Source organism: Zingiber officinale, chromosome 3B (assembly GCF_018446385.1).
Source record: "Zingiber officinale cultivar Zhangliang chromosome 3B, Zo_v1.1, whole genome shotgun sequence".
Taxonomy (NCBI): Eukaryota; Viridiplantae; Streptophyta; class Magnoliopsida; order Zingiberales; family Zingiberaceae; genus Zingiber; species Zingiber officinale.
The window spans coordinates 47,548,698-47,620,786 of NC_055991.1; the positions used below are offsets into that span (position 1 = coordinate 47,548,698).

General features: G+C 36.8%; 1 protein-coding gene and 1 pseudogene across 1 annotated transcript; both read right to left on the bottom strand.

Moving 5' to 3' along the window:
- Positions 1 to 20,712: 20,712 nt before the first annotated feature.
- On the bottom strand, positions 20,713 to 39,106 carry LOC122056470 (annotated as a pseudogene).
- Positions 39,107 to 48,499: 9,393 nt separating this feature from the next.
- Positions 48,500 to 52,424, bottom strand: LOC122054864 (WD repeat-containing protein 75-like). The gene is made up of 9 exons (XM_042616289.1): positions 52,344 to 52,424; positions 52,095 to 52,235; positions 51,945 to 51,989; positions 50,906 to 51,072; positions 49,999 to 50,077; positions 49,839 to 49,924; positions 49,275 to 49,404; positions 49,051 to 49,183; positions 48,500 to 48,633 (listed from the first exon to the last, which is right to left on the bottom strand). The coding sequence occupies exons 1-9, from the start codon at positions 52,383 to 52,385 to the stop codon at positions 48,500 to 48,502; spliced, it is 957 nt and encodes a 318-aa protein (XP_042472223.1). The 5' UTR covers positions 52,386 to 52,424.
- Between the last annotated feature and the right edge of the window lie 19,665 nt (positions 52,425 to 72,089).

Below are 72,089 nucleotides of genomic sequence, written 5' to 3' on the forward strand. Positions count from 1 at the left end.
GTAATATTTAACTTACAATCCGTTCTAACTGTGCCATGTGCTCTTTCCCTTGTCATTTGGTCAGCTTTTGCATGTTTATTCCATCGCATTAGATCTATATGACTCTCTTTAAAGCATACAATTTGTTTTCACGTCACTTCATTTGTTATCTTATTTTTCTTGTTTGTATTTATCCTTGAACTAAATCCGACTTCTCATACATATTGGTTATAGAATGAATATGCCTCCTCTAGTGATGAGAATTCCATTCTAATTTTTAGCTTTCGATCATCTGCAACTTAGGGAATGAATTCTTCATTATCAACTCTATTTTCTTCTATTTCTGAGGGCCCTCGCATTATATTTGACAATAGATAAGTAGATAAATAAATAAAAAATACAACTTATTTCTTATAAAGTCAAAATTGCAAGTAACTTAATAGAGATAAAACCCTTAATTGATAAGAAGAAATAAATAACCCTTATCTATGTTGCATTTAAACACTAAATAAGTCCCTAATGATCTCTTCTAAGTTAAACACGGCGCTTGAGGTTTTTCTTGCATTCTGTGCTAAAAAATTCTCATTTTTCAACTATGAGAAGTCAGATTAAGTGTATCACTTTGGGTTTAATCAATATCGAAGTAACAAATATTCAAGATATTGTACATTACAAAAGGCATAAATAACAAGATAAAGGGCACAAATTGTTGGAGGATCGGTGGCCGACTAGAAAGGGGGGGTTGAATAGACATTGACCCCAATTGATCGCTTCCTACATATTCGTTAGTGCGCAAGTGGAAATACAAATAATAATATAAATATGAAAGCTAAAAACAAAGAAAAATAACAAGCAAACCAATGCACGTCGATGTAACATAGTTTGGAGATTAGGGCTCCCACTCCACGGCTGTCCTTGAGGTGGACAATCCCGATCCTTCAATGGATTAGCTCCCGACAAACTCCGGCTATCTCAAGTCACTCATTGTGGGTGGAGAAACCTCACCACAAAACTCACCAAAACCTCTTGGATTACACAAGCACTTGAGAACTCTTGTTGTAACACCCCCGGCCTGAGCGGGCCCCACCCGGACCGAACCAAGAACGCCACCAAAATTGCCCATCGGGTTGACGACTAGCTCCATAGACCATCGGAGGTCCTTTCAGCGTGCTTTGTCCTCACTCGCACGCACCCTGAAAAACTTCTCAGGAGGTCATCCATCCTCAGATTTCTCCAAGCCAAGCATGGTTAACTTTAGAGTTCTTAAGTTTAGGCTTCCGAAAAGGAAGGTGCACCTTGGTGATATGGATAGTACCATCTAACCTTTAAGCCATACTTAACCAGAATCTCAGAATCGGGGTATTACAATCACCCTCACTTAAAGACACAACGTCCTCATTGTGTAACCACGAATCACACCACAGAAAAATCCCAGAATCTCCCCCACTAGGTGGTGCCCTGGGTGCTCCTTCCACAGGCGCACTCACGGTCGCAAGGTCACTCTGATACCACCTGTATTGCCCCGGTTCGGTCCGGGTGGGGCCCGCCCGGGCCGGGGCGTTACACTTGTGACTACTAATTAGACTTTAACCAAGTCTAATTTCCTCACCTTGGCCGGTCATCCTAAGCTCCTTCTTATAGAGCTTAGAAGAAAATAGCCCTGCTATTTTACCGTTACTAGTCGACTGGTCCTTACACCAGTCGACTTGTGCCAATCCAACGGCTCTCTCAATGGCTCTATACCAGTCGACTGATGCCATGTACCAGTCGACTGATTCCAGCCATTTCGGGCACAGAAGCTCTCTGTGCTCTTCCCCAGTCGACTGATCCCAGTACCAATCGACTAGTACAACCCTAAACCTAGGGTTCCCTTTCCCGAGTACATTTCTCTCGCACTTGGACCCTCACAACTCACTTGACTCTTCTTCTTCGCAGCTTTGACCTCTTACCTTTAAGCTTACTTCCAATGGCTTTCGTCCCTCGGATGCATCCAAACCCGCGACTCATTCCAATGCCATCCATACGTATGCCTCGAAGTGTGCTTCCCTCGGCTCTTGTCCTTGGCACCTTGTCCACGGTCTCTCGGATGTTACATCCTTCACTGGACCCGAAGCCATCAAATTGAGTCGTATGTATATCTTGCAAACCTGCACACTCACATACACATATCAAAAAACGAAGGTAATCCTAACTTAAACACTTTGCCCAAACACCAAAACACATGGTCGCACAGACGATTGGGATTACTCCAACAATCTATCCCTTTTTGATCTTTGGTAATACGTTTAAGTTAGGAAAAATATATAGTAAAATAAACATGCTAAAAAGAAACAATGGACTTACATTGTTAATGCTACACACTTGGACTTACACCGCCGAATGGACTTACGTTGCCAAGGCTACACACTTTGATTTACACCACCGAATGGACTTACGTTGCCAAGACTACACACTTGGACTTACACCGTCGAATGGACTTATGTTGCCAAGGCTACACACTTGGACTTATACTGCCGAATGGAAATGCAAACATACATTAGAACCTCCTATCACAAGGCCCCCCCTACACCTAAGCTCCCCAATGAGCTAGGATTTTTCCACAGGGATTTTTACGAATCTATCACAAGGCTCCCTCTACGCAAAGGCACTGAAGGTTTTCCCAACTAAATCTTACTTCTCCCCCTTTGCTTAACATTCAAAAAACTCTCCAACAATATCCCAATTATTGAAAACTTGTTATCCAAACTGACCCTAAACTCATGTATTTATCCCCCATGGATCTCATACATCTGAATGAGTTAACACAGTCAAAATCAGCACTGAAAAACACTTTCAGACTAGTACCAGTCGACTGCCCCCTTTGATTTCAACTCACATAGCCCTCTGTATTCGAAATTCACTATTACCAGTCGACTGGTATCTGCACCTGTCGACTGGTACCCATCAAAATGAGCTTACAGAGACATTCTATGCTCAAAAATACTATTACCAATTGACTGGTATCTGCACCAGTTGACAGATACCATATTTTTACAAAAATCAACCTTTTCTGACCAACTATAGAAATGCAACAAACATTCCACAGACCTCCAAAAATTTTCAAATTTTGTGGAGAGGTCTGTTTTACTCATGTCTACTTGGAAAAAATATATTACAAAATATATCTATCACTAATCCCAAGATTGGCATAAATCCAAAACTAGCTAAATGATTCAATTAAACCTTGACCTAAAGTCCTAGTTTTGACTTCCTCTTTATGTATTTGCCCATACTTACCCACAATGCATCCCTAGCATTGGGTTATATGGCATCTATGCATCCAAAATCAATTATCATGCTATATGACCCCAATGTCATATTTCTTGCATGAAACACAAACTAATTGTGCCAAATCCCTAGGTTTGAGACTCAAGTCCGTCTCCAAACCACTTGGCACATTCCATGGCTCCTCTAGACTCCCAAGTAAAATCCACTTGAAATCCATTTGCCATGGGTCTCAAATTAACTCTTTAAGCTCCCCCTAGAGCTCTTAATCTTAGTCACCTCCCTAGGTGACTCATCACAATTGCTAGGCTACATCAGTGTATCTCCGATGACACTTGGCCTACAAACCTAACTTTTTTAACCTTGGACATCTTGTCCTTGGTTAACTTCTTCTTACCTTTAAATGTCTTTCCCATGTCATTTATTGACTTATCCTTGCTATAGTCATATGCAACCCTAGTATAAGACTTTTCCTTAGCCTTGGAGACATTAGATCGGTATCCTAAATCCGACCTATCATTGTTGGGTCTTTGACTACCCAACACTATACTTAACCCTCTAGATCCAACATTGAATCTTGTTAGGGTTTTCTCCAATTGGTCAACCTTTGCCTTCAAAGCTTGATTCTCCCTTTCTAGGTTCCTAACCCTAGAGTTAATTTTTCTACATTGGACATTCCTAGACCTATCCTTCCTAGGCATGTGTCTCCCCTTCTTGGGATTAATGTTTTGGTTCTCCTTAGGTCTACCATTTCTAGAGTTATCACGAATGAGTCTCTTAAGTATTGGGAACGAAAATGGAGCTAGAGGGGGGTGAATAGGTCGGCGCGGTCTCGTGCTCGCCTTTGCTTGTTTCTTCAAAGATATGTAGTGGAAAATACAAAAAAACAAACACACAACGCTAACTCTAGGATTTACTTGGTATCCACCTCAAGAAAAGGTGACTAGTCCAAGGATCCACACACTCACTCACCCTCCACTATAAAAACACTCATTCTCGGTAACTACCGAAGGAGGAGAAGCCTTACAACCTCACAATACAACAATGAGAAAGAAAGAAGCAAAAAATACAAATGAATCTTACAAGATTACAATGAAAACCCTAGCTTCTTCTTCTTCTTGTTACAACTCGCCTCTTGACTTGGATGAACCTCCAAGAACTGGCGGTGAGGAAGAAAAGATCGCTGTGGAGGTTTGCTATGATCGCCTGTGGAGAAGAGATGAAGAAGTGCGCAGAAAAACGCTCGCCAACGGCTTTATCCACGCCAACGGTCGAATCCCAATCGATTGGATTGCTCCCAATCGATTGGGGAGGCTCTTGGAATCTCCCTGAATCGATTACCCGATCGATTCAAGGCTTCTCGAGTGATTTCCAGCGCTCCAATCGATCGGTCGATCAATTGGAGGTTTCAATCGATCAACTGATCGATTCAGAAGCTCATTGTTCACTCAAAAAATCTCCCAATCGATTGACCGATCGATTGGGGAAGTTTCAATCGATTACCCAATCGATTCGGCCCATTTCTACACGAATTCACGTCAACCAATCGATTGACCAATCGATTGAACCCCCCAATCGATTGGCCAATCAATTGGAAAGTAGAAAAATGGATAGAGCTTGAAATTAGCTTCGTTTTGCATCTGAGATCACCTCATTCCGATATCCGAGTTAAAATTTATGGCCTTCGGAAGTTTACTACGTCCGAATTTCCTAGTTCCATGCCAACTCCCTATTAAACTTACGACCGCTAAGAATTCGGTCAACTTTTGACCCATCTGGACTTTCTCTTTGCACAAAGTGTCCGGACAACCTTGACCCACTTGGACTTACCATCTCATGCCAAGTGTCCGGTCCTCCATGGCCCACTTGGACTTCTAAACATCAAGTGTCCGATCAACCTTAACCCACCTAGATTTCCACATGCCTGGCTTCACTCACCAGGTTTTTCCATCTGCCTAGCTTCACTCACTAGGACTTTCCATCTGCCTGGCTTCACTCACCAGGACTTTCACCTAGCTTCAACCACTTGGATTTTCACCTGGCTTCACTCACCAGGATTTTTCCACTGCCCGGCTTCACTCACCGGGACTTTCCACCTGCCTGGCTTCACTCACCATGACTTTCCCCTAGATTCACTCACTAGGATTTTCCAACTGCCTAACTTTGCTCACTAGGTCTTTCACCTAGCTTCACTCACCGGGACTTTCCACCTGCCTGGCTTCACTCACCATGACTTTCCCCTAGATTCACTCACTAGGATTTTCCAACTGCCTAACTTTGCTCACTAGGTCTTTCACCTAGCTTCACTCACCAAGATTTTTCTTTCTGCCTAGCATCACTCACTAGGACTTCCCAGTCAAGTATCCGGTCAATCTTGACCTACTTGACTCTTCTTCAAACTCAGACTGGTCAAACCCTAACTAGAGGGGAATTGTTCCAGCAATCTCCCCAATCGGATGATTACACCTGTAATCTCCACGTATTATCTGTATTGTCAAACATCGAAACCCAAACATAAAGACTCAAGCTTGAACCAACTCAAACTTAGTCAACCAGGTCATCCTTGACCTAGAGATATTGCTCCAACAATCTCTCCCTTTTTGATGTTTGACAATACCTTTAAGTTAGGCTAATCTCATAGCCTCAACTTCCTTCATGCCAATGTATGAATGACGGTTTCCTTCATTATCCCCCCTTCCTAGAGGGTAAACTCCCTCTATAGGTAATGAAGGCCTAACTTAAACCACACATTCTACCCCTATTGGCACACATCAAAAATTCTCCCCCTGAAGAGTCACTCACCGTTGTTCACAACTTCACTCGTTGTGTTCAACATGATAATGAAGGTACCATACCCTTCATTATCTCCAATGCTCACCCTTGAGCATGAACAACTAAACAATGAAGATATCCACTCCTTATCGTATTTGAAAAGCTCAACTTTGAGTATTTTCACGAAAGAAGGTTAACTACCTTCCAAGGTGTATGAAAAATAAATGTTCATGTCCTTAAAGAGTAACTCCCCCTAAAGACATGCACGTAACTTCTGTCATTACACCAACAATGACTTGGAATCCCTAAACATATAGGAAATCTAAATTTAGAAGTTTTGAGGTTCAAAAATTCAATATTGAAACCAAACCTCTACTTAGTCTTCCTTAACCAATCCATCCTTGTTTTCATCATGAAAACTCCCCCTAAATGTATACAAATATGTTTGAGGGGTTAGGAGTGGTTTTAAAGACTAAAAATGGTTTAGAATGCTGAAAACAAGCTTTCCCATCGAAAATCAGCATCCCTAATCGATTGGAGTTAGGTCCCAATCGATTGAACTTACCTGAATCGATCCACTGATCGATTTAGCTAGTGTGGATCGATCGGTGGATCAATCCAGCGAGCTTCTGCTCACGAGAAATGCCTTCTCAATCGATCACCCGATCGATTGAGGCACTCCAATCGATCGGGTGATCGATTGAAGCTCTGAAATTGTTGAAATTCCATTTCAGTCAACTTCAAAAATTCCCCAAAAATTCTACAAAATTCTAAAAATCATGAAAATTCATGTAGACACTACTTAGGGGATATACTATCAAGGAAAAATAGTTTTATATGAAAATACTTTCTATTTTCCAAGATTGACATAAATTTGAAACCTTGTAAAAACTTTAGTGTTTTCTTCTAGTTTGTGTTTAACATTTCAATGATAATTACTATCAAAAGATAGCATTCACCAAGGTTTTCCAAAAGTATTTTAAAATCATTTTCAAAACCAATATCCAACTATGTTCCTTGGGTTTAATGCACATGGCTTGTATATTAACTTTCCCAATGACTGGAAAACACATAACTATGTGTTTTGATGAACTTGAAATTCAAAAGAATGCACTAAACCAACATCTTGAGTTTTGTTCATCATCCTAACATCTCACTTGTATTTAATGTATACAAAACCACATACAAGTCACTTTATAGTTCTTTGGTGAGATGTAAAATCTTGATTTTGCCCTAAACTAGGGATCATGCATATCTACCTAGGCATTTTTTAAACTATGAACATTCACCCAAGATGTTACTTGTTAGTGAATGCCATTAATCCTTAATTGCAAGAAATAAACTGATGCATGAAAATGTTATGGCATACATCAAAGATAAATAATTTTCAAAAGGAAATTTCCTATAACTACATGATGTATGTATGACATGACATAGTATTTTTGTATTTTTCATAATAAAACATGAATGCAAAAACAAATAAATAAATATGATATCATGACATATGATGGGAAAACAAGATCTGACAAATTAGCACACATACAATACCTAGATTACCTATCTAAGTATCCTTAACCTTAGCTAACTTTAACAAATTTGAATCCTAGATTGCCCACTATTTCCCAAGAGAATGCCGAAGTCTAATTTTGACATTTCTTTTACTTTTCTTAATTTGTGCCAATTTAAATTAAGCATATTCCTCAAATTTTGGCACAATTTTCTCCTTCAAGGAGTAATCATCGAGATCAAGTTCTAAATTTTTGCCCTTACTCCTTATGAACATACCAAAATCCCAACTTGGTAGTGATAGATCGGATGAGTACGATAGAGGGGGGGTGAATATCGTACTCTTTTAAAAACTTTTCTTTTCGTATTTCAAAACAATTTGAGTAAGCAGCGGAAAATATAAAGGGACAAGTTCATTTACTTCGTTCGGAGCCTAGCTCGACTCCTACTCGAAGGCCCACGATTCTTGATCGCACCGATGGGAAAATCACTATAGCTCTTCTTTCCAAGATCCTCGGAAAGAAGCAGATCGTACAAATGAGCAAGATAGTAACAACCCTACTATCTTGCTTAAGTGAATTACAATGCAAGCTTATATAAAAATATACCGATAAGTAAATGTAGTTGAAGCTTTGGTCAGCACTTCCGGATAGTGTGGCTTGCTGGGCTGATGAAGGCTTGTAGCACGATTTGCTTGTAGAATAGAACTTGAGTCGATCAGAGAAGAGTTGCTGAGCCTCAAACCTCGAGCTCCTTTTATAAGTGCCATTGTTGTTCGGTCGACCAATCCCTCTGTTCGGTCGACCGAACCCGCTCCCTTCCTTCCTGGCTGGAGTCTGACGTTGGCTCGATCTTTTGCATTAACTGAACTTTAATGGTTCGGTCAACCGATAACCTTGTTCGGTCGACCGAACGGTGAATTTCCCTTCTCGCCGAGATTCGCACTTAATGCTCCATTAATGTTTTTATTGGTTCGGTCGACCGAACCTCATTTTCGGTCGACCGATCATGCTGTGATGCCATATTTGTGATCCTGATCTGCTTTGCCATTTTTGCCCGTTCGGTCGACCGAACCTTTTTTCGGTCGACTGATAAAAAGTCTTTTTCGGTTGACTGAACCTCCTGTTCAGTCAACTGAACCCTTGGTAAATTGAAGGTTTCTGAGTGCTGGTCGCGTGGCCGCTGACAGAGCCTAATTCTGAGTTCTGAGTCAAAAGTTATGACCATTTGAAGTCCAAGAGGTCATTTGATTCTACAACACAAAGTTAGTTCCATATAACAAGAATATTCTTGCAAAACAAAGTTAGCACAGTTATAATAGTAATATGCATGAGTATAACAGTTAGGACTGTCTTGATCTCAACTTGGAAACCTTTCTGGTTTTTTCAGTTGGATCAGCGACCTTAGGTTGTTCCCTTCAGGAACCCGACATCACTGTCGCTCCTCCAGTTATTTACCTCAACCTACCTGCCAAACGTTAGGTCCTCCAGACCTGTTTGGACTTTACTGTCTGGCCATGATTAGGGCTTTCCTGATTGAGTAAATAGCCTGCACACTTAGCCAAATCATCAGATCATAACAAGACTTAACTTGAACCTTTGACAACATCAAAACTCAGGTTTGATTCTGGTGCACCTTGCACCAACAGGTAGTTCTTTATGATTTTCCCAATTGTGCCGATTTAATTTAAAATTGAACTTTCAAATTATGACACATTTTACTCTTCCAAAGAGTAAATGAACTCCACTTCATTTTCAACGGTTGATAATAACCTTGAAAATGCTCTCCGAGTGTCAACTTCATCAAAGTTGGGTTAACTACCCTCCCAATTTGAGTTGACACTCTCTAACCCATCTAAGGGGTACCCAAAATCTATTGGCACTCCTTGGATGCTCTAGGTACTCACTAGGGATAACTTCTCTAGACACCTTCCTAGTGACCTTGTTTGGCTTCTTAGAAGCCTTGGTCACCTTTTTTAGGTCAACTCTAGGGATTTCTTCCCTTGTGACCTTCTTAGTGACTTTGTTAGACTTCTTAGAAGTCTTAGTCACTTTTTTTACAAAAATACTCTTAGGGATAACTTTCCTTGTATTTTTGACTTGACCACTAGGCCTAGGGTTAGTTCTGTTGGTTGCTACTCGGAAAGCCTAGAGGTTCCACTGTACAAAAATTTTGTACAAAGGTCTGAACCTTTTCCTAGCTACCATGTGTTCTTTTAAATTAAATTTTGGATCGCCTGCGGAACTTAACATGTTTGATCCAAAACTTAATCTATTCGTTCTTTTAGGTTTTGACTTGGGTCTCCTGCGGAACTTAACACGTTCAACCCAAATCACCTTAAGTTATTAATTCCATTAAATATTAATTTCCATAATTGGTTCCCAGTACTGACGTGGCGAGGCACATGGCCTTCTTGGATATGGGAGCAACCACCACCGACTAGACAAAACCTTTTATGGAAAGCTAATATTTAATTTCCTAAAATAACTTTAGGTTAACCGAAAAGAACAATCAAATCACAAGGAAAAGAAAACAAAAGAACACAACATCGAAAACATATTCGAAATACTAGAATCGCATGCCTCTTGTATTTGGTATTATTTCCAAAATAACTAGTATGATGCGGAAAGAAAATTACTAGTTATACCTTTTAGAAAGACCTCTTGATCTTCTACCGTATTCCTCTTCTAACCTCGGACGTTGTGTGGGCAACGATCTTCCGAGATGAGAAACCACCAAAGCACCTTCTTCTCCTTTCTTCAAGTTTCGCCAAGCACTATGCTTCCAAGAGATGAAGATCTTTTCCACCAATCAAGCTCCAAGGGATGTAAGCTTTCTCTCCTTCTTCTCCAAGCTAAAATCCGCCACCACTTGATCTTCAAGGAAGAGAGGTCCGGCCACAAGATGGAGAGAAGAGAAAGGAAGGAGGCCGGCCACACCAAGGAAGAAAAGAGGGAGAAAATAATAGAGGTTGTTCACCCATGAAGGTTCCTCTACCTCCTCTTTTATAATCCTTGGTCTTGGCAAATAAGGAAATTTTAATAAAAATTTCCTTAATTCTTTTGCCATGAAAAGGAAAAATTTATTTTAATTAAAATAATTTTTCTTCTCATTGAAACATGGTCGCCACTTTATTTCCCTAAATCAAGGAGAGTTTTAATTCAATCAAGAATTAAAACCTTCCTAATTTGTTTCCGGAAATTTTAAAATAAAATTTCTCTAATAATTTTTATCCCTTCATGATTGGTTTATAAAAAGGAAATTTTATAAATTAAAATCTTTCTTTTAAATTATCCACAAAGAAAGTTATCTCTAAAAATTAAAATCTCTTTTAATCTACAAATAAGGAAAGATATCAAATCTTTTCTTAATCTTTTGTAGAAACTTATAAAAGAGAATATTTAATTTTAAACTCTCTTTTAAATCATGAACATGGTTAAAAAGGAAAGTTTTCTTAAAATTTAAAATCCACCTTTTAATCAACAAATAAGGAAAGATTTCAAATTTTAAACTCTCTTTTAAACATGTAGATGATTTACAAATAAGAAAAGTTTTTACCAAAAATTAAAACCATCCTTTTAATCTACAAATAAGGAAAGAGATTAATCTCTTCTCTTAATCTTTTGTAGAAAGCTATAAAAGGAAATTTTTAATTTTTAAACTCTCTTTTAAAATCATGATATCCACATAAGAAATAATTTTAATAAAAATCCTTTTTAATATTCTAGTGGCCGGCCACCTAAGCTTGGGACCCAAGCTTTGGCCGGCCACCAACTTGGCTCATCCACTTGGTCTTGGCCGGCCCTAGCTTGGGTTCCAAGCTAGCTTGGCCGACCCCATTGGATGGGTAAGAAGGTGGGTATGTGGTGAGTATAAATCTCTATATACAAGAGGCTACGGTAGGGACCGAGAGGAGGAATTAGTTTTGGTCTCCCGATAAAATTAAGCATCCCGTGTTCGCCCCGAACACACAACTTAATTTTATCAATAATAATTCATTCCACTAGAGAACTATTATTGAACTACCGCACCAATCCCAAATTACATTTTGGGCTCCTTCTTATTATGAGTGTGTTAGTCTCCCTGTGTTTAAGATAACAAATGTCCACTAATTAAGTAAGTTACTGACAACTCACTTAATTAATATCTAGCTCCAAGAGTAGTACCACTCAACTTCATCGTCATGTCGGACTAAGTCCACCTGCAGGGTTTAACATGACAATCCTTATGAGCTCCTCGGGGACATTCTCAACCTAGATCACTAGGACACGCTTCCTTCTATAATCAACAACACACACTACAAGTGATACCATTTCCCAACTTATCGTGCTTATTGATTCATCGAACTAAATCTCACCCATTGATAAATTAAAGAAATAAATATCAAATATATGTGCTTGTTATTATATTAGGATTAAGAGCACACACTTCCATAATAACTGAGGTCTTTGTTTCTTTATAAAGTCAGTATAAAAGAAACGACCTCTAATGGTCCTACTCAATACACTCTAAGTGTACTAGTGTAATTATATAGTTAAGATAAACTAATACCTAATTACACTACGACCTTTCAATGGTTTGTTCCTTTCCATTATGGTCGTGAGCTACTGTTTATAATTTATAAGGTACTGATAACATGATCCTCTGTGTGTGACACCACACACCATGTTATCTACAATATAAATTAATTGAACAACTTCATTTATCATAAATGTAGACATTTGACCAATGTGATTCTTATTTCTAGATAAATATTTATACCAAAAGCTAGGCTTTTAGTATACACTCTAACAAGTTCCATAGCTATATGGAACCCTATGGTAAGAAGGCACATCCTTTTTGATTTTAGGTTTGTATCCCAAACCTCTATTACCCTTGGATGACCCTTATTGTCCTAAACCTATATTTTTCTCATTTTTCCCTTTTAGGATATTTTCCATCCTTTTTAGGGTCTTTTCTAATTTATCAAGTCTTGACCTCAAGACTTGATTTTCTCTCATTAAATCCTTAGTTTTTAGTTTTTCATTTAATCCTTGAGCATTTTTATTTTTAGGCTTGTAACTAAAATCTTTAGAATTCTTGTCTAAATTTTTATCTACCTTCCTAGATCTAGGTGTGGTAGTTTTAGCATGAAGAGCTACATGTTTTTCCTTAATGCTATCATGCTTCCTATTTTTATGGTAAATAGCATTAAAATGATAAAAATTGGAATTAGCATGCTTTTTATCATTATTTAAGGGGATAGACTCAATAAATGATAGCTTTCGTTTTACCTTGGAGGCTCCCCGTTTATCCATGCTTCCTCCTTTAGCTTTGACCGCTTTCTTCCCCTTAGGACATTGGCTCCGGTAATATCCTTTTTGATTGCAAGAGAAGCACACAATGTGCTCCTTGCTCTTTCGTGTTGTGGGGACGATCTCCTTGGGCTTCACCTTGCCCTTTAGTGCCACTTGGCCCTTCTTCTTGGCTAATTTGGGGCACTTTCTCTTGTAGTGCCCATGTTCCCTACACTCAAAATATATAATATGATTTTTATTCTTAATTGAAACATTTATACTTTCATGTGTAGGGTTGGCATCTTCTCCTTTTGATCCGGATGTAGAGGCTTCTTCTTGATCCGGCAATAATGATCCACACTCCCCCTCAATCCTAGAGGTGGAGGCTTCTTCCTCTTCATCCTTGGATGTTGAACATCTCTCAACTTCCGAATCGCCATGCACATGAAATAAGGAGTAAACTCCTTTGAGGATGGACTTTCTTCTTCTTCCTCCGGTGTTGAACACCTCTCAGCCTCGGAGTCCTCTTCTTCTTCTTTTTGGTCTTGATTCAATGAATCACCCTCATTTGATTTTTCTTGGATTGGTACAGTGGAGGATTCTTCATAGAGTTTTGCCAATTTGCTCCATAGCTCTTTGGCATCTTCAAATTCTCCAATTTTCTCCAAGATGTTGCTCGGCAATAGATTGACCAAAAGCTTGGTCACTTTGTCATTAGCCTCACACCTTTGGATTTGTTCTTGGCTCCACTTGCTCCTCTTGAGAATTGTGCCCTTTGAATTCTTTGGAGCTTCGAAGCCTTCCATTAGAGCAAACCATTGCTCTATCTCCATCATAAGAAAATTTTCAATTCTTGATTTCCAAGAATCGAAACTCGTGGATACATATGGTGGAGGCACCCTTGTGTTGAATTCGAGTCCATCTTGGAATTCCATCTTGAAGTTGAGCCTTTTTGATGAAGTCTTCGACTTGTAGAATTACTCCAACCTCTTCACCCTCTAGCTTTTTGCTCCTTTCGGCGATGATTCAGGTGAAGAGCGACCTTGCTCTGATACCACTTGTTGGGACCAAAAATGGAGCTAGAGGGGGGGTGAATAGCTCGGCGCGATCTCGTGCTCGTTGTTGCTTGTTTCTTCAAAGATATGCAGCGGAAAATACAAAGAAACAAACACACAACGCTAACTCTAGGATTTACTTGGTATTCACCTCAAGAAGAGGTGACTAGTCTAAGGATCCACACACTCACGCACCCTCCACTATAAAAGCACTCCTTCTCGGTAACTACCAAAGGCGGAGAAGCCTTACAACCTCATAATACGATAATGAGAAAGAAAGAAGCAAAAATATAAATGAATCTTACAAGATTACAATGAAAACCCTAGCTTCTTCTTCTTCTTGTTGCAACTCGCCTCTTGACTTGGATGAGCCTCCAAGAACCTTCAAGAACTGGCGGTGTGGAAGAAAAGATCGCTGTGGAGGTTTGTTGTGATCGCCTGTGGAGAAGAGATGAAGAAGTGCGCAGAAAAACGCTCGCCAACGGCTTTATCCATGCCAATGGTCAAATCTCAATCGATTGGGGAGGCTTTGGATCAATGGTTGATCGATCCAGAGCACCTCTGTGCTCTTGGAATCGCCCTGAATCGATTACCCGATCAATTCAAGGCTTCTCGAGCGATTTTCAGTGCTCCAATCGATCAGCCGATCGATTGGAGGTTTCAATCGATCAACTGATCGATTTAGAAGCTCACTGTTCACTTAAAAACTCTCCCAATCGATTGACCGATCGATTGGGGAAGTTTCAATCGATTACCCAATTGATTCAACCCATTTCTGCATGAATTCGCGTCAACCAATCGATTGACCAATCTATTGAACCCCACAATTGATTGACCAATCGATTGGAAAGTAGAAAACTGGATAGAGCTTGAAATTAGCTTCGTTTCACATCCGAGATCACCTCATTCCGATATCCGAGTCAAAAGTTATGGCCTTCGAAAGTTTACTACGTCCGAACTTCCTAGTTCCATGCCCACTCCCTATTGGACTTACGACCGCTAAGAATTCGGTCAACTTTTGACCCATCTGGACTTTCTCTTTGCGCCAAGTGTCCGGTCAACCTTGACCCACTTGGACTTACCATCTCATGCCAAGTGTCCGGTCCTCCATGGCCCACTTAGACTTCTAAACACTAGGTGTTCGGTCATCCTTAACCCACCCAGATTTTCACATGCCTGGCTTCACTCACCAGGTCTTTCCATCTGCCTAGCTTCACTCACTAGGACTTCCCATCTGCCTGGATTCACTCACCAGGACTTTCACCTAGCTTCAACCACTAGGATTTTCAGTTGGCTTCACTCACCAGGATTTTTCCACTGCCCGGCTTCACTCACCGGGACTTTCCACCTGCCTGGCTTCACTCACCATGACTTTCACCTAGCTTCACTCACTAGGATTTTCCATCTGCCTAACTTCACTCACTAGGTCTTTCACCTGGCTTCACTCACCAAGATTTTTTTTTCTGCCTAGCATCACTCACTAGGACTTCCCAGTCAAGTATCCGGTCAATCTTGACCTACTTGACTCTTCTTCAAACTCAGACTGGTCAAACCCTAACTAGAGGGGAATTGCTCCAGCAATCTCCCCAATCGGATGATTACACCTGTAATCTCCACGTATTATCTGTATTGTCAAACATCGAAACTCAAACATAAAGACTCAAGCTTGAGCCAACTCAAGCTTAGTCAACCAGGTCATCCTTGACCTAGGGATATTGCAGCAATATTATGGTTATGATCTACATTGACCCTATCTCTATCATGATACCTAAAGCTAAAATTTTGTATGGGTAAATATGAAAGTTCTTTCTAGCATGCATGAGAGCATAAGAATTTAAATTTGAATTACACTTCAAATTAGGGTATACCTCCCTTACCCTTGAAGCTCCCCCTTAACTTGAGCTTCTCTTCTTCTCCTATTTCTTTAAATGCGCTAGCTTCTTGATCTCTCTCTTCTTAAGGCATTTGGTGTGGTAGTGACCCTTCTCTCCACACATGAAACATATGATGCATGATCTCCTTCCTTGGGTTTCTTCATTCCTACAACCCATGTTAGTATTTAAAATAACTTGATTGGATTTAGGAGTTACCTTCTTCTTACCCATTGGACAGCTACTCTTGTAGTGCCCCTTTTCATTGCACCAGAAATAAATGATGTGGTCATTTGACTTTACTTCGGTGGAGATGCTCACTAAGTTGACCTCCAAGACCTCTTCTTCATCCATCTTGGATTCATCTTCAACCTTTGAGGATGTTGATGATGCCTCATCTTCCTTCTCCTCCTCGGATGCTGAGAATGGCTCAACTTCAGTTTGCTCCTCCTCCATTTGAGCCACTTCATTCCTTTCTTTGGATTTCTCCTCTTCGTGTGTAGACATGAGTTCTTCACCTAAAACCATCTTTACCTTACTCCACAACTCGTGGTCATTTTTGTATTCACCTACATGACTTATCACGTTAGAAGGTAAAATTTCAATCAACATTGATATTACCTTATCGTTTACCTTTGACCGTGATGTTTGCTCCTCCGTCTAATATCACAGTCAGAGTTTCTTCCCTTTCTTATCATTTGGGACTTCAAATGGTTCCTCGATGACCATCATTATGTCCCAATCTGTCTCGAAGAAGTTATTCATTTTCACCATCCAAAAAGTGATATCCCATAAGCTTCCTCCTTCATACTTCGGTGGATCAATCAAGCCAGTCATCTTCTTAGCTTCCTCGGCGGTTAGTCCGATGGAGAGCGGCCTTATTCTGATACCAATGTTGGACGATCAATGGCCAGCTTGAAAGGGGGTTGAATAGACGTTGGATTGCTTCCTATGTATTTGTTAGTGCGCAAGCGGAAATACAAATACTAATATGAATACAAAAACTAAAAACAAAGAAATAGGACAAGCAAATCAATGCACGTCGATATAACGTGGTTCGGAGATTAGGGCTCCTACTCCACGACTGTCCTTGAGGTGGGCGATCCCGATCCTTCGGTGGATTAGCTCCTGGCAAACTCCGGCTATCTCAAGTCGCTCCTTGTGGGTGGAGAAACCTCATCACAAAACTCATCAAGACCTCTTAGATTACACAAGCACTCGAGAACTCTTGTGATTACTAATTAGGCTTTAACCAAGTTTAATTTCGTCACATTGGTCGGTCATCCCAAGCTCCTTCTTATAGAGCTTGGAAGAAAATAGCCCTGCTGTTTTACTGTTACCAGTCAACTAGTCCTTACACCAGTCGATTGGTGCCAACCCAACGACTCTATACCAGTTGACTGGTGTCATGTACCAATCAACTGATTCCAGCCATTTCAGGCACAGAAGCTCTCTGTGCTCTCCCCCAGTCGAATGATCCCAGTACCAGTCGACTGGTACAACCCTAAACCTAGGGTTCTCTTTCCCGAGTACATTTCCCTCACACTCAGACCCTCACAACTCACTTGACTCTTCTTCTTTGCAACTTTGATCTCTTTCCTTCAAAGTTTACTTCCTTTGGCTCTCGTCCCTCGGATGCATCCAAGCCCGCGGTTCATCCCAATGTCATCTTTCGTGTATACCTCAATGTGAGCTTTCCTCGACTTTTGTCCTTGCCACCTTGTCCACGGTCCCTCGGATGCTCCATCCTTCACCAGACCCGAAGCCATCAAGATGAGTCGTATGTGTATCCTGTAAACTTGCACACTCACATACACATATCAAATAATGAGGGTAATTCTAACTTAAGCCCTTTGCCCAAACACCAAAGCGCATGGTCGCACGGACCATTGGGATTGCTCCAACACAAATCTTTGTAGGTCACAAACAAATGGAGAAAAGAAAACTAATCAATAGAGTGTACCATCGAGGATTACAAATGAAGGGGAGTGAGGTGCGAGAAAACCCTAGTTTCGGCTTGTCGAGGGAGGGCGCAACTGGGAAACCCTAGCTTTGGTGCGGTGACTGAGGGCACGCCGAGGAGTCTTCTGTGGGCAAGGGTGGTGAATGCGAGAAGAAGGGAGAGGGCCACTGTGGACCGCACTCATGGGAGGGAGGTGCGGGGAAACCCTATCTTCAGGCGCTACGCTGCGGGCAGGAAGCTTCAGGCATGACGAGAGAGCTCGCGGCTAGAAGAATCACGAGGGCACGATACTCAATGAGGGAGGTTACTTATGAGAGTCATCGTATGGTAAGAAGAATCGCACAGTGAGAGAGATTAGGGCTGCTGGAGAAGTTACCTTTTGAAAAATAGAAAACAAAAACCATGATATGGAAAAGGAAAAAATGACGTGGACTTGCCACGAGGGCAGGTCCGCAGCGGTCCACATGAACTATTCCACAGCGAAACAGTTATATATATATATATATATATATATATATATTAATCATATTCACTTTATTATCATTGGTTATCATTAATTAAAATCAATTCTCTAGTCTTATTATTTAATATAGGTCATCCATGGTATAATATCATGGATAAATGCCATAAATCACATGAGTATCAACATATATAGAAGTGAACAACTTAAGCCAATATCATTAGAGTATAATAATGTCATACATATAGGATAAAAGTCTTCTCAGAGTAATATTGTTGTATACATCATCTAACGTGCGAACTACAAGCCTTCACTAGTGGAAGACATAATAAACACTGACCGCGAGTAAACACGCTATCACATATCATGTAGGCGGTTAGGTACTCTGGACTGGACTATGGGTGAATGCGCTACTACATATCATGTAGGCAGTCTAGTAATCTCATATAAAGTTAGGCTCATAGTTTTCACTTTTTAGTATTTTTCATTTACCATCTTTGTTATTTTACTTTTAGAATTCCATTTTATCCATTTATCATATCTATTCTCTTTCATATCGAAAGATCAATTAAGTTAACATTTTAAAAAACTACAAGTATCAACAGTATAAAGTATTAAGGAGCATGGAAGGTCAAGCAACGTAAAGACATGTATCAATAGAAGAGTAAGTCAGAATATCCATTTAATTTTTAAAATAATCTTCCCCATATGAACTCACATATGAATAGAAAATAACATCAATTATTTACCCTCTAACAATTTAATTATTTTAAACCATTATTTCACTATTTTAAATATTATTTAAATGATATTTAAATCTTTTTTTTAAATAGTTGTATAATTATATATATATAATCAATTTCTCTATTTATTCATGCACAAGGAAATATTTAAAAAGTCAATGGATCGAAATTACCCACTTTATATACAATAAAATCTTTAAGTATCAGCAGATCACCATGCTCCACTCGAGCTCGTATCAACAAACATAATACCAAACACAACTCAAATAATCAAAATGTTACCCAATAAGAATAAGTATATAAGATTTGAACATTATCCATGACTCAAAGTCGAAAGATCATTTTCGATATCGCTTCTTCGTAATATTGCTCATTTCTAAACTAGACCTTCATTATGATCTAATTATTTATCCATCCTAACTACAAATCGATTAGCATAAGGTATACCTTCTAGGATTGTTATGGTTGCTAGAAAAGAAAGCAGCAATGTACTTCTTGTTGTTAGGAGAGGGCAACAACTAGGGTTGTCTTCTCTTCGTCACTGGAAATCTCAGCTAGCTTCAGCAAGCACCGATGAACTCCAACGGTACTGACATGAAAAGGACAGCAACAGCTAGGGTTGTTGTTGTAGAAAATGAGAGGTAACTATGTCAAATAGGGAAGGCTAAAAACAAAGAAGGTTGTTAGGATAGTGAAGGGGAAAGGAAAAAAAACCCTTTCCCTTTTCGCTGGTTGTTTCAACGAGGTCCAGTGAAGACCACAACTAGCTCTGATGGCTATTGTGCTTGACTAGAAAAGAGGACAACAACTAGGGATGTCTTCCCCCTCTTAGCTCGTGGTTCGACGAGCTTTAGCAAACTCTGAGGAGCTCTGGCGGTGTTGCCAAGAAGCAAGGACAACAAATTCCGAGAAGCTCCGATGGTGTTGACAAGAAGTAGGGTCAACAAGGAAGGGGAAGCAAGGGTTGGTGCCTAGAGAAAAAGACAACAAAACTACCTACTCTGCTCTTTGCTGGTAGAGGAGATGAGGTGCAGGAGGAAAAGAAGAAGAAAGAAGAAAAAAAGAGAGAACGGGAGAAAATATGGAGGGGAAAGAGAAAAGGAAAGGGACGGTATGGTGATGGCATGGGATTATTATTATTATAATTTTTCCAATACTCGACAAGATGGCTCAGACAAGTTAAGCAGAATCAAGGAGTTGAATCTTCTGATTGGGACCTGGATTTGTAATTGAATGGCAAAGTAGATTTTCTTAACATTTATCAGATCAAAGACATAACTTTAAGAATACAGATCTTGCTAGACACCAGAGAGAGATTCAGTTTCTCGGACGATAATTCAACTGCTGAATGCTCAGTGGAAAAACCGCATATGAACTGTCAAATACTGGTAATAGCGTGTAGTTTACTAAAATGTCTGGAAGCATTCAGTGCTAGTAAAATTGAAGTCACAATCTTAGCTCTCATTTGCACAAGAAAATCAACACAAAGTAAAACTTCTACAAAGATATATGGAACTTAATAATAATTCTCAAATATGGTGTAGATCGACAGAAGAAACAAGAGATCTAGGACCAAATGTCAGACATTTTATGGTGCAGGTTTACAGAAATTGCCATACTTCTAATTGGTCTCAGCTACTAGCTGTTGTTTTGTATTAATAATATATTCAAGTATGGTTAGAGACTAGTTCTCTCACCACTCTTCTCTTTTTTCAAAATAAAACTCTCCAGCGAATAACAAGCTATCTAGTTGTTCTCTAACGCATTGAACGTGGACCCAATCATACTTATTGATGCATATGGATAAAGCTTTCATCAAACACTTGATCTCACAATTACCAGATATTGTGATAAATCAACCCAAATGGACAACAATGCAAGGACTGAATTACAGATATGAAGAAGCAAAGCAAGCACAAGGAGAACTTAACTAAGATGAGAGATATCCGTATCCTCAGAAATCTTGAACGTCTCTGCTGCACCAAATTTCTTCCTCCCTCCTTCCCATTCATCATCAGAGTTCTCACTGACATCCTCGTCACCATGATGGCTCATGGGTGTTGAAGGATCACTGATGCTTTTGGAGATGCAGTCACGGGTAGCCAACATATTGACCTGCACAAGATGTGAAATTTCAACCACAACTGTGTCATCATCTGCTGGTAGAGGCTGCTTCCACGGTTCCCCATCAATTCTCATGAATGTGTGGTCTGCTGCACCCTTGTGCAACTCAAATCGGATTCTATGTGCCTGTAGAAAGAAACTATATTCAGCTTATCTTTCATCTGCTTGGTCAGGAATTACTAACCAGGAATCAGTTTATGTTTTAAAATAGACTCAGTATGATGTTAATAGATTCAAGGCTTGTGCTTTGTTAAGAAACTAGTCTCTCGGAACACTAAATTTTAAAGATCAGCCAGCATATTGTCATGGCTTCATAAGATGTATGTTCACCTGTGCAAGGCGGGTTCCATGTCCATTTGGAGCTAGTAAAACAAGCCCATGCCAGGCATCACGAAAACCCACCACCTCAAGAAGGCCATCGTCAACATATGGCCGAGTTAGATCCCTTTAGAAAAGAACCAAACAGGTGGAATGAATTTTTACAGGGGACATTATTTCATGCATACTATTACTGTTTGTCATATAGAGCAACTCACATCTCTGGTTTTCTTCTAATTAGGAGTTCACCATGGATTAAGTCCCCCAGAAAAACTAGGCAAATTGAGACAAATAATTGACCGAATGCTGTAGATACACAAGCAGTTTATGAGTTGATAGCCTATATATGGTAATTTTATCCCAAAATGTAAGACAAAAGTTGATGAATCTAGTTTTACAAACAAATAATGACAATTCAATCGAGAAAAATTATGAAGAAACTTATTATAATATCTCAAACTCCATTCATGTTGATCAACACTTCTAATGTCTCCAACAAGCTACAAATAAAAATCAATACACAAAAAAACCAAAACATAATTCAGGAAGTGAAACTAATTTGTTGCCTAGTATGTCATTCCGAATTATGTAAGATGACAATCATATAAAGCTTATGAAAAAATTTGGACTTTTGTCATTTTATGCTATTGCCTAAGAGATTGAAACAATACGATAAATAATAATAATAAAAACTACAAAAATATGAGAGTTTGGATCAATCAACTAAAAGAATCAGAATATTATCTTTATTGGTTTGCAGTGTATTGGGCTAACACAAGTAAAATGATAACCATATGAAAGTTATTAAAGGACCTGATTTTTAGTCCAAATGAAACTGACACAAACAAAAAATAGAAACAAAAGGACAAACAAAAGTTACACTCAATCAATCATGAAAACTCTTTCATTCCACTGCAATGTTAAGCATAAAAAAAAAGAATTACTAAAACTTAATTGTCATTTATTCCTTCCTAAGTATAGCAACTAATATCCAACAGTCTGGTATGGTAGAATGTGTCTGGCAATTGGGCATTTGATTGATAGTGAAATATTAAATCTGAGAACTAGACTCATGTGAAATGTTGAATTATTTGGGTACCTATGAGGAACATTTAGATCTTCCCAGTGACCAGGACTTTTCATGATCTTCACTTTTGCAAGTTGTGCATATAGTTGGCAAAGCTTTTCTTGAAAAAAATTGTTTCAAGCACCTAAACTGTCCCTGACAAAATAGTCATTCAAGTACCACATAGTATACAACCTTCGATTGAGATATAAATGCTATAAAGAAATGACATGTATGAGCAATCAGTTAAACCCTTCTTATCCATGTATATCCTCAGTCCATCAGAAGTATTGCTGTCTGACAATGGATAGATGACATTAGCATCCATTTCCTTCCAAAGAAAGCAGTGGGGCCACATTTATTCCTCGCTTTAAGAGGGAAGCTTTTGGGGAGAATTTATTTTGATGGAGAATCCTATAGAAAATTTTAGTTTATGAGAATTCTGATAGGCAAAGTTTTCTGTCCAGAAGTCACCATACATTGAAAGAGTAGAGAATATATTTAAACTATTCCAATGCCGTAAAGACAGGTTCATGTTCTCAGAGGAGCAGAATTAACATAACCTTGTTGTGCATAGTTTGTCACATCCACAAGTCCTCTGAAAGGTGAGAACAAGTCAACCACATTTTGATTTCTTTAAGATATTGACTCTTATTTGTTGATTCCTCTATTGTGATTAACAATAATCAGGTGATTTGATATTTAATCAGCATTAGTAATTGTAACTTGACAAGCATGACCATGAGTATTCAAATAAGATGATTTTTAGTTCTTATCATGTGAGGATGTACTATGGCTTGATATGGGTAATTTTGGTGAAACAGTTGATGGTTGTTGGTTGATTATCCTCACACAATGGTTTAGGCAATAGGGTTATCAATAGAGGTGCACTCCTCTTCTCTTAGTTTCAGTGTTTATCATAGTAGTTTTGGTAGTAGGGCCCCGTTCACCTATTTCCAATATTATATCACAAACTTTGGGCAGTCGGTTCCCTTTACTTGGTTACCTAGGAATTGAGATAGAGATGAGAGAGGGGTAGATCAACCAAAGAGGAATCAAGATAGAGATGAGAGAGCAAGAGGTGGTTGACCTCACCCTTAGGGAAATAGCTCTTTGAGAAAACCTATGGTATATCTTTTTCTCAAAGGATACTTGTATCTATTTATAGATTCAACATAAACATCATAATAAAAACAAATAATTCTATATAAAACATAGGCATTAGACTATGTTATATTTTATATTTTTATCTAATATAGTCAATTAACTTTTTATCAGATTAATGGATGTGAATGGTATTAAAATAATTTGTAAAACTTTAGTTGCTTGACTAATTTTCTGAACTTGTTCTTGCAAAATATACTATACATAACCTCTTTAAAGGAGTTTTCATTTAATAAACCAAGTAATTATTTTCTTCTCAATTTAGTAAATAGAATCATAATAGATGGCACATTGCTTATAATTCTTTCCCTTGTTTACATGACGAGTCCATAAAATTAACTTGCTAATGAACTCTACACTGCTGAGCTGCAACCTAGAATATCAAACTTTTCTGTTATTAAACTGAACTTAAAATTACATCTGGAGGAATCAAATATTCTTGAAATTACCTTGAAGAAGGATGAACTAGAGAAGCAAAGAACCACCCTTGTGTGCACCCAAGTTTAGCATACATAGTCTGTACAAAGACATTGAGCAGTTTAAGAACATAATATGATACAGAAAATCTTTTCTTTGGATAAATGTATTTGTCAAAACCAAGAAAATCTCTTTATTAGGAATAGTTTTCTTATTTTTATTCCCTAAATCTCATGCAAATTCTTCAGGTACTTGTTTTTTGGCCCAAGTGACTATCTGAATATGAAAGTAGATCTCAACAAGTTGGTGTTGAGTATAGAAGTTTTAAGAAAGTACATAATCTCGGGCTAAAAAATCTATACCATGATTGTACACATTATAGTGCTAGCAAAAATAAGTATAGGTAACATCAATGTCACAATTTTTATGATCAATAATGGGTGTCTACAAAGAGTTGAAGATAGTATTATGAGGTTATAACAGAAAATGGGAAAAGCAGTAGCTGATTAACTATCTGGTTCTTGAATTTTTCAGGGTGTAGCTTTCGCTCAGAATGAAATGCATATGATACTTGGGCATCCATTCCTGAGTACATGCTTGATACATCACATATATGGTCCATGTTACATTCATCTTTAATTAAGATGAAAAAACAACTATTTTTTCTCTTTGAAAGTAAATGGAGAAGATGGATATTTCAACAAAGCACAAATATATATAATATCATGAACATAATATTACAGTACATCAACAGTTCCGGAACCTGCAGTCATGCTTCTAGGATTGCCTAAAATGTAATCTACTCCTAGTAAAGGAAGATAAAGAAAAGAATGTACAATAAAAGAATAAATTATGAACATTAAAGAGGCTAATAATAAAAGTAAGTCTGTAGTAGACTCCCTAGTAATTTTTGTTTAAACTAGTAGAACATTGTTCAAACCTGAATTCTGAAGCTTAGATAGAAATAAAAACCGAATAACCAAATACAGAGACAATAAGCCATAAAGGTCATAAAAGAAGAAAGTGAATAATGGACACATCGTAATCAAAACAAAAAAAGAAGGTATAACATGGCATTCATGTCAAGCTCTCATATTGAGCCACAATCTAGATAAATTTTACCTTCATAGTACGGACATACTAACCAATTTGATGACTGCTTAGTCTTTATTAATTCAATTAATAATTAGTTGCATTTTTAAAAAATATAAATTTTCTTACCCATGCTGAAGTAATTCCAGAAACCACCACGAAAAGTGTGATAGCCTTCCTGAAGAATAAGGTATTGAGAGAATCATCATAAAACAGTTAAACATTTGAAGAATCAATAGTATTATAAACATAAATAATACTAACTTATCTGCTAAGACTATTTGAAAAAGTTCCATATTGCTTTGTGATGTTACTTTGGCAATGTAATAATTCTAATCCACATACAATCACTAGGATAAGAGACAATCCATTAATTTTTCTTACCACATTAAGTGAATCTGAGCTTGATACACGCTGAAATGCATGGAGGGAATGTGGTAATTCGAGCAGAGCAATTTGATCACATGTACCTTCCTTGGGAGCTTTCATCCTCATAACAATATGCCAGCTTAAATAAACCATAGAAGCAGTAATTCAAAAATGCTTGCTCTTAAAAGTCAAATATGTAAACATCTATAGACAAAATCAAACAAATAACATCATTGAATTATGTGGAAAATAGCTTTCTAAACCATGAGTTTGCTGTCCAAAATATACAATATGTTACACATACATATAAGAACATGAATTGCACCTTATATTTATTGTCAATGACTGCTCCTGATCACCACCACTTTCAATAAATTAACTAATATTCAGACTTAGCACTAAAAGCACCCTATGCCAATTTTAGAACTTACTAGTGTTTCTATGACACAATCATCATTATAATAAGAATCCATGGATGCATCACCCAAGAAGACTTTTTCAAATTCCATTAGCAAAGAGAAGGAACATGCTTTATTTTCTTATTCATTAGCTCATGCTCTTTTTACACTAAAGGGTGGATATAAAATAGAAAGGGATCAAGGATGGAAATAAATTAGCAATGGAAAGGTAAAGGATTAAGGAATGAAAAATAAGAAAAAAATGGATTCACTGATGGATTTGGAATCCATCCTTTAGAGGGTAAGTGTCTCAACTCTCGTGCAATTTATCCTTTTCTTCATCTGTCCTTAGGAGTTAATAGGGCATAAAAGTCGAGGCTAAGCAGACAGCCATGTAAACAATATTTAAACATAAATTGAGAAAGAGAACTACATGTTTAAGTTAGACAAGATTTGAGACTAAATGCATACAACATTAAAGGAAAAATAATTTGTCTAGTTATACCCTATAATATGATAAATAGGCGCATTAAATGAGAAAGAGAAAGAACAAAGAAAACTTGGTTAACAATGATAAAATAGAATAAAATTTATTTAATTATAGATAATGATATAGTAGAAGATAAAGCTCAATACCTTTAGAAGATTCATATATCTGACTCTCATAGTGGAATAAGACTTGATTGTTATTGTTGTTATTATACAGATGTAGTATTTGTGTTATAGTATTTTTTTAGGGACCAGTTGTAACTTACAAAAATAAATAGAATAATTTGCAAAAATGTCAATTAAAACCGTAATCTCTTCTTCTTATCCTTTTTTTTCATTTCTTTCCATCTTCTTCACCAACAAAGCCATTGTCCCATTTGAAAAGTCCTCTTTTTCTCTCGTGTGCAATCCCGACACTCCACATTGCCATTGTTGCCACTAGGGGTGCAAATGAATCGAATCGAGCCGAATTATATGAAAATATTGATATTTGAATTCAAGCTCGAAAAATATATGAGATATTCGAATGTGATTTGAAGCTATAAAATACAACTAATTTGGATCGAGCTCTATTCAAAATAAAATTCGAGCTTGAGTTTGGTTTGAATTGTTCGAACCTTGATTCAAGCAGAATCGAATTATAGTTCGAAATGACAAATTTGAGTTTGGTTCGAACCTTAATTTGAGCATATTTAAATTAAAATTGCATAAAAATAATCAGAGTTCGATTCAAGTTCGGCTAGCGGGTGGCTCGTGCACAATCGAACAAAATATTATGGGTTCGAATTTAGCTCGAAAAAATTATTGAACATGTTCAAGTTCAGCTTGAATTTGACAATTTCGAATACGAATCAAATATTTTTCGAGCCGGCTCGAAAAGATATATGTTCAATTTGTTTGCACCCTAGTTGCCACCTACATCAAGTCCTCTTCCTCTTGCACGATTTCACCCAATATCAACTCCTACACTCGCCAATCAAATGCGTAACTGTTGATTGCAATATGGTTGCTTATCACCAATTGTATCATGGACTGCATCATTCTCAAGATTCATGTCCTCTCCCCCTCTCTTAGTCTCAACTTCGAATGTATATGATGTTGTTATTGTTTCCTAAATCGGCAATCACTGCTACTAGAAGTAGCAATCATCGTTTTTGACTAAAGTCACAACAATAGTCACAACCCTAAATCAACTCCTTTCACTTTTAGGGTGAACAACAATAATCCCTTTGTGTAGTTGTAGAGCATTAACAACCCGTGTGACAAAAATCAAACTTGATTGCATGTTGGCCTTCATGGATAATGTGACATATAAGTTTCAAGAATTGGGAGCATTGTTTGGTTTACCTCTCTAGAGGCATAGTCATAAGATAAGGTAAGCTCCTTCATTGTATCTTGATTTGCTACTCTAAAGTCATAGTGGGAAAGGTGTAGTCAAAAGATTAACCTTTTCTTCATTTGATATTGTAAAGTCACAGTCAATGATATTTTGATTTATATCTCGTAGATTTTAGTGGTGATTCTGTATAAAGATGCATTGTGTTGTCATGCTAGCGTCACTTAAAAAGATTCTTCAATTGAGGTGGGTCATTATACTTACCTATCTTGTATGACATAAAATTAATGAAAGTAGATGATAATTATAAATGCTGAATAAAGATAAGTATTTCTATAATTGTCTCCACTCGTTTTTTTGCAAAATAAAAAAGGTAGAGACAATTATAGAAATAATTCTCTTTATTCAACATTTATAATTAACTCCGCCCATGACGACCTAATCATGGTCGATCCCAAGCCCGGATAAAGGAGGATTGCGTCAGGTTGCCAGCCAGCGCTAAAACTATGGCAAATATTCAATGAATAGATCCATTAAACTATTATGCTAATGCTAGGTTGTGCCCCGGAAGGAAAGCGTTGCAGGGTCTGACTGTAATGTCTCGGCAAGGACCGCTACATCTCTAGAACTCGAGTGTAGTACTAAATATGCAAAAGTTCACGTTGCAGGGTCTGACTGTAACGTATCGACAAGGATCACTACATCTCCATGAGAACTTGGGTATAGTGTTAAATAGGCAAGAGTTCTCATACCATAGGTTGGATAAAAACAAATATGATAGGAAAACTAATAATCTAAGATTTAGAATATGGAACATAGGAACCCTCACAGGTAAATCAATGGATGTAGTAAATACGATGAATAGGAGAAGAATTAGTATTTTGTGTGTACAAAAGACAAAATGAATAGGCGAAAAGGCAAAAATGATAGAGAACTCGGGTTTTAAGTTATGGTACACAAGAAAGAGTAAAGCAAGAAATGGAGTGGGTATTATTGTAAATAGTTCGTTAAAGGATGAGATTATAAGAGTAGTTAGAAAAGAGGATAGAATTATAACCCTTAAGATAATAGTGGCAAAAGAAACTATGAACATAATTAGCGTATATGCACCACAAGTAGGATTAGATGAAGCTACCAAATCAAGATTTTTGGACGACCTGGATGAAATATTACAAAACATTCCACCAAATGAAATGATTTTAATATAAGATGATCTAAATGTCGGTGTGAAAAATGAGAAATATGAGAGGGTACATGGGGTTATGGGTTTGGAACAAGAAATGAGGAAGGGAAAACTATATTAGATTTTGTGATAGCATATGACTTTATATTAGCTAATATGTTTTTTAAGAAAAGAGAAGAACACTTAGTTATGTTCAAAAATGGGAATAATACATCTCAAATTGATTTCCTTATGGTTAGGAAAAAGGATAAAAAGATTTGTAAAGATTGCAAGATCATCCTTGGAGAAAGGTTAACTACCTAATATAGGTTAGTAGTGTTGGATATACGTCTCAAGAATAATATAAATAGAAAGAAAATATATACGACTCTTAGAATTAAGTGGTGGAAGTTAAAGGATGGGAAACAAAATATATTCAAGGAGAAGATAGAAGTATAAGCATTAGGTGAAATATACAGTGATTCTAGTATAACTTGGGATAAAATGGTATCAAAGTTGAAAATAGTAGCTAAGAGTGTACTCAGTGAGTCAAAAGGGCATTCACCATTAAGTAAGGAATCATGGTGGTAGAATGAGAAAGTACAAGAGAAAGTGAAAGAAAAACAAATAGTTTATAAGAAATTATATATTTGTAAGAACGAGGAAAAGCTAAAAAAATATACAATAGCTAAGAAAGAAGCTAAGAGAGTAGTGTATGAAGCAAAGAATGAAACTTTTGAATGATTATATCAAAAATTGGATACAAAAGAACGGGAAAGATATTTATATAATAGCTAAAGTAAGAGAAAGTAAGACAAGAGATCTTATCCAAATAAAATGTATTAAAGATTAATGTAATAGGGTGGGAAACGAGGGGCAAATAAAAGAGCGATGGAATGCGTATTTTTATCAACTTTTTAATGAAAGCTTAGGTGATCAACTTAACTTAGGTAATTTAAGTAGGTCAAATGAACATGGAAAAGTTCAAACTTCATAAGTAGAACAAGTTTTAAATGGGATGCACAATGGAAAAGCCGTTGGACCAAATAATATTCCGATAGAGGTACGAAAGTGCTTGGGAAAATAAGGGCTTGAATGACTTACAAAATTATTTAACATGAGATAAGTACTCTAGTTCCCTATATAAAAACAAGGGAGATATACAAAATTATGCAAACTATGGGGGTATTAAACTAATGAGTCATACCATGAAATTTTGGAAAAAAGTAATAGAAGAAAGATTAAGGTAGGAGTGTCAAAAATGAACCCGACCCGATGACCCAATTTGAATCGACCCGAAAAAAATCAGGTTCGGGTTAGGCATTTTCGGGTTCGGGACAGGTTCAGGTTGGAGGATTTTCGGATTGAAAATTTTTGGGTTGGGTCAGGTCGGGTTCGGGTTAACCCGGATTGACCCAAATATAGGGTTTAGTGGGATTTTTTTTGGGGTTAAATCAAATTTTATTTTGAAAATTAAGATGTTGTTAGTATGATAATGATAAAATATTGAGATAAAAGTGAAGAATTATAGGAAAAATAGCCCCAAAAAGTCATTTTGAATCAGATTTTTGAGTTACCCGGGTCAGGTTCGAGTTGCTCGAGTTGATCGGGTTCTGGTTTAGGGGTTTCGGGTTGAATTCGGGTTCGGGTTGGGTTAAAAAAAAATTAACCTGACCCAACCCGACTAAGACACAGTACCGTGGTGCATGTTGTTTGCAGATGATATTATTTTGGTAAATGAAACACATGAAGGAATAAATGCTAAACTAGAAACTTAACGGGAAATACTAGAAAGGAAAGGTTTTAGGTTTAGTAGACTAAAGATAGAATATATAGAATTTTAGTTTAGCAATATTAAATATAATGAGACAATTGTTAAAATAGGAGACGACGAGTTACCTGGAACCGAGAGGTTTAGATATTTAATATCATTTTTGCAAAATGATAGAGGGATTGAGAGAGATGTCTTACATAGAATACAAACAAGATGGTTGAAATGGAGAGCGTCGGGTGTTTTATGTGACCATAAAGTACCTCTAAAACTTAAAGGAAAATTCTATAAAATCACAGTTAGACCTACTATGTTATATTGACCTGAATCTTAAACTATAACTCGAGCACATGAGTAGAAGATGAGAGTTACGGAGATGAGAATATTAAGGTGGATGTGTGGGCATACGAGAATGGACAGAATTAGAAATAAGAACATTAGAGAAAAAGTCGGAATTGCATCTATTGAGAAAAAACTTCGAGACACACGTTTAAAATGGTACGGGCATGTACTTAGATGACCAATAAATACTCCAGTTAGGCGATGTAAAACTATGACAAACACGCATATCAAACGAGGAAGAGGAAGACCAAAAGACTTGATTATCCATGATAAACCAAGATAAACTTTATTTAAATATAGATGATAGTATAATTGGAGATAGAGCTCAATGACGTAAAAGGATCCATATAGCCGACCCCATCTAGTAGGATAAGGCTTGGTTGTTGTTGTTATTGTTGTTGTTGTATTCAACATTTATAATGATATCATCTACTTTCATTAATTTAATCTTATTCAAGATAGGTAAGTGATTTAGTCTTTATTAGATAGATTGTGAGTCTTTCACCTTATATATACTTATGATACACTTTATATTCTTCACATTGGTTGGATTAGAGGATGTTCACCATATATATATAAGGCTCTATTTTCCTCTCTCTTGTCTTAAAGAATCCTCAGACCTTATCCGAGTACAGAGTCTATAGAAAGGTAACTATATAAGGAAGAGGATGGAACTTTCTCGTTGTTCTAAGCTTGTAAAACTTGTGCTGACTAAGTTAGGCAGCAAGAGCTACTGAAAGCTCGAAACTTGTGCTGACTAAGTTAGGCAGCAAAAGCTACTGAAAGCTCGTTGTAAGACCTGGTAAAGCTTAAACAACAATACCTATGATTCTTGTTGCTTCCTAATAGATGAGACTCACTTGTGAGAAGCAATTCAGAGGAAAATACCCTTCCAAATTGTCTAAATCCATCCTAAATCCTCAAAAACACCAAAACAATGACGATTTTTGTACCATCAGCAAATAGTAATTTCCTAAAAATATTGGTGTTAAAACTTCTAACACTCAACTTCAACTTCAAACACGAAGCATATACCCTTCCAAATTGTCTAAATTCATCCTAAATCCTTAAAAACACCAAAACAAAGACGATTTTTGTATCATCAGCAAATAATAATTTCCTAAAAATATTGATGTTAAAACTTCTAACACCCAACTTCAACTTCAAACATATATATATATATATATATTTCACATCATTCACCCTATATATATTTATATGTTTATGATACACTTAGTACTAGGTGGATTGTGAGTCCTTCACCCCTATGTACGATGCAATTTTTATTGGCCAAATTGTGGATCGTCTATCGAATATGATATATAATATGCATGTTGACTCCTTGAAAAATTAAATTAGGAATACTTGTAAGAATAAAAATGAGAAACACAAGAAATGATGAAATTGTCTGAGATAATTTTTTAAAAAGTATGACAAGAGATTAATAAGGTTAAAGTAACTAAAAATGATGATCTTAACCATTTATTGCTCATGTTCTAGAGTTTTAAACTCTAGGTTATTTACTATGGCTTATGCATAATATTGGTGGAGTTTCTTTAAAGGTATGCATTTAGTTAGTTTGGTTATTTTTTCTAATATTTTTGCTGTGGCATTACTGCAGTTCACATATAACAAGCGAAGTTAGTTTCACAGCAAGCTTAGCTTATGCAAGGTGTGATAATCTTATAGGGGAACCAATATATGAACACCATGGTGTACCAACATACTGACCAAATCTTCTTAAACTAGAATGTGTCATAAGTACTTACAAGGGAGTATAATAATGTTATAGGAAATTCCTAAACCACTTTTTTTTTGCAAGAAACGAATATCGTGGAGCTCTTATTTGAGAGTAATCCTATATAAGATGATCAAGATCTAAGCCCCTCTCCTCTAATAATTAAGCGAGGAATCATTCGACAATAAAATAAAGCCAAAGATTAGATATGCATAGAAAAATGATATTACAATCTAAAATTAGTAACCTGGGTACTAAAGACTAAATCTAATTGTTGTCATTCTATTCCCATTTCCTCTTAATAGATAACCACTCACCATGAGATATGAAAATTGTTTAATTTTGCAACAATCACACTATCACAAAACTAAGGACACTTTTTCCAATTATGTTTGTGACTACCTAATCTAGGTACATCCGTATTACTTTTTCAAATTGTGTTTGGGCACTTCGAAGTCATGAAAAAAAATCCTAAAACATCTGTGCACATTAGGATCAAATGCTTAAAGGAATTCAAGAGCTTGGACCAAAAGTTGAAATCTTTAATATCTTAAACTCTTGGTAATTTATCTCTCTTTCCTAGTCTTTCATTTTCATCTTCAGGAATGGATAATGATTCTTTGTTGAGAAAATTCTGATTAGGATCAAGCTTGGGGAGAGCTTGCAAAATTCCACTGTTTGGGTGAAGGTGTATACTTAGAGGTTGCAAACCTTGATTGGTTGAGCCTTACTTCATTGCCTCATTTCAAGGGATGATGATAGATAAATTGTAGGCCGTGAAGGAGAAGTGGAGCTTTGGATCACGTTAAATATTCTTAGCAGTGTGTTATTTTATTTTATATTTATTCTCATTGGGATTTGAGCACTTGAATCATCACACATATGCACTCACTACTAATATATTTGTTTGAGCTTATGTTTTATGTAAGGAATGTCAACAACTTGTGTAGCATCCGAAAACCCAATGATGAAGAGGGTCCACTTGATTTAATTAAGAATTTATCAATGTACATAGATTTAATTAATTAAGTTAACCTATAATTATGGAATTTGGATTAATCAATTAAGAAAATAATAGGATATATTATATATAATATAAAATATATAATTAAACAAGAATAAGAAAAAAAATATAAGATTAATATATTATGTAACGTGTAACATATATAGAAAGAAAATATAAATAATATATTATATATAATATAAAATATATAATTAAATAAGAATAAGAAAAAAAATATAAGATTAATATATATATATATATATGAAATTTGACTCAATATCAAATTGACGAATGCATATACAAATCTCTATAACTATTGATATAGATTCTTATTTTGTATAAAATTAATAAAACTTAGTGGATAAAATTTAGACAAAGTCTATGCTCCATCTCTTTAAAACCCTACCTCCAAAAGTCCTAGCCCCTTGATGTGCCGCCGGCCCTAAGGAGCTCCTCTCCTCCTCATTGTTCTCCACCGGTTCTACAGCTCCAAGGGAAGACAAGAAGAGGAGTTAGTAGTTGGAGATTGAAGGCATGTTCCCTACTTTATTAATGCTTTAATTGGTTTCTCTAACTTGTGAATTTCAGGTGATATAGGATGTGGTTGCTGCTTCCCTTCTATCTAGCATAATTATACTTCGTCTTTTAGTTTCATATTATTTGTTAGTTGGTTAAGGTACGAGGAATAGGTTCTGTCAGTTTCAACCGTTTTTGAGATAAGATGATGTGATAACAAGAGTAGTTTTTGGAAGATATATAATTCTATAGGAATTTTCATCCCATAGTTTGGGAATTTGATGAAAACTTTAGAAGGGGAATTGTAAGTCTCACCAAAAAGGGTTGATTTATGAACCACATAAATGGGAAATATTACTTGTAGTCCTTCTGCTTGTATTTATCCCTGATTGAAATATTACTTATCCTTAAAATATATGCAGTTCACAAATAGCTTGCTAGTATGTACATTTAGGCCCCTAATATTTGCCCTTCAGAACGTTTTCCTTCACTAAAAATACAAGTCACATGTTATGATGAATTCTTCCATTTACAATCTGCTTTAATATCGAAATGCATTCATTCGTTTTTGGAAAACAAAGTTCATTAAATATATATATCTTGTGAATCAAACTTAATTAGAAGATGAGTTGTTTGATGAGAAAAATGAATCTAATCAACAGTAGTGTAGCACCTCATCTACGACATGCCTCGATTATTTATCTGTTACTATTAATTTTTTTTCTGCTTTATATAACAGCCACATGTTGTGATGTTTATCTAACGAATTCAAGTGCATGAATCATAGCATTAGACCAAAGCATAGGTTGCGAAAATGATTGATCTCCTATAATCATACTGTCCAGGCTATCCTTGTTCTGCCTAACCCGCTAGCCAAGTAATGTGCATACTATGTGTAGTGTAGAACTTCCAAGTTTTAGATTTTTACGGGGCGGTTTCCACACTCGTTTTAAGGGGTTTAAAATCTCGTTTTCTTTCTTTACAATTATGATTATGCTATGTTGATGCACAGGTCAATGCCTTAGCTTATGTTATGAAATGACATGCCTAAGTTTAGATTTACAATTATGGCATGCTTATGTAGTAATCATGTTTATGTTTATGTTCATTCTTATGTCGTGATCGCATGTCTAGGTACATAATCATGGTTATCTTCGTGTTTATGTTTATGTTTATGTTTATGCTTATGCCCATGCTCATGTAATAAACGTGGTAGAGTGCGACCAATGACCTTAGCCCAGGAGCTCACCAAATCTTATGTGGTAGAGTGTGACCGGTGACCTTAACCCGAGAGCTCACCAAATCTATGTGGTAGAGTGCGACTGGTGACCTTAGCCCGTGAATTCACCAAATCTTATGTGGTAGAGTGTGATCGGTGTCCTTAGCCCGAGAGCTCACCAAATCTACGTGGTCAAGTATGACCAGTATCCTTAACTCGGGAGCTCACCAAATCTACGTAGTCGAGTGTGACCAGTGTCCATAGCCCCAGGAGCTCACCCAACCCTAGATGTGTTGAGTGTGACCGGTGATCTTAGCCTAAAAGCTCACCAACCCTACGTGGATATGTTTATGACTGTATATGTACATGTTCATGATTAAGTCTATTCTTACGTGTATGTTTATGACATGCTAGTATGCTTATGATTATGCTTATGTATATGCGCATGATTAAGTCTATTCTTATGTATATGTTTATGTCATGCAAATATGCTTGTGCCTGCTTACGTACATGCTCATGATTATGTTTATTTTATACTTTTATGCTTATGTCGATGTCTATGCTTATGTTCATGATATGCCAGTAGTCAGGTTCTAAGTTACCTAGCATGTATTTCCCTCAATACACTAGGTTATAGATGCTAACTATTGCATAACAGGGTTTGGAATATGCTGAGTCTCTCGACTCACAGATTTTAACTATTTCAGGTAGTGAGACGCATGGGGCAAAAGACAATGACCAGTGAGCCAGCTCTGGACAATGGCAGTGCAACCCGAAGATCTTCTAGTTTAGTTTTCGCATTAGCTACATGTTCCTTTCGCAGAATAAGTTCTGGGACTTTATGACTAGTACCAAAAGTCGCTAGTAGTTATTTGCTTATGAACTAAGTACTTTATTCAATTTGAGAATATGAAATGGTTGTAAGTGCAAATATGAGTCGTGGCGCCCGCATGTTTTAAAAAAAAAAAAATAGGGGACATCACAACTTGGGTCTACCAATTCACCCTATCTGTCTATGAGTGATCTTGTCATCTTGCATAAAATAACCCACTCAAAGCACTAAAATCATCATCATGAGCGTCAACATCATCACCAACTCATGCGTGTCCCAACTATTTTTGCATGATTATATGAATTTTATACCGCTTTATGCAAGACTATACTACAAGAATATTTGAATTAATATACTATATTTACTTCATTAACTAATGTTTTCTTTACCTCCCTCTCTCTCTTGCACCTTCAATTATAATAGATTCAACTCTTCTAACTATATAATTTATTGGTTGCCTTTAAACATATCTGTATGACCATATCAACCTAGCTTAGAACTCGAAAATACTCTACTTAAATAGTTATGAAGGATTAGGTAAGATTTATAATGGATTAGTTAGAAAGATCAATTGTACCTAAATAACGACAAGAGATTTACTTTTTAGAGATATGAATGGAAAAGTATATGAATGGACATCAACAACCTTGTAGGTTTCATTAGTAACTAAATAATCGTTAGCAATCTAATTATGTATGAAGGAAATTACTTAATGACAATAGTATAACAAACTACAATTATCAACAGTGTAAGGAACACATTTTTCCAAATACCCTATTCATGGTGTATTAGTAATATATCCTTGCAGTGATCTCAATGAAGATAAAATGTCTCTCTTTTTGAGGTAAAGTATATTAAATGACTTGTAGGCTTGATCCTAAGGAACTAAGTAAAGTAAGAATGTCAACAGCCCTAAAACTTATGGTAGCAGGTATACCTGTCAATTTTCATCTCCTTTGCTTCCTTGACTTGGTTAAGGAAAAATTTCACATAATGATCATCTGTACCAGGGTTCTTCTTTCCCTGCTATGTGGTAAAGTGATTGCAATCACAATATTTTTTTTAAGAAAAAATGTAATCTTCCCTGAAATATTCAAAAGTAAGAACTTTCATGGAATTGGGCATGGTATTGAATATTTTTTCTCCCAAAAATAAATAAGGATGCAAAACAATGTGATAGATTTTAGATGCAAGGTCAAGGAACTCCAGTTGATGGGCAATAAATGGGAAAATAGATAATTAACCTACCCAACCAAATGAAAAGGGAAGATTGTTTCCAGTTCCCAAAGGCACAGTAGCAATTGGAGGTGGCTGAACAAGTTTAAGATCACAAACTACACCAAGAAGCCAACCAGCTGTACCATCACCACCTGCAACCTAATATACAAGTTGCTACTCAACAAAATGAGTAAGAAAATATGAAGGAATGCAACAAAAAGAAGAATATGCTAGAGCAACAAATATTGTTTGAGATAATTTGATCTAAGATTTACTCAATGTTTCACTCACTATTAATCTCAATTTCTTCTCGATATGCTCAGCAAGCCTATCCCCTTCAGACTTAAGCTTTTCAAAGTTGGCATAGAGTCTATACAGAACTTTATCAGGAGCCTCCTCACCCAGATCAAAAACCTGAAATAGAATGTTGCATAGTTGGTATGAAAATCTTCTACATATTGTTTTTATTCAAACTGAAGCTTTCTTTCTTCCAACAACTAGCTTAAGAACTAAAGTACCTGAACTTTATTGAGAAGCTCGCGGTATGTTTTAATCAAATCACCTCCTAGCTGACCACCACTTCTAGAATTGACAAAAACAATTACAGGGCATGTTGGTTCTTCTTTAATATCCTCCCTTTCTGTTTCTGGTACTATTATGTAACTAGGGATATAGAAATCTCTCAATGGAAGGCACAACTGAGGACTACTTTCTTCCATACCTGAGAATAAACAACAATCCATTTAATTAATAACAAGATATTTAATCTTCTTCTGATCAATCAACAAATGGTTGACACTTTGTTCAGTGATAAATAGAAGGGAAAACAATAGAGCAAGAATCAATTAGTCTTTGAAGAATGGAATTTATTGAAGAGATAAATGGAGATCTAGAAGCAAGGGTGACAGAATCACCATGATAATTAGATCAAGGGTGAATTTATTGCTTTTCATTTGGTATGACACAGATTAGATAAAGTGATGACTGGATATAAAAACAAAACAAAAATAAAAAGATAATTATTCGTCTGGTAATATTTCAAACACAGAACATTTCATAAATGAACTCAGTCAATCATTCTATTTGACGATGATTTAAGCAACATGAGATGTGAAATAACTTTTGAAAACTAACACCAAATACACAACACTAATGCAATCATTCATACCATACACCAGCGTAGCGTAAAGGTGATAACTTGTGATTTAATCAAGCTGATTTGAGTTAAATAAAGTGCAATGATTTTTTTCCAGATTCTGTCTCCTTATCAACATTTTGCCATACAGAAATTTGAACAACGAGATCCAAGGTACGAGCCACAAGACAGAGAGATAGTTAAGAAAGAACAAATCCACAGGATGTATGTATGCCATCAACAAACATACAGCGTTGACTTCATTTTGACGGCTTCTGTTCTCTAGAAATGCATTCGACCGTATTAATCTATGCCCGCTTGGACCACGAGGACTCTGGATGAAGATCAAGAGCCGCCCAATAACCATATTGAAGCCTTAAATAAGCTCACCGGAAGAAAAAACGATCTAGCGCTGTATCACAGAGATCTGGGAGAAAACCGACTGCTCAAAACGATTCGATGACTGCATCCATTAAAAAACAAATTACTCAGAATTTTAATGACTCGATCCGGCATTTATGGCAGGAGCCAGCCAATCGGATGGTATGTGCGGTGGGTACGTCACACTCTGGGTTGGATAGCGGTGGTCCGATACCGTGAATATCAGCCGTCGGTGTCCAAATCAAAAGGTTAGACCGAGAACGGCCCTAATGTCCTCAATGTGCGGAAAGAAGTCTTCGCTTTCCATTTACCTCTTTCTTTTTTGAATTTTGTGTTCCGTGTCTAATTGAGGATAAATCTTCTAGACTGCTTTTTATAATTTAAAAGGTAATCTCTAAATATTCATTGATGAAATATATGATCTTATTTATAAAATAAATGAAGATCATTTATCTTCATCAATACATATTTAAGGACCATATCTTTTGAACCGTAAACATATTTAAGGACCATATCTTTTGAACCGTAAAAAACGATCCAAAAAATCTGAGCTCGTCCAATTGATTGGGGCGTGTTTGTTAACCTTTTGGTATAAAGCATTCTAATGTTTACCTTTTAACAAAATCGCCCTGTTTTCTTTATGAAGCTCGGGAAATACCCCCATCAATGTTTAACTTAGGCAAAGCGGGAAGGAGTTTGACTGAGATTTTTATATGTCATGGCACCATTTATCAATGGTATGATGACAAATGTAGCAGAAGGCGTTGTGGGTGTAATTTCTAAGGTCAGTTTTGAGTAGATATGGATTCTTGTGGAATGTCTCGTGGAGTTTCCCGGAGCTGCAGTGTTCCAGCTTCAGTTGTATGGAGAGGAAAGTCTCATCCTAAGTATGACAGATGGTCTCCAAACTAAGAGGCATTTTACAATCGGCCTAGTTTTAGTAGGCAGCCGTAGAGGAAAGGAACACCTAATGTTCATTGGCAGCCAAAGATGGTATATCAGGAAGGAGTTATCTTTATAGGGATCTTTTTATGAAAACTAACCCATAACATAACAGAAAAAAAAGATTTTTTCAGATATCCTTTTGAATATTGTATATTATATTTTTTCTATTTTATTAGATAAAATAGTTATCTTTATTTTGTAAACCGATACTCTTAACAGTAACTTTGATTCGGATATAGATCTGAGCGTGATCAATACGTCTGCACCTCTACAGTATCCACACGAATACGTTCTCCGTCTATTTCACGAATTTATGACATGGAGAATAAACAACCTTTGTTGTGTTAGTAGCTATACAAGGTTATTTTTGGCCAAGAGAAGAAAAGGAAAAAGAGCAAAAACAAAGAAGATCACCATCACCTAAAAGATTATTTCACCTATATAAGATTACTTCACAAAAGGATTATTTTACCAAAAGAGTTACTTCACTAAAAGATTACTTTATCAAAAAGGTTACTTCACCTAATGTTACTTTTTATAAATAACTTTTGTACTCATCCAATTAATATGAAAATTTTATCTCTTGATCTTCCTTTTGATTAATGATATATTAATCTCTATTAATATTTATTAATCTTAATGGATTAGATTTAGTATAATAGATTAATCATTAACCCAATAAGCTATTAACCTAATAAACCAATGAGTTAAACTCATTACTTAATGAGTCTAATCCGAATTCATTCGAACCTAACTCAATATGTCTAATTCAGATTAGACTTAACACTATAATGCATCTCCAAGTCAACATGTGTTGGGGTTGCAAGGTTGTAAACATAGTCCCACATTGAAAACACATGGGAAAGATCATAGGTTTATAAGAGAAAAGATATCTCCATTGGTATGAGGCCTTTTGAGTAAAGCCCAAGAGAAAAATCATAAGGGCTTAGGTCAAAAGTGGGCAATATCATACCATTGTGGAGATATCTAAATTCTTTTCAATCCTACAACATGTTCTTTATGTGTTACCCAATAGGCTCTCGTAACATTGCAATATATCTAAAATAATTTTAGATACATAAACAATAAGTGACATCTAGTAATGCATCATTGCTACCCAAGTGACGAGAATATCGAGATTCGGCCTAATTTTTCTGTGTCGATTATCTTGTACGACTCAATCCTTCTATCTTTGATATATAAATTGATCAATGAGACATAGACTGTATCATCCCCTTATCAATATTTATGTTTCTTGATTCCTAAATAGACATACTCAATCAAATAAGCTCAATATCTCATATTGACTAATTTGAGCATGGTCATGCATTCTTGTGTCCTACTTAATCAAGGGGTCCACAGATATCTCTTCTGTCATATGGAAGGGATAGATCTCATCTACATCACTCACATCCCTCTGCATAACTTATTACATACCTAATTATCGACTTTATAGTTCACCTTGTTGCAGGTGACGTTTAACGAAACCAAAGTACACAACTCTTTATATAAGGAATTGTAGTGACGTCAGGTCTAAGGAATTTTCATATCAATAGTCACTATAAGAATGTTTATAACACTTATATAATAATTCATGAAATATCTCATGGCGGGTCAATTCAATACATATTCTCTAATATATACCTATGTGTCAATATGATATCTCATATCCATAACTTATGAGATTAAGTAATCAATTGACCTACATGCCAGTCACAATGTATTAATATTGTTCTTATATATTAATACTTGACTAGAGATAGTTAAGAGTAGTGTCTATATATATCTACAAGCTTTTACTATCAATTCAATTAATTGATATATTGTAAACTAAAACCTACTACCCTAGAACATTATTATACTTATTTATCTAGTACAGATCTGAAGTAAATATAATAATTATTACCTTTTATTAATGAAATATGATACAATACGTTCTAAGTCAATCAACTTTTGATTGACTCTTAAGGCTTACACTGATAATCTCCCACTAGCACTGAGTCAATCACTGAGATATCTAATATCTATGGACCTAGTGCGACTATCATGCTTCCTCTGTGTCAAATCCTTGGTCAAAGGATTCACAATGTTAACATCAGTCGGTACTCTACATATTCTCACATCTCTTCTATCGATGATCTCTTAAATGAGATAGAACCACTGTAGAATGTGTTTAGATCGTTGATGAGAGCGAGGTTCCTTAGCTTATGCAATAACCCCATGGTTATCACAATAGAGGTATATTGGGTCTACTATACTCGGAATGATACCAAGCTTTGAAATAAATTTCTGGATCCAAATAGCCTCTTTTGTTGCATTTGAAGTAGCAATATACTCGGCCTCTATAGTAGAATCAGCTACTGTAGCTTGTTTCAAACTTTTCCAACTCACAACACCACCATTTAAGTAAAATGCATACCCTAACTATGATATAGAATCATTCTTGTCAATTTGGGAGCTAGCATTGGTTTAACCCTTTACAACAAGCTCTTCTTCATCTCCGAAGATCAAGAAATATTTTTTCATTCTTCTCAAGTACTTAAGAATATTCTTAATTGCTTTCTAGTGACCTTCACCTGACTGGTATCTACTCGTCATGCTTAAGGCATATGAAACATCAAGACGAGTATAAAGCATGGCGTACATGATAGACCATATTGTAGATGCATAATGAATTTGATTCATGCAGTCCTTTTCTTCCTTAGAAGATGAGCCTTGAGTCTTCAAAAGGCTCACATCATGTGACATCAACAGAAATCCCTTTTTAAAATTCTGCATTGCAAAACGATTAAGCACCTTGTTAATATATATACTCTAACTTATACCAAGCAATCTCCTATATCAATCTCTATAGATCTTGATACCTAAAATATAGAGTGTTTCACCTAAGTCTTTCATTGAGAAATAATTCTTAAGCCAAGTCTTCACTGACTGAAGAGTAGAGTAGGGATATCATTTCCAATGAGAAGTATGTCATCTACATATAAGATGAGAAAGATGACTGTGCTCCCACTAATCCTCTTATAGACACAAGGTTCATCTTTATTCTTAATGAAATCAAACAATTTGATCACATCATCTATAGGATTGGTGTTGTCGAAAGAGAGAGGTGAATCTTGACTTGTCACTTTCTTTTTGATTTAGTTTGTTCTTTCTATCAAAGTTGTTAGTAGCAGTAAAATATAAAATAAAGTATGAAAAAAAAAGAATACTCATGAAATTTACTTGGTTCCCAACCTCCTAGGGTCAGTACGTCCAAGGCATACGCATTCAAACACAAGTCCACTAGTGATCTCCTTTCTGAAAACTTTCCAAAGATGGAGAAACTCGTATTACAGTTTATCAAGTACAAGCATAAAAGATTAATAAAATAAATATGGCTTGCATAAAAATACAAACAAACACTTTGCTGATCCAATCCAGAAGTTTTGAGCATAGCACACCCTTCCTAGAGCTTCCCTGGTCGCAGAGCTTCGTGTCATAGCTTTTCTTTTGAGTGCACGGAATATGAGTAGTTGAAAAATAGATGTCTTGAACATAAAGCATTCATCTCCTTTTATAAAGTTGGATCAGATCCTTATCTGGATCAATTCTTATTTGGATGAAGTTATATATATGTAAGATCCAACAATTAAATAATAAGTGTTATTACACAAATAAATTTATTGGATTTTTAGAAAATTTTTTGAAATTTAAATAGAGGTCGTATGACATAAGTTAAGTGGATGGATCTGTTGAGATGGTAGGAAGTCTATTGGACTATCTAATAGGTGGGAGCTGATTGGATTAATTAACCTAGTTTGCAAATCATTAACCTAAATATAAATAGAGTAACCTAAGTTCACTTCCTCACTTCCCCTTCCCCTACAGTCGATGCCCCTTCTCACGCGATCTCACCCGATCCCCGATTGCATCTTCGTTGCCTTGTCAAGCGCTAGCACCGATCGATCGCCAATGCTGCCATTGCCGTGGGAAGGAGGGAGTTGTCAGCCTCTTCGTCGCCACTCCTCTCCCTTCTCTCTATGTTGATTTCCCCTCTTTCCCTCCTGATCCATCGACAATCTCACATATCTTCACCGATGCCACCATCTGACCACCGGTGTCGACTATTGAGAGGGAGAGATGCCTGCCAGTCGTTCTCTCCATTTGACCGACTGAGTCGTACTCAAGTTTCCACTCGACTTCCCTCCTTCGCCCCTCTTCTGCTCCGATCACCGCATCCACAACGACTACACACAAGTGGTTGTCCACAGCCACCACAATGTCATGTCGCCAACCTCTACTTTGGCCAAGAGGGGGAGATATGAGCTATAGCGTCAAACTCCCATTGCCACACTGTGTGCCGCAGATCCGACCCCCTAGGATTCTTTATTCCGGCTAGACATCACCATTCCAGTCAGCAATCAGGTCTATATTGAGGGTAAGTTGGCCGGTATAAGGTGGTATACTAAGAGTTGGGTATTATGCTCAGCTGTTAAAGCATTTCCTGTGTGTTAGGACATTTGTTTGTAGACAACACCTTCACCTAGCTCTGGTCATCATTGTGACACCATCCTCTTATTGGATCTAAGAGGAGAGCTCTACTTCTATTGCTGTTGCGATTGGATTTCTTCATTAAGTAGTGAATCGGATTTGGGTAAGTTGTGGAGGTAATTTCACATATGAACTAGATTAGATACTAGTTGTGGAATGGTTAGGGTGTCCTAATTCAATTTAGTTGTGATCTTTTGCTTGAGTGAATTTTGGTTTGTGTTTGATTATCATATGGATTGATTATTAGGTTTTGGGTATTGACAGATTAGGTCATTGCTGAGATATAGACATATGATCCCTTTTATCAATGTAAGTCTTCTTCAGTGTTTTCCCCCTTTTGATTTCTATCTTAGATGATTTATTTTGTTAAGGGGTTGGCTGGATTATTAATTGATATTTTGCTTGGATTAAATTGGAGCATGTGGATTAATAAAATGGATTGAGTTAAACCTAAAGGGATTACTGTATTTGGATGATTATAAGATTTATTGGTTAGCAATTGATCATGTGGATGAACTATGTATGTTGGATTTATGATGCTTAGTAGTTGATGCAATGGATTAAATGATTGGTTGATTTAGAGGAGTATATGATCGTTATCAGAATCATTATATTGATATTGTGATTAGTGGTAATGAGTTGGATTTATACGGTTTCTTGTTATTAGTATGAATGGATTGTAATTAAGAGATTCATGAATGAGAATAATTGAAGTTAATCATTAATTAGGATAATTAATGATCATTTGATTAGGGTTTTCCTTAATTAGTTTGGGTTGAGTTTAGCTAGTTGTTGCATATATAATTAGCTAAACTATACATCATGTGATTTGTAGGATGTTGATTTAAAATAAGCGTCTCGACATGGGATTATTTAGCATGATCGACATATAAAGGTGGGTACTTCCTGCTTTATCTCTTTAGTACTTTGACCCAAGTGTATGAGCTTTATATTCAGATAGTTGTTATATTTACCTTGACTCCACTCGTATTTTTTCCTATGCTTGATACTTATCCATTTGATCTTTGAGATAATCAACTTCATATCTATATAGTCTCACGTTGTTATCCATGATATTTAGCAGATACTAGATACTATGCTTACTTACTTTGATTGTTGTTTATTCATATACCTTGTTGAACATGGTGGTTTCATGTAGCATACCTGATTTTTGTTTATATATGTGATGACTGATGCATCTTGCACATCATGTCATTGCATGCATGCCGACGACCATGTCTCCCTTATGGTTGAGAGGGTCGTTGGCCAGAGCCGCACGCTCGACCACTCATGGGTAGTGGTAGCTGAGCAGATACCGATTGCCACTCATGGGTAGTGATAGCTGGAGTTGTAAGTAGTAGGGACCCCCTTCGCTATGTAGCTAGATAGCAACTCAGCACCTATCCACTCGGTCACTTGAGAGTAGTGGTGGCCTTTGAGTGTTGTACAGTTGTCAACGATCCAGCCTCTCGACCATACAGGGGTCATAGTGCAGAGGGGTGGGTGGGGTGACCATTCATGCATATACTATTATTATTATACCTATTGAGGCTGTTGATTGCCTATTTATATAGTTATTTTATTATATTTATGTGATATGCTTACATACGTTGAGTTATATACCTGTTGCATGTGCTTAGACATTAGCTTACTTGTTAGTAGTATGTATATACCTCGTATGTTACCCTTGTAGATATGAGTAGTACTGTACAGATCTGTACTCCTCCTGACATTCTATTACTAGCCTAGGATATGGTTTCAGGTATGGACATTTACTATGATATCATTGTAGTATCTGTTATTTTTTCTATGAGACTATATACCTTTATATTTCTAGTTCTTTATTATGTTCATGTACTATCTGTCTATTACCCTCTAAGTCTTAGCACTTAGCACCCCTTAAACTAGTATGCTTTCATCAGGTAGCAGGTAAAGAATTTATGTAGTCGCCTGGAGATCCTGTTCGCCAGTCCAATGTCACATCGAGCGACTTCTTTTATTATTACTTCCATTTGCATTATTACCTTTGGACTTGTTTATGTATATGTATCTCTGGTATGGAGTTCAGTTTTGTAGTTTCTTGTATTTATTTTGATGTCGTTGAGTCAAGCTGGGCTGGCTCATAGTTGGTTGTGTTGTGGTTTTGCTTTCGTTATTTTGTGACTTCTGTTGTGTTTTGCTACAACCGTGTAGTCTGCTTATTATACAACTGCGTGGTTATGTTCTTTATGTTCCAGCCATGTGAGCTGTGTATATAAATGTGTGGTTGCATTTTATATCAAGTCTTGTGAGCTGTTGATAGCTTGTGAGTAGCCTTGTGGCATTGTATTCATATTTTATTTGTCATTACTATAGGGGAGGTGATGTTAGATTTTCGTCGGACAACCCTACCCTCGGGGCGTCACAATTTCTTGGTATCAGAGCAACATGTTTACAAGGGTTATTTTTCATATTTTGGATTTTGTGATTGGTTTTCTTGATGTGACTTTTTGAATTTTGGGACCAGACAGTGATAGGACATCTCCAAGCTATAGGAGGTATGTTTGTGTACTGTTATCATACACGTTTATTAGTACTTATCTAGTTATTTATAGCATGTGTTGGGTCAGCCATTGTTTAGGTTTATCAGTTCCTACTAGAGATTAGGGATTATAGTCTCATAGGATTTCTTCTACCATACCACCAGTACTACTAGTTCTACTATTACTAGTTGCACTACAAGAAAAAAGCTAAACAACAACGCTTTTTTGGCGTTGTCGTATGTACTTAAAAAGTGATGTTGTAGATGGTGTTGTAGAAAGTCATATCAAAGACAACGCTTTAAAAGCGTTGTGGTTGGTCACAAAGACAACGCTTTTTAAGCGTTGTCTTTTCGTTCTTAAAAAGCGTTGTTATAGATGCTGTTGTAAAAATGCACATATCAAAGACAACGCTTTAAAAGCGTTGTGGTTGGTCACAAAGACAACGCTTTTTAAGCGTTGTCTATTCGTTCTTAAAAAGCGTTGTTAAAGATGCTGTTGTAAAAATGCACATATCAAAGACAACGCTTTAAAAGCGTTGTGGTTGGTCTCAAAGACATTGTTTTTTAAGCGTTGTCTTTTATTACTTAAAAACGTTGTCTTTTTAAATTTATAAAAAATAGTGTTTTTCTTAATTAAATAGCAAAAATTATAAAAAATACTCAAAATTTACATATAATTGAATATCCACAACCACAATCATTTTTATAATAAGACTATTTAACAAATAAATAAAACTTTATATTATACAAACAAAATGTATACATATTGATCCACAAATTAAATTTGTATCATACAAAGTTATCCTTAACTTCATGACAATACTTTTTCAAACACACAAGTTTTACAAAACCTCATCATTGACTAACTTGTTGTTGGTGTCCATCGCATGGAATTGCTTCTTTAAGTCCAACAATCTCTTCTTACGAAAGGCTTTCAGCTATCACTCTTAGAGCCATCTTCTTCAACTTGTCATCAACACACGGGGTTGTAGGCAATCAAGAAATTTTGTATGAAAACTTTCATACATGTAAATCTCGTACTAAATAATATGTCAATGTTATATATACATGTAATTCATACCGTAAGTGTGTTTATATCGTAACTGACAAGTTTTCTTTAGGGCCAACTTCTACTCAAGCTCTTTAAACACTGCATCAAAATAAAAAAATTGGCATTAGTTCTGTGCTAAATGAAAATCATATTTAGAGGAAAAAGCGGGAGTGTTGTAGATGGATATATTAACCAAGCATATTAATGTTTGACCTGTCTTTACAAGTTCTAAGCATATATATTAACCAAGCATATAACCTAAGAGGAATAAGTTACAAAATGCTACTTGATGTTTGACCTGTCTTTATTGGATTTTGCGGCCCCGGTCTTCTTGTAGCCAGGCACAATGTAATACTTGATGTTGACTCTACCTTTGCAGTTGTTTCGGCTTGAGGAGTGGCAAAGAATGGTGGAGTAGAGGATGGATTTTAGGTATTCATCCGTGCCATCGAGGAAATGACTTATTCCTCTTAGGTTGCCACAGGAACAGGATCTTCCACATCGAAGAAAAATATTACCCCATTTCCTTTTGCATCAGCATCACCTGCTGAACTGAGAAGAGCTAAGACGGCGAATTGAGATTCATCATGGGAACAGCTTACGGCTGTAAAAAAATGGGAACCATCAACAAGACAAAAGATTACAATCTTCTAACTACTCAAAGAGAAAATAGTATAAAGTTAAAGAAATATAAAAAATTCTATAAATATTTCACAAAATGTGAGCTTTGTTTGTAATCATACACCATTCGCAAAGCCACGGTAAGTTTATACTGGTCCAACAATGGACTGGTTCTTGCTGCCTATTTTGGACATTTGCAATTTATTAATATTAGTGCATGTATGCTAGAGACACTTGCAAAATAGAAGCTTTAGGACTCAAGATTGTTGTTGTATGGAACTGTTGACATGAACATCTAAAGTGCCAAAAATGGACTGGTTCTTTTTATTTCATTTTAATTTTCTGGTTCTTTTAGTCTTGGATTTATACTACGATCATTTAAGAGCCAAAAAATGCACACCTTCTGTAACAATCCCGTGAGACCAGTACAATGCCAAATTTGAAGTACTCCAAACTGAAAGTTGTGGCTTTAAACCGTGTGTATAGGACACCAGATATTCTGATTCCCCAACAAATGAAGGCTTTGTAATTGGCTGTACAAGAAAAAGGAAAAAAAAACAGATGTAAGGACATTCACTGCTATTTCGATTTGCCAGATAACAATATAGGCAAAATGATGATTACCGAAAGTGTATCTCCAATCATAGCCACAAGAATATTGGAATCTGGATCCCATAATGTAATTATAGTCTCAGCTGCAATAGCAAGGACTGATCCATCGGCAGAAAAAGCAGCAGCTGTTAATGATTTTCCCCTGTCATCAATTCAAAGAAATTAATTTCATGGGAGTTCCACTGCGCAACAACACTATATGATGGGAAAAGAAATATATGCAAGCAAATAATTTCAAAAAATAGTTTAAAGATTTCACCAATAATTCAATTAAAAAACAAGGCATCCTTTAAATTAAGAAACAGTATCTTTTTTTCATAATTAATGTATATACAAAATTGCAAGTTCCATACGCCCAATCAACTGGTTCAGCTCTGAGTAGCATCAAATACAAGTATTACTTTAAATATCTCTGCTTGATTTGAAAGCTGTCTGCTTCCACAAATTATTTCAATTTCATTCGATACAAATAATTTTTTATGTTAAAATAAATCATAAAAACTAAAAGGCATCAAATGAGCAATGATATTAATATAATAAAGGAAAAAACATTTCATTGGCAGCAAAATTTAATACTTGTATGAACCAACAGATTGGCATCTCCAACCAGTTCTCTGGATTGATTCATTATTTCTGTCGGCATGAGAACCATGAACCCAAACCTGAAAAATAGATTACTCATTTAATCATTATATACAATGGGGCAACAGAAAGAAAAGAGCCTAATAGACACTACCTTAAAATCACCACCATAAGATGATGTGACAGCCATGTTGTGTCCAGGGCGAAATGCAAGAGATGAAACTTGAGCATCACTACATCAGAAAGTAAAGAAAATATAAAAAGGTGGTTTATTTTATCTGTTAGAGTGGAAGGTGTAAAGGGTAAAAGAAGTGCAAAGAAAACATTAGTCAAGTAGTGAAAATCTTATAATTTGTCCTGGAGCTCCGAAGGATAAGATTCATGTAACTGATTCCAAACAGTTGGGACAAACATGGGATGGTAGTAATGATAACGGCAGCAGTAACAAAGAACCAAGAATTATTAAGCAGCAGAGAACAACTTGGCAACCAATCACTCAAAGAAGAGCTAAGCCAGCCCACAACCATATGGATCACTCAAGGATAAGCAACGTCAGCCCATAACCATATAGACCAGAAATGAAGTTTCAATATAAAATTGATCAACATTTAACTAATTCAAGATTGTCAACTTGAAGAATTTCTCTAAAATGAGTAATGGTAACAATCAAACTTATCACTCTTTTCCAACAATCAAAAGGTTCAATATGCTGGAATAAGATATGATCTGATCATTCAAGGATGCTTTTCATATTGCAAAAGAAATGCGTGAATGTGCGGATATAATAACCAAATCATAAGCACCAAAACTATATAGAAATTAAAAACCAATGAAACTTCTGTTACATAAAACTAAAGTATCTAGAAAATTGAAAAGGAAATATGTTTGTCTCACTGATATGAAAGACCACATTGGTGTGCCAAATTAAATACTTCTCCAATTGACATCATAGAAAATTAAAAGATTGATGGTCCCTATTCGCAAAGTTATGAAAGATTTATAGAATAAATAAACAAAAAAATAAAGAACAATAGATGAAGCTCTGTTTGTAGTCTTCTTACCTGTGAGGCTCATATATGACAGTGGATAATAAGTACTCTGCCACTAGGGAACCACGAGTCCAGTATTTTAGACAAACCAAACCCCCTAATTTTTCTTCAGGAATTGTCACATCAATGGTAGCCATTAAGGAGCCATCAAGAGAAATGGCTACAAGAGCCACATATAGCTGCAACCATCGAAGTACAAGTACATCCACGAAGAGTTAGCCAAAAATTCAAAGATCTAATTCATCATCTACAAGAATTATGATAGCTATCTATGTTGTAATGCAAAAGTAATTACATGCTTAAAACAAATTATGACAGCAACCAAGCAGATTTTAAGATTGACTCTCTCAAAATGCATCCCCAAGACATTATTTAAATAGGTGCAAATTTGTGATCTCGCTCTATTGAAACACAAACTACACACCAATCCTAGCATGGTAGTTTAGCATGAATCTCAGAAATTATTGAGCTTTAAACTAAATTAAATCTCTATCTTGTCCCAGACAATCCATGACTGATTACTCCAGCAATAGAAACATGTAATTGAATACCCCACAACTGCCACAAAGAGAGCCTGTGGGAGTTATGACACGTGCATTTCCAGTTTCCAGCAAATAGGAACCAATTGTGGTACTTTCTAGCTTATATCCCTGCCTTCTATGTGGCTGGCTAATCAGAATCAAAATGGATATTTTTGTACCCCATAACTGAGTTGTATCAAATATACTTGTTTCTAGTTAATGGAACCCAACAGTAACAGTGATATTTACAGAGCTAATTCCTGGAAGCAATAATGTCTTAGCAAAAAATGACCCAAAGAATCCATAAAAATGCAACTCCAATCAAGCTGTTTACAGAAATTTGGCAGTTGGTACAAATAATGCATTCTTTCCAAATGTCAAACTACAAATTAGAATTGCTTCTAAACTAACAGCCTACTAATGCATGGACGATTGACTCAAAGAGCTACGGATACAACAGAACAAAAGTTAAGGTAATAGTCATAACAGATACAGCACCGCAAATATATCTTGATTAGTTAATGGCGTACCATAACGTCATCTGCAGGCTGAAAATTTCTTTTGCACACTTGGACCTAAGCAATAAAATAAATATCATGAGAACTTGCTTTTTCTTAAAAGGAAAAAAGAGATGTCAAGCTCTAGATGATAATATCAGAATGCAAAAATAGAGCCATCACCTCTGAAACCTCATGGTTGTCAAACAAGCTATAGAATTGTACACAATAATCTTCAGTGGAAACAGCAACTAATCCAGTTGTCTGCTCAAATGCAACTTGTGTGCAGGATCCTTCATGTTTGAGAGGAAACGAAAAAGGAGGCTGAAGATATACTAGAATATATCAACATACGAAAGTTTATCCAGGAAAGGTTTTCAGTAAAACTAAGCCAACAAAGCATTGATGTCTAAACCATATGGTATGACAAACCTTGATTCCCGATATGGATTTTGAGATATCCATTGTAGGCATTTTTAGCAGATGAATGTGATTATCTGAACAAGATACCTGGAAAAAAATATGAATTAACATTGGCTTCCAAATTTCAATTAAATCAAAACATCAAAAGCAGTACAAAGCAATAAAAAGTAGTGTGACAAGTAGAACTATAGAGGTTTATCAATTCTGTATAGGATCATCAGTTGCCAATAATATGCAAAATGCCTGTAGATTTACTAAACAGGACCTCCTTATTAAACATATAATAAAAAATGGAAAAAAACCTCATTTTCAATGAAAAAAATAATGTAATGATATATAAGAAGTCTCCTTAGTTAAGTTGGACATCCTCTTTTGAGTAGGACTTCCTCTTTGATTCCCACGTGATTGAGAACCAGGAATCCTAATTAAAGTGTTTTGGTATTTTAGTCAGATTGAGCCTCACTTTGACTTCAACAACTCTAAATATATAGTGCCTAGCACAAACTTCATCAGATTATGTACTCATCTATGCAAACCATATTTTTAATCAGTCTTCATCAGATTATGTACTCATCTATGCAAACCATATTTTTAATCAGTCTTCATCAGATTATGTACTCATCGATCCGTGCCATCGAGGAATGACTAAATCATGAGAAAATACAATCAGGGGAGGGGGAAAATTGATGCAGTATGAATCCGGCAAAATGGCTAGTTCGGAAAATAATCAAAAATAAACAAAATCTTATTCTAGAGGGATGGAAGAAATTTTACCTTTCTTTCTTCCGTTCCTCCTACTCTCGAATCTGCTCTGCGAGGAAGGAACTAAGATCGAAGGGTTCAGAGGAGTTGAGGAGCCGTGAGAAGATTAGGAAGGGTAAGCTGACTTTGATTTTTTTTTTTTTTTTTTTTTTTGAGCAGACGACATTTCAAGAAATAATAATAGCATCGAATGCACATTTCATCTCATCCATGTGCCATAACACCACAGGAAGAAGCCAGAAACTGCACTCGTTTATATAATTAGACCACATGTAACACACTGCCATAAGATCATTAAGTAGGATTTTTTAACATGCTTATACAAACTTCAAACTGTTCATTTGGCATGGAAACAGCTGCTGACTCTGATTCTATTCTTCTTTTTTATCAGATTGTGTAGCAGAATTTTTATGAGGTTCCACAAGAGACTCTGTACCTGCATTTAAACCATCAACATTTTTTGAAGCAGGCTTGTATGGACAAGCAGCTGGCACCCTTGCAGGCTTTCTGTATTCCCAGCCGAAAAGCCTGTAGATCTTACCGACGATGAGATCGAAGAGCAGAGGCAAGGCGTTAACGACGGGGATCAAGAACAAAGGCAACAGGCACGCAATACAGACCATCCTGGCGATTGTTCCGCTCGGCGTCTACACTCCGCTGGATCTGCGTCGAGGGCTCGAGAGATTTGAGAAAGGATAAGCTGACTTTGATTGAGGAGATGGGGAAATGCGAGATTAGGGATCTCGACTTGGAGGAGTTGGGCCGGCGTGAGGAGTTTTGCGTGAGGAGTTTGGGTCGAGATTAGGGTTCAGAGGAGATCACGCGGCAAGGAGAGGAGAAGGCGCTCGTGGAGAGGAGAAGGCGCTCGTGGAGAGGAGTGGAGAGGAGAAGGCGCTCGTGGAGAGAAGGAGAGGAGAAGGCACTCGTGGAGAGGAGAAGGAGAGGAGAAGGCACTCGTGGAGAGGAGTGGAGAGGAGAACTCGTGGAGAGGAGGAGCGCGCGCGTTGAGGGTTTAGAGTTTAGCAAAGCGAGGGCTGCGAATTTATTTTAAGTGAGTTTAGGGGAAACATACACAACACTTTAAAAAACGTTTTTTAAAAAAATGTTGTCTTTGACCATAAACAACAACACTAAAGACAACACTTCATTAAAAATCGTTGTCTTTAGTAAAAAGTAAATACCATAGACAACGCTTTTCACTAAAAGCGTTGTAAAACAAAGAACGACAACGTTTTTATTAAAAAGCGTTGTCTATTGGGTGTTGTTGAATGCAAAAATTCTTGTAGTGTTGGGTAGTGGATAGTATATGCTAAATATCATATTGGCTTGGTTAGTAGAATATCGATTTACTCGTAGAGGTTCGGTCAGTAGAAGATCGATTTATTTTGTTGGTTTAGTCAGTAGAGGACTGATTCATTCTTGTTGGTTTAGTTAGTAGAAGACTGATTTACTCTTTTTAGCTTAGTCAGTAGGAGACCGACTTACTCTATTTCATAGAGATTCTAATCTTTGGATTATTTGTGCTGGGTTAGATAACTTGGAAGGAGCATTAGAGTACATGACTTATACAGACATAGAATGGACTGAATTAGCTGTATACTATTGTTGGCTTGACTAGTCTGTAGAGGATCGATGTATTCTATTTCATGGGGACTTTGACCATGGACTGTATGTACCTAGTAGAATAACCTAGAAGGTATATTCGAACAAGATGACCCATACTGATGTGGAAAAGTGTAGAACTAGCTGCTTAACACTTACAGGAATGCAACCATTGCATGGGTGTATAACTGGGAGATGTACAATCCTATATATGACTTGTACTAATGCAGAAAATATGAAGTTAGTTGTGTATCCTTTACGTGACCAGGCACCACATGAAGGAAGATGCAGAAGATGATTTTTTAGAACAAGGCGAGGGTCAGTCGACTCATCTAACACTATTTCATGGGAGATACTAACTCATGTACCGATCAGATATGGTTGGATATCCTTGATGATCCCTAGAGATATACGACTCGTGATTACGTGGAGAACATGGTGTTAGTTGATTAACACCTATAAAATCAAGCTGATACTAAGTGAAATATCATATGATGATCTTTGAGGGGCAGAGTGCCAATTGATAGTTATTTCAACCATCTATTTAGTGATAGTACTCCTCTACCCTTGTACGCATGGCTCGCCACTAGAGGTTACTGAATCTCAGGTGGAGCAAACGTAATTTGATGGGTTACAAGATAATGGTTGGTCGACTCAGCTAACATTGTCTCCATTGAGTAACTCAGGACCTTGACCACATGATCATTTACTCAAGGCCTTGAAGTTTATATCTCATATTAGAGGGTTCAACTTTTTATCGATATTTATCAAGGGACATTTATAGGCACGATTAAGAGAGTTGTGGAGATACTCTCTTGATGGGTAGACTCTCAATCAGGAGGTTGAGTGACTTTTCAGACTTTGGATTGCCATTTCTTTACTTTTCAGACTTTGGATTGCCATTTCTTTACTGTGGATATTTGAGTATCTGAAAGAATGAGATTCGACATAATTTTTAGATATTTTTTGGATAAGATTAGTAGAGTTTTATACTCGTATCTCATGGATTGACCGTATCTCTACCATTTGGAGAATTATTGATTATCGATCAAGAAGTCAAGAGATATCCCTTGGACTTCAGTAGTTATACATCATTGGTTGGATGGTGATATATTTTTACATCTTGATAGTACTCCATGATGAGAGCGGATCATTAGAAGTTAGATTTGTGAGGACATGACTGGTCTGTCTCACTAAAGATATATGATAATAATTTCCCCACTGGATATAATCCCTGTAGTGGTACAACATAGATGTACAATGTTGAACCATGGTAGATATAGTTCATCTTGTTGGTAGTGGGTGTTGAAGGAGAGTATCAAGGATGATTGATGCTGAGGATGATTTAGAATTGGTGGATATTATGAGAATAGTTGTGTGATATGTTGTCTTTTGATGATATATTGATAGATATTTAACTTGATGGTCTATTATTTGGTATTTATTGTTGATAGTGACATGAGGAGTGGCATATCTGTGATATTTATGGATTTAGTAATTAGTAGTTGATGATCAGATTACAAACTCGTTATCAGTGATCTTACGGTTGAGTGTGCCTATTGTGCAGATATTACGAGTCCTTGGTATTGCCATTTAGGCTTACTAGTGCCCTAGATATTTTCATGGATCCGATGAATATGGTATTCCTAGGGAATATGGATTAAATTGGTAATTATCTTCATTGGCAATATTGTGATATATTTCAGATCCGAGGTGGACCATGAACAATATCTTCGCATACTTCTAGAGATGCTTCGACGAGAACATCTCTATGCGAAGTTGAGTAGTGTGTATTTTGATTGTCTTCTGTGGAATTTCTGAGACACATTGTCTTTAGTAGAGGTATACTAGTGGACCCACAGAAAATAGAGGTTGTTACAAGCTGGGAACAACCGAAAAAAATATAGGGAGTTTATAGTTCTCTAGATTAGCTAGATATTACCGAGGACTTGTTTATGGTTTTTCCAACAATGCTTTGTCATTGACTTGATTGACCAGGAAAGGAATGAAGCTTACCTGGACAAAGCCTTGTGAGATCAGTTTAAGGAGCTTAAGTAAAAGCTCATAACTGCACTCATTTTAGTTTTACCTTCTTGTGTAGATGGATTTGCACTTTGCCCAAATGTATCATACTAGGAGTTAGGTGCAGTTCTGTAGCAGCACGGTCGAGTAGTTTCATATGCTTCTCGACAACTATAAGACCATGAGAAGCATTATTTGACTCATGATTTGGAGTTATTAGCTATCATTTTCACGTTGAAAATGTGGAGACATTATTTTTACGGGATTTATTATTTCCATTAGAGTTTATGTATGTTCTTGAGTCTTATTCTATCCGAGGGTAGTTACTCTAGGAAGCACATTGATCAAGAGTTGAGATACATATGGATGGTACCTGAATGTTTGGAGACTTAGAGTATTCCTATTGGTGGAGCGACATGAGGAAAGATATCGCAGATTTTATAGCTTGATGTCTAGCATGTCACAAGTGGAGGATGAACATCAGAGACTATTATGATTGTATTAGTAGATACGTATACTAGAATGGAATTGGGAGCATATTATGATGGACTTTGTTGTGGGATATTACCCAGGACATGAAGAGGAAATGATGCAATGTGGGTAATCGTTGTTTGGTTGACTAATTTTCTCCCATTCTATTGATCAGTAAGATGGATTCTTTAGATTGATTAGCAGAGTTATACTGTAGAGAGATTACCAGACCTCATGGTATATCTTTGAGTATTATATCGAATGGAGATCTATGATTCACATTACAGTTTTGGCAGATTTTACAGCAGACCATGAGTATAGAGCTCTGTTTTAGTACAACTTTCCACCCTCATGCATATGGATAGTCTGAGTGCACTATATAGATGTTAGAGGATCTACTGATAGTGTGTGTTATATATTTCAGAAGTAGTTGATTTATCCACAATTGGCTAGATAACAGTGTGAAAGTTATGGAAGCATGGTGAACTCAACCCATAAAGTCATCACTATCTACTTGGAAGTGGTTCATGTAGGGATCTAGCATACTAAACACGTGAAAAGTGCAGCGAAAATTTACTAGATCCTCTCTAGAAAAAAAAAAATAAACCAGGCTAGGCAACGTCGAGCCTGGAGTGACTGGCCCGACCCCATGAAAGTTTTCTACTGGCCACCAGGGTAAATCGGGAAACGCTAGCAGTGGGCAGCCCAGGAGCCCAACATTCTTTAGTTGCGTGTCTCATTTGGAGGAAAATTTCTTACAAATTCTCCATAGCTGGGGCTCGAACCGAGGGTGCCTAGGTGGCAACCTGGATGTCCTGCCACTGCACCTTAGCCCTGAAGGGCGTTAGAATTCCGTTCTATTTCAATTTCCCTGTACAAAAATTATACAAGAACAGAACTTTTCCTAACAACTCGCATGTTCAATCAAACATGTGTTTGATCAATCAAGCAAGTTCTTAAATGATCAAAGCACACCTTGATCAAAGTACAAGATCGCTGGCCTCTTGTGTTGGTATTTCGAAAACGATACAAAGAAAAACTAACTAATTACGCAACGGAATTAAAGAACTAGTTGTACCTTTCCTTTGTAGCTAAAGACCTCTTGATCTTCTACCGTATTCCTCTCCTCTTCTTGGATGTCATGTGAGCGACGATCTACCAAGACAACACCACCCTCCTTCTCTTCTCGGTTTCCAAACCGTCGGCTACAAAAGGAGGCTCTAGGATGGGGCACCTTCTCTTCTTCTTCTCTTCTTCCTCTTCTCCAAGCCACCCCCCACCAAGGAGTAGAAGAGGGGGACACCAGCCTTAGCAAGGAGGGGGCCGCCGACCCTAGAAAGGAGAGGGGCCGCCGGCTCTTAGCAAGAGGAGGGGAGGGGCGCCGACCCTAGGTGAGGAGGAAAGGGAGGGGCGCCGGCCACAAGGAGGAGAAGATAGAAAATTAGGTTTTAGGAGCCACCACCTACTCCTTTTTATAGGTTTTCCGTCGGTTACAAAGAAAGAAAAATAACATAATTCTGTTTAGAAAAAATCTCCCTTTTTATAACCAAGTTAAACCAAATCAAGTTAAACCAAACCAAGTTAAACCAAACCAAGTTATAGATAGGTGGATACGAGGCTTTATATAGAGGCTACAATAGGGACTTAGAGAAGGAATTGGTTTAGGTCTCGTGATGGGCTTGGGCATCTTGTGTTCGACCCGAACACCCAACCCAAGTCCATCAATAATAACCCATACCACTAAAGGGTTATTATTGAACTACCGCACCAATCCCATATTACAATATGGGCTCCTTCTTATCATGAGTACGTTAATCTCCCCATGTTTAAGATATCGTATGTCCATTAATTAATTGAGTTACTGACAACCTAATTAATTAACATCTGATTATAAGAGTAGTACCACTCAACTTTATTATCATGCCGGACTAAGTCCACCTGCAGGGTTTACATGATAATCCTTATAAGCTCCTCAAGGGGACATCATCAGCCTAAATAATTAGGACACAATTTCCTTCTATAATCAATAACACACTATATAAATAATACTATCTCCCAACGCATCGGGCCTATTGATTTAATGAATAAATCTCACCCATTGATAAGTTAAAGAAATAAATACTAAGTATACGTGTCTGTTATTATATAGGGATTAAGAGGATGCACATCCATAATAACAGAGGTTCTGTTATTTTATGTAGTCAGTACAAATCGAACAACCTCAAACGGTCCTGCTCAATACACATATAGTGTACTAGTGTAATTTTATAGCCAAGACAGACTAATACCAAATTACACTACAATCAGTTTAATGGTTTGTCCCAATCCATCTTGGTTGTGAGCTACTATTTATAATTTATAAGGAACCGATAACATGATCTTCTGTGTAGCACCACACACTATGTTATCTATAATATAAATTAAATGGACAACTGCATTGACATATATAGAAATATAAAATGCAAACATTTGACCAAAGTGATTCTCATTTCAAAATATTTCAAGACAGATGTTCATACAAAAGCTAGGCTTATAGTATACATCCCAACAATCTCCCACTTATACTAAAAGACTATGCTACCATAAATGTTGCCATACATCTGATCCCATCCCCTTAACATGCCCATCAAAAGCTCTCGCCGGAAGGGCCTTAGTGAAAGAATCTGCTAGGTTATCTACTGATGTAATCTTCGCGATAACAACTTCTCCTCATTTTATGATATCTCGTATCAGGTGGTGCTTGCGCTCAATGTGTTTACTTGCCTTATGGGCTCGTGGTTTCTTCGAGTTTGCTATTGCACCACTGTTGTCACAATAAATTGTGATAACTATGGATAAACCAGGAATCACATCTAAGTCCATCAAAAAGTTTCTGAGCCATACAACTTCTTTGGCTGCCTTAGAGGCTTCCACATACTCAGCTTCGATGGTGGAGTCTGAAACACATTTCTGCTTAACACTCCTCCATGCTATGGCTCCACCTCCCAAAGTAAACGCATACCCCGAGGTTAATTTACTGCTGTCCCTATCTGATTGGAAGTCTGAATCGGTGTAACCCACAGAGAGCAAATCATCTGCCTAGTAAACTAGCATATAATCTCTAGTCCTTTTCAGGTACTTTAATATATACTTTACGACAGTCCAATGTCCCAGTCTTGGGTTACTTTAATATCTACTAACCATGGCCATGGTAAAATAGATATCCGGTCTTGTATATAGCATTGCATACATTAGGCTTCCTACAACCGAAGCATAAGGAACTGCCTTCATCTCCTCTATCTCCTTTGATGTGTTAGGACACATCTTTTTAGATAAAGGTACTCCATATCGAAAAGGTAGAAAACCTTTCTTAGAGTTTTGCATTCTAAAATGAGTTACGATAATATCGATGTATGAAGCTTGGGATAAACACAACATCTTTTTCTTGTGATCCCTTATTACTTTGATCCCAAGAATATGTCCACATTCTCCCAAGTCCTTCATATCAAGCTGCTAGGACATCCATACCCTTACGTCTAACGACACTTTGACATTATTGCTAATGAGCAAAATGTCATCTACGTATAGTACAAGAAATACCATCACGTTTCTGTCACTTTTCTTGTATATACAAGATTCATCCAGACACTGAATGAATCCATAAGACTGGATCACTTCATCAAATAGGATATTCCAAGATCTCGAAGCTTGCTTCAGCCCATAAATGGACCGATTGAGCTTACATACAAGATGCTCTTTGCCCTTCGCAATGAATTCCTCTGGTTGCTTCATATAAATATTTTCTTTTAGACTTCCGTTAATGAAAGCTGTCTTGACATCCATCTACCAAACCTCATAATCCATATAAGCAGCAATAAATAAAAGAATCCGGATAGACTTAAACATGGCTACTGGCGAAAAAGTTTCCTCATAATCAATTCTCTCTTTCTGAGAATACCCCTTCGCAACAAGCCTCACTTTAAAGGTTTCCACCTTCCCATCTGTTGATCTTTTTCTTTTGTAGACCCATTTACATCGAATGGCTTTTACACCATATGGTGGTTCTACAAGCTCCCAGACCTGATTAGAATGCATAGATTCTATTTCAGAGTTCATCGCACTTTGCCAAGATGCTGCATCTTTATCTTGGAGTGCTTCATCATATGTCCAAGGATCAGCTTCATGTTCACCAGGGATCAAGTCTAAAGACTCTCCCAAAAAAAATGAATCTTTCAGGTTGCCTAAAGAACAATTTTACTTATGGACTTGTGGTTCATTACATAGTCCTCTTCTAAAAATTGGGCATTGGTGCTAACAATGACCTTCTGATCTTTAGGACTATAAAACAAACCACCTTTCATTCCTCTAGGATATCCCACGAATAAGTGAATTTCTATACGTGATTCCAACTTATCAGTGTCTCCGTTCAGCACATGTGCTGGACTACCCCAAATCCGAATGTGTTTTAAACTAGGCTTACGTCCATTCCACAATTCTGTGGGAGTAGAGAGTATTAACTTAGAAGATACCAAGTTCAGAATATACGTCACCATTTCCAAAACATATTCCTAAAATGAATTTGGTAATTCTGAATAACTCATCATTTATCTAACCATTTCCATAAGAGTCCTATTCTTTCGTTCTGCCACACCATTCTGTTGGGGGTGTACCAGGTGCAGACAATTGGGATTGAATCCCAGCCTCTGATTAGTAACTCTTAAACTATCCTAAGAGGTACTCTCTGTTAGGATGTATACTAAAAGTCTAGCTTTTGGTATAAACATTTATCTAGAAATAAGAATCACATTGGTCAAATGTCTACATTTATGATAAATGTAGTTGTTCAATTAATTTATATTGTAGATAACATGGTGTGTGGTGTCACACACAGAGGATCATGTTATCAGTACCTTATAAATTATAAACAGTAGCTCACGACGAAGATGGAAAGGAATAAACCATTGGAAGGTCGTAGTATAATTAGGTACTAGTTTATCTTAACTATATAATTACACTAGTACACTTAGAGTATATTGAGTAGGACCATTAGAGGTCGTTTCTTTTATACTGACTTTATAAAGGAACAAAGACCTTAGTTATTATGGAAGTGTGTGCTCTTAATCCTAATATAATAACAAGCACATATATTTGATATTTATTTCTTTAATTTATCAATGGGTGAGATTTAGTTTGATAAATCAATAAGCCCGATAAGTTGGGAAATGATATCACTTATAGTGTGTGTTGTTGATTATAGAAGGAAACTGTGTCCTAGTAATCTAGGTTGAGAATGTCCCCAAGAGGAGCTCATAAGGATTGTCATGTTAAACCCTGCAGGTGGACTTAGTCCAACATGACAATAAAGTTGAGTGGTACTACTCTTGGAGCTAGATATTAATTAAATGAGTTGTCAGTAACTCACTTAATTAGTGGACATTCGTAATCTTAAACACAGGGAGACTAACACACTCATGATAAGAAGGAGCCCATAATGTAATTTGGGATTGGTGCGGTAGTGCGGTAATAACTCTCTAGTGGAATGAGTTATTATCGATGAACTTGAGTTGTGTGTTCGGGGCGAGCACGGGATACTCGAGCTCATCGGAAGGCCAAAACCAATTTCTCCTCTAGGTCCCTGTTGTAGCCTCAATAAAGCCTCAAGTCCATCCAAAGAAAAGCCTATCTTGGTGTCCAAGAAGGGGCCGGTTCATTGCTTGGTGACCAAGCAATGTCCGGCCACATATTCTCTAGAAGTGGCCGGCCCTTGCCTTGGGCAAAGGGGCCGACCGCAATATTTAAATTAAGAAGGTTGTTTTTGAATTTTTAAATTTCCTCAGATATTTATAATTTGTAAAAAGAGAGATTTTAAAAATTTATAAAATTTTCCTAATTTAAATTAGGCCACAAGGTTTTAAAAGAGAGTTGTAAAATTTATAAAATTTTCTTTTAAAAAGAAATATTATTAGAGATGTTTTAAATTTTAAAACTTTCCTTTTAATATCCACATTAGAAAAAAAAGAGTTTATAAAATTTTATTAGAAGTTTTCTTCTTTTAAAATTTTATAAAATTTTTTTCTTTCTTTCCCTTTTAATAAGTGTTCGGCCACCTTGCTTGGTGCCCAAGCAAGGGGCCGGTCAAATAATTAAACATCAACAAATAGTTGTTTAATTAATAAATCAATCTAGGATTGATTAATTAAAATGAAAGAAAAAGGAAAAATTAAAAGGAAATAGGAATGAGTCTAATTTTTTATAAAACTCTTTCCATAATTTTCCGTTGGGAAACTAATATAAAAAGGGGGGAAGGGGAGGCCTTGAAAAACATAACAATTGATATTGTGTTGTTGGAGATCATCAATTGGCCGACCCCTCTCCCTCTCTTCCCTTTGCTCTCTTTTGCTCCTTTGTGGTGGTGGTGGCCGAATTCTAGAGAAGCTTTCCGGGTGGTGTTCGTCTTGGAGGATCGTCACCCACACGACGTCTAAGAGGAGGCGAGGGATACGGCAGAAGATCTCGAGGTTTTTAGCATACAAGAAAGAGGTATAACTAGTATTTAATTTTCGCATCATACTAGTTAATTTTTCTTTGTATAAATACCAAATACAAGAGGCATTCGATTCTTGTTTTTCAAATTTGATTTCGATGTTGTGTTTTTTTTCTTTTTTCCTTGTGATTTGATTGTTCCTTTTGGTTAACCTAGAGTTATATAAGGAAATTAAATATTAACCTTCCTTAAAAGGCTTTGTCTAGTCGGTGGTGGTTGCTCCCATATCCAAGAAGGCCAAGTGCCTCGCCATGCAGTACTAGAAGCCAATTTTGGAAACTAATATTTAATTGAATTTATAACCTAGGTGATTTAGATCAAACGTGTTAAGTTCCGTAGGAGATCCAAATTTAAACCTAAAAGAACATATAAGTTAAACTTGAAATCAAACGTGTTAAGTTCCGTAGGAGATACAAGTTTAACTTAAAAGAACACATGGTAGCTAGGAAAGGTTCAGATCACGTACAAAATTTTTGTACAGTAGAGCCATTGGATTTTCCGAGTAGCAACCAACACTCTCCACCATGATTAGACCGTAGTGTCTTGTTACTTTTACCATGACATTTCTCTACATCAGCCTTGTACTTTTTGAACTTATCAAAGCACTCAGACTTGCGACGCATCAAGTAAATGTACCCATATCTCGAATAATCATCTATAAAGGAGACAAAATATTCGAAACCATCTCATGCCTGGATAGTCATAGGCCCACACAAATCAGAATGAACCAATTCCAACACTTCTTTGGCTCTATACTCCTTACCTTAAAAGGTCTTTTGATCATTTTTTCTTCCAACCAAGACTCGCAAGTCGGAAAGTTTTCCACTACCAATGAGCCCAAAGGTCCATCGACTATTAACCTTTGAATCCTACTCAAGTTAATACGACCTAGCCTTAGATGCCAAAGATATATTTGGTTCATTTTCGAATGTTGCTTTCTCCTATTAGAATTAGAAGATGTGTTATTAATTTCTATTTGTTGTATCATGGGAGTTATTGGATTTAGAGTGCACAAATTGTCAACCAATGTACCAGAATAGATAACCACCCTATTTTTCTTGATAACTACTTTATCATCAAAAGAAACAGAATATCCATCCATAAATAATTTAGAAACTGAAATCAAGTTCTTTCTAAAACATGGTACGTAAAGATAATTTTTCAAAATCAAATTTTTATTCCTATCAAAAGATGGATAAACATCTCCCATTACAACAGCCGTCACTCTCGTAGCATTACCCATGTAGACAATGATCTCCCCTTCATATAGTCGTCTAGTTTCCTGAAACTCCTGCAATGAATTGCAGACATGATCAATGTCTCTCGTATCTACACACCAGGTGCCGACAGATAACACCGCTAAACATGTTTCAATAACTAATGAATAAGATATACCTTTATTGTTCTCCTTTCTACGAGGATTATTCACCTTCTAATGTCTAGACTACTTGCAGGTGAAGCACTTGCCTTTCGACTTCTTCACACCTGCCTACGGCCTAGTCCCTAGAGGTCGAATCACTTTTTTTACCAAACCAACTTGTTTCTTCTTCTTCTTTCTGCCTTTCGTCTTAGAGGCAGAAACATTTTCAGCAATGTGAACTTGAGAACTTTGACGAAATAGCCCTTCTGTTGCTTGGAGTTCTGTCAGAAGTTCCACCAACGAATAAACCCTTTTGTTCATATTGTAGTTCAGACGGAACCGCTCAAAACTCTTGGGTTGCGTTTGGAGAATGATATCAACCTGGGTTTTCCCATCGATTTCATCTCCAAGGACTTCCATCTCATTCAAATGAGCCATTATCTTGAGCATATTATCCCTTACAGGTGTCCCCTCAGTCATGGTGGTCGTCATTAAGTTTCTCATGGCCTCCTGCCTGACAACCCGATTCTGGTGTTCGTAGAGTTTTTTGAGATTGAGCATCATGTTATAAGCAGTGGGTAGGGCCTGATGCTGATGTTACAACACATTTGACATAGAAGTCAAAATGTAACATCACCCTATCTCATCTGCCTTGATCCATTTCCTATGTCTCTCTATCTCCTCTTCACTAGAATCCTTATCAGGCACGTTAGGACAAACCTCAAGAAGTACGAACTTGTATTCTTCTACAGTTAAGACAATGTTCAAGTTCCGTTTCCAATCAATATAATTTGGACCAGTAAGTTTGTTTTCTTTTAAAATAACAGTAAGAGGATTGAAAGCCATTTTGAAATCCTAAGAATCATGAAATAAAATATTTGGTCAAAACTTTAGAATTTAAAATAATATTGATTTCTCAAACAATATAATTTAAATTCACCAACATCTCAAAATACCATGAATTTCATATGCCACGATAGTGTGGACGTATACTAATTCAAACATTTGTAAGAGGAGGTTTTGCCCATTAATTTTATTATCTTGTCAACCTAACTTTATAACAAATAAAATTAATAGTTGGTTCATCTTCAGTCATACAAATAATAGCAGTGACTCTGATGGGGAGGATACTATTAAATGGGCTTAAGTGTATACCATTACTTGATACTTAGTCCATTAATTAGGATTGTGCCCCTTCAGATGGAGAAGATCACACATACCTAAATAATTTCCTATAATCATCCATAGATGAAGTTTGATCTAGTGATTCACAAACAAACTCATCTGATATGGAGGAAGACACTTAAAGTCAACGCGCAAGTTTGAATGCATCACCTACAAACGAGTAATGGACACCGTGGAATTTATTTAAATAATCTCTCTCCAACTTAGTTATTTAAATTGAGGAATTTTAACATGCACACACATCACAGCACATAGCATCACATCACATAGCATCACAACACATAAAAGCAACATATAAAGACAATAGATATGAAAATAAAATTTCCAACTATTATGCCCTCATCCAACGCTGTCCTCCAATATGCGCCTCATCCATTGCTGTCCTCCAATATGCCGTCAATGTGCCACCAATGGATCAAGCCGTTGCATCTATCTTGCTTCCTTCTTCGCCGTGCCTCTGGTCCTCAAAATAGCACCACGGATAGCAAGGATACAAGCTGCAACAAAAAATAAAAATTTATATTTATCAACCTATATTCCACAAAAGAATTTACATGTAATCTAGATCGAACAAATGTAAAAAATAATGCGGCAACCGACTGTATTTAATTATTACAATCATGTACACACAAACAACCTCGACATGCCCGAGGGTTCAAATTATACACAAACACACAAAGAGCCATAATAGTTGAATCTAGGACGCTTGCAACCACAGAGTTAGTCTATCTTGCACATCCTACTATTATCCAGCCTAAACTTATGTACAAATAGTGCATAATTTAATCGAAAATCAATCACACAGAACTAGAAACCATGCTCTGATACCACTTGAAGGGCGCTGAAATTTTGTTCTATTTTAATTTTCCTGTACAAAAAATTATACAAGAACAGAACTTTCCTAGCAACCCGCATATTCGATCAAACATGTGTTTGATCAATCAAGCAAGTTCTTGAATGATCAAAGCACACCTTGATCAAAGTACAAGATCGCTGGCCTCTTGTGTTGGTATTCCAAAAATGATACAAAGAAAAACTAACTAATTACGCAGCGGAATTAAAGAACTAGTTGTACCTTTCCTTTGTAGCTAAAGACCTCTTGATCTTCTGCCGTATTCCTCTCCTCTTCTTGGATGCCGTTTGAGCGACGATCTACCAAGACAATACCACCCTCCTTCTCTTCTCGGTTTCCAAATCGTCGACTACAAAAGGAGGCACTAGGATGTGGCACCTTCTCTTTTTCTTCCTCTTCTTACTCTTCTCCAAGCCACCCCCACCAAGGAGTAGAAGAGGGGGGGCACCGACCTTAGCAAGGAGGGGGCAACCAACCCTAGCAAGGAGAGGGGCCGCCGGTTCTTAGCAAGAGGAGGGGAGGGGCGCCGGCCCTAGGTGAGGAGGAAAGGGAGGGTGCCGGCCACAAGGAGGAGAAGAGAGAAAATTAGGTTTTAGGAGCCACCACCTGCTCCTTTTTATAGGCTTGCCGTCGGTTACAAAGAAAGAAAAATAACAAAATTCTATTTAGAAAAAATCTCCCTTTCTATAAGCAAGTTAAACCAAGCCAAGTTAAACCAATCCAAGTTAAATCAAGCCAAGTTAAACCAAACCAAGTTAAACCAGACCAAGTTATGGATGGGTGGATGCGAGACTTTATATAGAGGCTACAACAGGGACCTAAAGAAGAAATTGGTTTAGGCCTCCTGATGGGCTTGGGCTTCCTGTGTTCGGCCCAAACACCCAACCTAAGTCCATCAATAATAACTCATACCACTAAAGGCTTATTATTGAACTACCACACCAATCCCATATTATAATATGGGCTACTTCTTATCATGAGTGTGTTAATCTCCCTGTATTTAAGATATCGTATGTCCATTAATTAATTGAGTTACTGAGAACCCAATCAATAACATATAATTCCAAGAGTAGTACCACTCAACTTTATTATCATGCCGGACTAAGTCCGCCTATAGGGTTTACATGATAATCCTTATGAGCTCTTTAAGGGGACATCATCAACCTAAATAATTAGGATACAGTTTCCTTTTATAATCAATAACACACCATATAAATAATACTATCTCTCAACTCATCGAGCCTATTGATTTAACGAATAAATCTCACCCATTGATAATTTAAAGAAATAAATACTAAATATACATGCTTGTTATTATATAGGGATTAAGAGGATGCACATCCATAATAACAGAGGTTCTATTCTTTTATGTAGTTAGTACAAATCAAACAACTTCAAACGGTCCTGCTCAATACACACATAGTATACTAGTGTAATTTTATAGCCAAGACAGACTAATACCAAATTACACTACAACTATTCCAATGGTTTGCCCCAATCCATCTTGGTTATGAGCTACTATTTATAATTTATAAGGAACCGATAACATGATCTTCTGTGTGACACCACACACCATGTTATTTACAATATAAATTAAATGGACAACTACATTGACATATATAGAAATATAAAATGCAAACATTTGACCAAAGTGATTCTCATTTCAAAATATTTCAAGACAGATGTTCATACAAAAGCTAGGCTTATAGTATACATCCCAACAAGCCCCGGGGGCCTAGATCCTCTCTAGAAGATCCATGTGAAGGGAAAATTATCATATACTAAGATTGATTAGAGGGTTATACCTTTGATGTATGCACTCGATCTCCCGATAGCAAGGATCTCAGCATGATCAAACGCTGCACCTTTAACGGTATCCACACGAACAAACTTCTTGTCCATCTCACGAACTCAAGGATTAGAGAAGAAAACCACCTGAGGTTGTGCTAGCAACCAAGAAAGGAGGTTCGACCAAGATAGGGAGGAAGAGAAGGAGGAAGCTCAATGGAACAACAAGTTTTCATCTCATGAAAATTCCATTCATAAATCATATTTATATCATCTAAGGAATATCAAAGGTCATGTGTCTTTTGATCTTCCTTCATGAATTAATCTTAATCATCTTTCATGAAAAGTCTTTTGGTCTTCCTTCTAGAATTCAAATCAACATTTGAATTCTTCATGGGTCAATGGTCATTTTCAAAATTAACCTTTTATCTTCCTTCGTGAATTCAAGTTCACCTAACGAGTCTAACTCATTAAGCCTCATCAATCTAAATTGACTCCATGAACATCAATCTAAATTGACTCCATAAATCTAATTCGAATTACACTCAATCTAATAATTGGATCCAATTGAGTCTAATTTGGATTAGGTTTAATTCAATCATCCATCATATGAACTCATCTCCAAATCAACTTGTTCTTTGTGTGTGACCCAATAGATTCTCGTAACATTGGAAATATATCCAAATCAATATTTTAGATACATAAACAATGAGTGGCATCTAGCAAGACATTATTGCTACCCAAGTGACGAAAATGTCGAGATCCGTCTTAACTTTTTCGTGGCTATTATCTTGTATGACTTGGTCCTTCTATCCTTGATACCTAGATTGATCAATGAGGCGTAGACCGTGTCATCCTCTTATCAATCTTTGTGTTTCTTGATCTCTAAGTAGACACACTCAATCAAATAAGCTCAATATCTTATATTGACTCATTTGAGCATGACCAAACTTTCTTGTGTTTTACTAATCAAGGGGTCCATAGATATCACTTCCATCATATGGAAGGGATAGATCTCATCTACATCACTCACATCCCTCCACATAAGTTACTGCATAATCAGTGATCGACTTTATAGTACACCCTATTACAGGTGACATTTGCCGTTATCAAAGTATACAACGCCTTATGTAGGGAACCGTAGTGACTTTAGGTATAAGGACTATTCATACTAATAGTCACATGAGAATGTTTATAACACTCATATAACATCCATGAAATATTGTCATGGTGGGTCATTTAGTATATATTCTCTAATATATACCCATGTATCGACCTGATATCTCATATCCATGACTTGTGAGATTAAGTCATCCGTTGACCTACATGCTAGTCTCAACGCATTAATATTATCCTTACATATTAATGCTTTACTAAGAATAGTTAAGAGTAGTGTTTTATGTATATTTACAATATCTCACTATCAATTCAACCAATTGATATGTTGTAGATTAGAACCTCCTACTCTAGGATATTATTATACTAATTCATTCAACACGGAATTGAAATAAATATAATAACCAACTTTGTCTTTTATTAATAATGAAATATGATACAAAAAGATCCCTTTATAATCATCTCATAATTGATATTAGGGCTAATACTAATAGATCAGGTAGTTTTATAAGGGAATCTTTGATCCCTCACGGTTGGAGATTTGCTCATGATTCTTGGATGGAGTAGTATATGGGTATGTTGCTTTGTTGTTACCCCTCGATGAGGATCCTTGAGTTGAGTAGGAAATTTTAGGAACTAAATTTTTGTTAATGAGGGAGAATATAAGATCCGACAATTAAATAATAAGTGTTATTACAAAATAACTTTATTGGATATTTAGAAAATTTTTAGAAATTTTTTAGGATTTAAATAGAGGTCATATGACATGAGTTAAGTGGATGGATCTGTTGAGATGGTATGAAGTCTATTAGACTATCCAATAAGTGGGAGTTGATTGGATTAATTAACCTAATTTAAAAATTATTAACCTAAATATAAATAGAGTAACCTAAGTTCACTTCCTCACTTCCCCTTCCCGTACAGTCGACGCCCCTTCTCACTCTATCTCACCCGATCGCCGGTTGCGTCTTCGTTTCCTCGTCGAGCGCTAGCACAGATCAATCGTTGAGGCTGCCATCGCCGTGGGAAGGAGGGAGTTGCCGACCTCTTCGTCGCCACTCCTCTCCCTTCTCTCTGTGTTGATTTCTCCTCTTTCCCTCCCGATCCATCGCCGATCTCAAGTATCTTCATCGATGTCACCATTTGACCATCGGTGTTGACCATTGAGAGGGAGAGATGCCTGCCAGTCTTTCTCTCCCTTTGACTAGCTGAGTTGTGCCCAAGTTTCTACCCGACTTCCCTCCTTCACCCCTCTTCTGCTCCGTTCTCCGCATCCACAATGGCTACACATAAGCGGTTGTCCACAACCACCACAGTGCCATGTCGCCAACCTCTACTTTAGCCAAGAGGGGAGATCTGAGCTTTAGCATCAAACTCCCATCGCCATAGTGTGTGCTATAGATCCGACCCCCTAGGATTCTTTATTCTGGTTAGACAGCACCATTCCAGTTAGCAATTAGGTATCGATTGAGGGTAAGTTGGCCGGTATAAGGTGTTATACTAAGAGTTGGGTATTATGCTTAGATGTTAAAGCGTTGCTTGTGTGTTAGGACATTTGTTTGCGAACAACACCTTCACCTAGATCTGGTCATCGCTGTGACACCATCCTCTTATCAGATCTGAGAGGAGAGTTCTACTTCTATTGTTGTTTTGATTAGATTTCTTCATCAAACAGTGGATCAGATTTGGGTAAGTTGTGGAGCTAATTTCGCATATGAACTAGATTTGATAATAGTTGTGGAATGGTTAGGTGTCCTAACTCTATTTAGTTGTGATATGTTGCTTGAGTGAATTTGGGTTTGTGTTTGATTATCATGTGGATTGATTGTTACGTTTTGGGTATTGACAGATTTAGGCCGTTATTGAGGTGTAGACATCCAATCAATCCCTTTTATCAGTGTAAGTCTTCTTCAATGTTTTCCCCCTTTTGATTTCTATCTTAGATGATTTATTTTATTAAGGGGTTAGGTGGATTATTAATTGATATTTTGCTTGGATTAAATTGGAGCATGTGGATTAATAAAATGGATTGGGTTAAACCTAAAGGGATTATTGTGTTTAGTTGATTATAAG

Excerpts from the sequence above, each read along its gene's own strand:
- LOC122054864 (XM_042616289.1), bottom strand. The coding sequence starts at position 52,385 with ATGCCTACAATGGATATCTCAAAATCCATATCGGGAATCAAG. Across the intron at positions 51,990-52,094 it reads ACAACCATGAGGTTTCAGAG|GTCCAAGTGTGCAAAAGAAA; the intron begins GTGATGGCTCTA and ends TTTATTGCTTAG. Across the intron at positions 48,634-49,050 it reads TCACGGGATTGTTACAGAAG|CCGTAAGCTGTTCCCATGAT; the intron begins GTGTGCATTTTT and ends ATTTTTTTACAG.